This window comes from Triticum aestivum, chromosome 4B, assembly GCF_018294505.1.
Source record: "Triticum aestivum cultivar Chinese Spring chromosome 4B, IWGSC CS RefSeq v2.1, whole genome shotgun sequence".
NCBI lineage: Eukaryota > Viridiplantae > Streptophyta > Magnoliopsida > Poales > Poaceae > Triticum > Triticum aestivum.
The window spans coordinates 65,100,161-65,172,249 of record NC_057804.1 but is presented as its reverse complement, the minus strand read 5'-3'; the positions used below and the strand labels follow the sequence as shown (position 1 = coordinate 65,172,249).

The window sequence follows — 72,089 nt, the reverse complement described above, 5'->3', positions numbered from 1 at the left end:
TTGCAAAGGCGGAAATTTAAGAACTCCAATATTTTCAATGAAATACTTGATTGCGCATGGAGAAGGACCGCTTAGTACATATCTTACATGCAAGCAGTAATTGTACAATACATCACTCAGGATGTGCGTACACATTCCTGACATGTTATTTAGGCTAGTGCACTTCTCCCAGTTCCTACATGATGCGCACACAAACTACTTCTCACAACCTATATACATATAAACATATCATACAAGCTGGTACATTGTGCGGCTGCTAGGCGCACTCAGTCGGAGATGGTAAGGACTTCCCTAGGCCTGCCAAGGGTAAGACCCAGTGGTGCTGGAGACTCAGCCTCCTCCTCACTAATAGGCTCCAGGCGTGAAGCACTGGGTTGTGGAGCTGGTGCGGGTGCGGTAGGTGGTGCAGCTCTGACTGGAGTAGGAGCGATGACCTGGTCAAATTCTTTAGGAGTAGGCAGGCGCCGAGCAGTGGCGAAGATGGCAGGTGTATAGGATGTTGCGGACGAGACGTACGTCAGTGGTGGTGCTGTATGGAGGAGCTCCCTCCTGTTGGCGGAATAGCTCTGCACGGAGTCCATACGAGCAGCCACAAGGTCGTCCACGAGGTTATCAAAAGCTGCCTCAAGAGCTTTGAGATATTCAACCAACATCTCAATAGCCTCATCTCTCTCCCCCCTAGTGCAAGTGAACGCATAGTGACATGTGTATGGCACGTGGCATGGGAGGTAGCGGTAGCGACGAGTCTTCATTGAAGGAAGAATATCCCTAAGACGAGTTATCGCCTCACGGGCAGCCATCTGCATAGCATGCCTCTCCGTAGGCATGGCCCTTCCCACAAATCGGAAGCGGCGAGACTCAACACGTCCTCCCTTGAATTGCACCGCGGCCTAGTGCATGGACAAACTGTCGCTGATCTTGTGCTGGTAGAGTGTGAACTCCGGACGAGTCGATGGCCCGATCGCGACTTTGACGATGGAGACGAGAAGCTTGACAAACCCCTCAGGTACATTGGCGAACACCTGTGACTCACAGTCGTTGCCAGCCATCTACAAAAGTAGGCAAAAATTCTGAATAGTCAGATCATAAATTTATGCTGACTGTCAGAAAATGACTACATTTGCAAAATAATAAAATAGCACTTATTACGCTAATAACCGATTAGCGATCGCACCTGTGGCTTCCTACAGTCAGCCTGGCTCTGGTACCAAGTTTGTCACGACCGGTTTTCCAATAAAACGCTTATTGAGAAACCGACCCTTATATAGACCAATATAGGAAAAATCTCCTTGCTGGTAGACAAATCCTTGATATAGAAATCCAGAAGTACTAATTATTATACAAGGTTGAGCCGAGGTTGCTCAACCATTTATTACAAGCACGCCAATATTATACATAAGGGCGGATATGACAGAAGGGTGTGGTGGCATACTACTGACTTGTAATAAAAGTGGTGGTGGATATGTCATAGTGAAGTGGGTGACATGACTCCTAATCTTACAGCTCATCGAGCGTCGGAGTGAGTATCGATGATTTATTCGGGTAGCGGAAGCGTGTATAATACAAGTGACCAAATCCAGGATCGCACGAGACTGACTGGGACTCCTCTAGGCGTCGGACTCGCTATCGTACTCTTCATCCATAAGATCACTGTCGGTGTCAAAACCGGCGGATCTCGGGTAGGGGGTCCCGAACTGTGTGTCTAGGCGGATGGTAACAGGAGACAGGGGACACGATGTTTTTACCCAGGTTCGGGCCCTCTCGATGGAGGTAAAACCCTACTCTTGCTTGATTAATATTGATGATATGGGTAGTACAAGAGTTTATCTACTATGAGATCAGAGAGGCTAAACCCTAGAAGCTAGCCTATGGTATGATTGTTGTTCGTCCTATGGACTAAAACTCTCCGGTTTATATAGACACCGGAGAGGGCTAGGTTTACACAGAGTCGGTTACAATGGGAGGAGATCTACGTATCGTATCGCCAAGCTTGCCTTCCACGCCAAGGAAAGTCCCATCCGGACATGGGACGAAGTCTTCAATCTTGTATCTTCATAGTCCGGGAGTCCGGCCAAAGGTCATAGTCCGGCCATCCGGACACCCCCTAATCCAGGACTACGTCAGTAGCCCCTGAACCAGGCTTCAATGACAATGAGTCCAGCGCGCAAATTTTCTTCGGCATTGCAAGGCGGGTTCCTCCTCTGAATACTTCATAGAAGATGTTTTGAACACAAGGATAGTGTCCGGCTCTGCAAAAATAAGTTCCACATACCACCGTAGAGAGAATAATATCTGCACAAATCCAATCTGCTGACGTACTCTGTAGCGTGACGTCATGCCACAGCCAAACCATTATTCGAATCGTTTTACTGTCCCACCTCAGTGTGTTTAGTGAGGCGGTTTCCTTGGTACGTCTTGTCAAAGCAGAGATTGTGTCCCCTTATTCCGGGATTCTCATCAATACGGGCATGGGTAACCCAACCGTGCCATTAATCGTGGCGCTTGGGAGATAAGCGAGTTTTACTAGGCTGGTGGGGGCTCATAGTTTCGGCCGCCCATATAAGGGGATAAGGATCCTCCCTTTCCATCCACGCCTTCTTCCTCCTTTGCTTATCCATTCCTGCGCACTCGAGCTCCACCGCCCAAGTCCGCACTTCCCACCTCAACCTTCTCCAATCATGTCCGGAGCGGGAGGCAGGTGGATGGCCTCCACCGTCACGGAGGGGCACATCAAAAAGTTGAGGAAGGCCAGATACTTGTCTAACGACATCACGCACCAGCTTCCAGATGAGGGGCAACTCATCCCCACCCCTAGGCCCCATGAGAGGGTCGTGTTTCTCCCCCATTTCCTCCGCGGACTGGGCTTTCCTCTTCACCCATTCATCCGGGGGCTCATGTTCTACTATGTCCTGGACTTCCACGATCTGGCCCCGAACTTCATCCTCAACATCTCGGCGTTCATCATCGTGTGTGAGGTCTTTCTCCGCATCCAGCCCCACTTTGGCTTATGGCTGAAGACCTTCAATGTCAAGCCGAAGGTTGTGGGCGGCCGACAAGCGGAGTGCGGAGGCGCCATGGTGGGCAAGATAGCCAAAGTTACATGGCTTGAGGGTGCCTCCGTGGAAACCATCAAAGGGTGGCAATCGGGGTGGTTCTACATCACCGAGCCGTGTGACCATGAATGGGCAGCGGCCCCCCGAATTCAGATCTGGCATCCCCACACGGCTCACCTCATGGAAAGAGACGGGCCTGTCGTGGGGTAATTCGGCAAAGGTGACCGGACTTCAAACCTGCATCAAAGACCTGATCGACAGGAAAGTTAAACTCGTCACCGTAGTCCAGGTCATGCTCTTCTGCCGGATCCTCCCGTGTCAATGACGGGCTTTTAATCTGTGGGAATTCGACCCGGCCCAGCACCAAACTTTGTCCAGTCTCTTCGACACAATGCACGAAGATTCCTAGAAGGTGCTTTTCAAGAGCTCCGAGGTTCACCCTCCCCTTACCGAGGATCGCCGATTCTGCGTGAAGCATCAAGCCAGCGTGGTAAGCTCAATTTTCCCATTACGGGGTATTTGTTTTCCATAGTTTGACTCTATGCGGGATCTAAACTCCCATCCCTTTAACAGGACTGGCAGAAGAAGGCCGGACAGATCAACTATCCGGCTCCTTTGCCCGAAAACCCAGCGGACGCCCGTTTGACAAAGCTGCTGGTTCCGGCACCTCACGTGGTGCCGGAGAAGAAGGCCAAGAAGAAGGCCACGGGGACTCGAAAGAGTTCCCGACGCCTTGTGGTGTCGGATTCATCGCTTGACGACCCCGAAGCGCCCTCTGCCTCCGAAGACGAGGAGGAGGAAGAAGAAGCCTCTCCCCCTTCAGCGGTGGGAGGAAAGAAAAGGAAGGTCGCCCCAACTGGGGAGGCCGGAGGGTCCAAGAAGGGGAGGACCCTTCTACCGGACTACGCCTCCGACGCCGAAGACGGTGGAGAGGAATGGCCATCCAGGGTCAAGCCCCTAGCAAAATCGTAAGTATCCGGATACTAGAATAACTTATGGCGTTCCTCTATTGTACAGTACCTTCTGATGCTGAATTCAATTATGCAGCCCGCCCAAGGCTCAGCTCGGTGATTCGTCGAGCGGCTCCCTGGATTCGTCGGACGTGAATAGCGCTTCACTCCCGACGGCCTCCTCCCCTCGCCCTACAGACGATGCCGAGGTGGAGTCCCAAAAGGGACTAAACCAGGAGGAGGTGGTCCTGGAGGCGCCGCAAGGCGACCTCCCGGACTCCATGCCCAAAGGGGATGAAGCCCCAGAGGGTTCTAAGTCCAGCCCTGGGCTGGACACCGCTCCGGAACCTTCAGTGGTTCCGGATTTCGGCAGGCGGGCCCTTCGTAAGAAGGACAAGCCTACAACGCCGGCAGCCTCTGTCCAACCGGAGGCGCCGGAAAATTTGCTGGAGGTACTTAACGGCGCCTCCATCGACGAGGAGCACCGCACTGTTATGAGTGCGGTGATTCAGAAGGTTCAGTCCGCCAAGAGCGGGCTGACAGAAGCCTGTACCAGCCTGCTAATAGGCTTTGAGGTATGTATTTAAAACATATAAAAATGTTACCGCATAGACAGTAGCCCCTGATGCTCAGTGTAGTGTTCGGAAAGAAAAGCCAGACTGAGGATCTAAAAAAGATATACGCGGGAGTCTAACATAAATATGTCAATATGGGAATGCAGGCTGTGCTGCTGACCTCTGCCGCACTGACTGCGGAGGTCAATGCATTGAAGCAGAGCCTCGAGCGGTCCGAGAACAAGCTCGGCCGTGCCAAGAAGCAGCTCGAGGACCAGGAAGGTATGTAATACCTTATGTAAGTATATTAAAAATACCTGGTTGCAAATAATGACAGGACCAACGTGAATGTTGCAAGGGCCACATCCGAGGTGGCGACCCTAAAGGAAGCGCTATCCAAGGCCAAAGACAATGCGGCCGTGGAGCGCACTGAACGAGAAAAGCAAGAGCGCGGGTGGCGGAGGTGCGGCAAGAGCTCGATGCTCTTGTGAAGAAACATGAGAGTTTAGAGCTTGACTCGAAGACTCGAGAGTCCGAGCTTGCCTCGGCACTTGAAAGCGCCAAATCTGCCAAGGCCGAAGCCCAAAAAGCCCTCCAGGAGATTGAGGCGATGAAAAAGATTGCGACGGGTAAGGCATTCTTTATGCAAAGCAAGCACGTGAAAGTAAATTACCTGTTACTTACCCACATCCGGAGCTCTCCAGGAGCATTTGCAGACCTGCCCCGCAGTGTATCCACCGCCGCCGCATTCTACCGGGCCGAGGAAGGAAGCTCGACGGAGAAGGTGTTCTAGTCCTAGTATGCTGAGGCCGAATCCCCGGTGCCCTTGAGCGACCATCTGAAGCAGCTGGTCGAGCTTCATAAGGCAGCTGAACAGGCCATGAAGGGCCTGATAGGCCGGCTGTGGCCTGGGGAGGTCATGCCTTTGAGCTACTTTGGGCTGGTGCGGTGGCTGGTGGATGCCTGTCCACGGCTTGAAGTCATCAAGCGCTCCGTGTGCATCGAGGGTGCCCGTAGGGCTTTTGCCCGTGCTAAAGTGCACTGGGGCAAGCTGGATGCTGAGAAGCTGGTGAAGGATGGGCCACCGGAGGGGAAGGAGCATCGCAGGCCCGAGATGTATTATGAGGGCGTCCTGAAGGGTGCCCATCTTGTAGCGAATGAATGTGCCGGGGATGTAATTTTTGAGTAAACTCGCTTGTGTTTATCCTGTGCGCTGAAAACTTGCTCATATGCGCTAAGCAACGCTTTTTTGAATTTAAAATATTACCTTCTGTGCGGCCGTTTATGAAATCTGCGAGATGCAAGTCGTCGGCTTCTACCCACATGCCACGAGTGCTGGGGTGTTCGGGATAAACCTGAGCGCTCTTGTTCCCATTATTGGGTCCATCTAGGGAGGCGCTCAGCATAACGAACAAGGCCGTCGGACTTATAATGCTTTATCACTCTCACTTAGCCATAGAATTCTATAATTTTAAATTTCGGCGAAGCCCCTAGTATTCGGAAGACCGAGTTCGGGGCGCTATCCACGCCTAGGCCTGATAAATCCAGCTCCTCGCTCTAAGCGGCATAAGTCCTTAGGGACTCGAAAAACCTCTCGAACAGTGACCGGTCTCTCGCCCTATCATGACGGTCAGTTTTAGCTTTCTCTACTAAGGTGTTAACCCAGCTCAACTGGGGCACACTCGCAGTAGTTCTCCCAGCGCTACCTTAGCCGACATTGCGGAACGTAAGGTACCAAAACATGGGAGCCGGGCAAACCCAACTATTGACCCAAGACATGATTCGGAGCCGATGCATATAATGCTATAAGTTCGGGGTGCCGCACTCATGAGAGTGTTCGGTCTTCTCACACCGTATTATGGGGTACTTAAGCCCCTGGTGTATTGGTCATACCAAAGTGTACGGTTGCATAATGTCATGACTGAACATACTTATATAAAAATGAATGAATACAATAACAGACAAGAGCTATGTATTGTTATTTAAAGGGCTGCTATGAAAGCAGAACGATACAAATAGTGCGATAAGCAAGAGATGGGATTATTTGACATTTCCCCCTCGAGGGGAAAGCTGCGAGACTTTAAGTAAAACAGGTATTTAGCTCGTTATAGAGACCACCTGGACATTTGATGTGGCTTGTTCTCCCCATGGCTGTTGCATCGTGTGTTCGGCGAGTGTATTGCCGGATAGGCCTTCCGAATAGTGGAGTCCTGAAAGTATATATATATATATATATATATATATATATATATATATATATATATATATATATATATATATATATATATATATATATATATATATAAGAAGAAATGGCAAAATCGGGAGCCCCTAGTGCGGTTGAGCCGCATTCTGGGCGTGCCGTGGTTGTGCCCCTCCCCTTATGCCCATGGTATTTCCAGAGCGTAGTTATATACGCGTGGTACTGCTATCGCGATCTTGCGAGGTCTGGGGTTAGGGCCGCACTACTATGCTTGCTCGGAACGTGCCAGCCGGTTTTGTTGTAGGTTACTTCGGGCGCGCTTGACGTTGTCCGGACGTTTAACAGCCGGATTGGAGAATGGCCTTAAGAGGCTACTTTGTACTTCCGCCGCCAGGGCCGCTGTGTGGTCCTTTGTTTGGAGAGAGCGTTCGGTGTTTCCATTGACCGTAGTGACTCCGCGAGGGCCTGGCATCTTGAGCTTGAGATATGTGTAGTGCGGCACCGCATTAAATTTTGCGAATGCGGTTCGTCCGAGCAGGGCGTGATAGCCACTACGGAATGGGACTATGTCGAAGATTAACTCTTCGCTTCGAAAATTATCCGAGGATCCGAAGACCACTTCGAGTGTAACTGAGCCTGTACAGCTGGCTTCTACACCTGGTATGACGCCTTTAAAGGTCGTCTTTGTGGGTTTGATCCTTGAGGGATCTATACCCATTTTTCACACTATATCCTGATAAAGCAGGTTCAGGCTGCTGCCGCCGTCCATGAGGACTCTAGTGAGGTGAAATCCGTCAATGATTGGGTCTAGGACCAATGCGGCGAATCCGCCGTGACGAATGCTAGTGGGGTGGTCCCTTCGATCAAAAGTGATCGGGCAGGAGGACCATGGGTTGAACTTTGGGGCGACTAGCTCCAACGCATAGACGTCCTTGAGAGCATGCTTCCGCTCCCTTTTGGGGATATGGGTTGCGTATATCATGTTCACCGTCCGCACTTGTGGGGGGAAGCCCTTCTGTCCTCTGTTGTTCGGCGGCCGGGGCTCCTCCTCGTCATCGCTATGCAGCCCACTTGTCTCTGTTTTCGGCACTTAACTTGCCTGCCTGCTTGAACACCCAACAATCCCTGTTGGTGTGATTGGCTGGTTGTTCGGGGGTGCCATGTATCTGGCACGAGTGATCGAGTATCCGGTCTAAACTGGATGGTCCCGGAGGATTTCTTTTGAATGGCTTCTTCCGCTGACCGGGTTTAGAGCCTTTGAATCCGGCATTAACTAGTGTATCCTCAGTATTATCGCCATTCATGCGGCGCTTGTGCTTGTTACGACGTGACCTGCCATTGTTGTCCTTGGTATCTGAGTTACTAGGGCTCTTGGTTATGTTATTGCTACGAGCTAGCCAGCTGTCTTCTCCCGTGCAAAAGCGGGTCATGAGTGTCGTGAGGGCTGCCATAGATTTCGGCTTTTCCTGTCCTAGGTGTCGGACAAGCCATTCGTCTCGGATGTTGTGCCTGAAGGCTGCAAGAGCCTCTGTGTCCGGACAGTCGACTATTTGATTTTTCTTGGTTAGGAACCGCGTCCAGAATTGTCTGGCCGATTCCTCTGGCTGCTGAATTATGTGGCTTAGGTCATCGGCATCTGGTGGTCGCACATAAGTGCCCTGGAAGTTGTCAAGGAATGCGGATTCCAGGTCCTCCCAGCAACTAATTGACTCTGCTGGCAAGCTGTTAAGCCAATGCCGAGCTGGTCCTTTAAGCTTGAGCGGGAGGTATTTGATGGCGTGTAGATCATCACCACGGGCCATATGGATATGAAGGAGATAATCCTCGATCCATACCGCAGGATCTGTTGTGCCATCGTATGATTCGATGTTTACGGGTTTAAAACCCTCGGGGATTTGATGATCCATTACTTCGTCTGTGAAGCATAGTGGGTGTGTGGCGCCTCTGTACTGGGCTATATCACGATGTAGCTCGGATGAGCTTTGTCTGTTGTGTTCGGCCTGGCTGTATTTGCCATATCCGGCATGACGGTTATTGTCACGTGACGTGGGGAGCCCACGCGATCCGTAGATTGATCTTGTTTGCCTTGCCTTGTCCTCCAATATGTCTCGCAGGTCTGGTGCGTTTCCCCGTGCCCTGGTATTTTTTGAGCGGCGCTGGGGTGCAGCTTGAGTTGAGGGCCGAAAGGCCTCTCTGTCGCGGCCACGGGGTGGCTGATCGGCCGCATCATACGCTGGTGATGTAGGTTTAGTTGCTTCCTCCTCTAGTTGGGGTAGCAGCCTGCGCTTTGGGTAGCTCTTGGAGGGGCGTTCGAGTTTGTACTCTTCGGCCGCCACGACTTCAGTCCATCTGTCGGCTAGCAAATCTTGGTCAGCTCTAAGCCACTGCTATTTTTTTTGAGGCTGCTTGCCGTGGGCATAAGCCTGCGTTTGAAACGCTCTTGTTCGACGGGATCCTTTGGAACGACAAATTCATCGTCGTCGAGGCTTGCCTTGTCTTCGGAGGGAGGCATATAATTGTCGTCCTCGACCTCCCTGTCTGCCACTCTCTCATGAGGGTTGGCTTCTCCGTCCTCCTGCGCTGAATCCTGCAGGAGGGGGTTGTCTTCGGCACTGTCCGAGGTGTTGTTATCTCCAGTGCCGGACTCGTCGTTTTTGCTTTGGCGGGATTTAGAGCGGCGCTGCTGACGCCGGCGCTTAGGTTGTTTCTTGGAGGGGTCATCCTCCGTTTTTTCATCGCCATTCCCTGCTTTTGGGGTGTCCACCAGGTATATGTCATATGACGAGGTGGTTTTCCAGTGCCCTATAGGTGCTGGTTCTTGGTCGTCTCCTTCATCGGCGTCCATACCGTCGATGTCTTCGGAGTCGAAGTCGAGCATGTCGGTTAAATCGTCGACAGTGGCTACGAAGTCGGTGGTGGGTGGGTTTCGAATTTCTTCGTCGTCCACATCCCAACCTTGCTGACCATAGTCCGGCCAGGGATCTCCTGACAAAGAGAGAAACTTTAGTGAATTCAGGATGTCGCCAAAGGGCGAGTGCTGAAAGATGTCTGCGGCGGTGAACTCCATGATCGGAGCCCAATTGGGTTCGATCGGAAGGGGTGCGGAAGATTCGGAGTCCGGAAAGGAGTCCGGCACCTTGGAGTCACAGGCCTCACAAAGGACTAGGCTGGTATTCGGCTCGATCGCCGTAGAGGTTGCAGCTTCCGGGGCGGCGTCCAACCATCCGTCCCCGATTGGCGCGGTCGGCTCCGAGCTAAGGGCCAGAGTCGACACCTGGGCAGCGCTTTGAGCGATGTCCGGTGGCAGAGCTAGATCATGCCCATCGTGACAGTGCGGCGCGCTCGGCCGTGGCTCGGATCCGTCGAAGATCAAGTCCCCGCGGATGTCTGCCGTGTAGTTTAAACTTCCAAATCTGACCTGATGGCCAGGGGCGTAGCTTTCGATCTACACCAGATGGCCAAGCGAATTGGCCCGCAGTGCGAAGCCGCCGAACACGAAGATCTGTCCGGGGAGAAAAATCTCACCCCGGACCGCGTCGTCGTTAATGATCGAAGAAGCCATCGGGCCTAAAGGTGACGACACAGAGGAACTCTCAATGAAAGCACCAATGTCGGTGTCAAAACCGGGGGATCTCGGGTAGGGGGTCCCGAACTGTGCGTCTAGGTGGATGGTAACAGGAGACAAGGGACACGATGTTTTTACCCAGGTTCGGGCCCTCTCGATGGAGGTAAAACCCTACTCCTGCTTGATTAATATTGATGATATGGGTAGTACAAGAGTTGATCTACCACGAGATCAGAGAGGCTAAACCCTAGAAGCTAGCCTATGGTATGATTGTTGTTCGTCCTATGGACTAAAACTCTCAGGTTTATATAGACACCGGAGAGGGCTAGGGTTACACAGAGTCGGTTACAATGGGAGGAGATCTACATATCGTATCGCCAAGCTTGCCTTCCACGCTAAGGAAAGTCCCATCCGGACGCGGGACGAAGTCTTCAATCTTGTATCTTCATAGTCCGGGAGTCCGGCCAAAGGTCAAAGTCCGGCCATCCGGGCACCTCCTAATCCAGGACTCCTTGAATCACCTTCGTCAACATCTGGCCAAATCAATAAGCTAGGTGAGTACTTTGAATGTACTCGCAAGACAGTTTGGACATAAGATATAACAAATGCAAACATGGTGCACATGAGCAGATTAGAAATGCACACTCAAATAATAAATTTGCATGGCAGGTTAAATATAAGGGAAGTCAGGCGGTAGTCCTCCCAAAATCCCAATAAAATAACTGAAGACCGATCAGGTGTCTGAAGCGACGCCCCAAAAGGAAAAATAAATTAACATGCCGTAGTCGGGCGTCTGAGCGACACCACATAAAGGGCTTATATGGAAATGTAAATGACAGTGCGTGCCACAGTCGGATGTCTACGCGACATCTCAGAAAGGGCTTATAATGAAAGTAAATAACAAGAGTGCCACAGTCGGACGTCTGGGCGTCATCACATAAAGGGGTTATATTGAAGTTAAATAACAAGAGTGCCACAGTCGGACGTCTGAGCGACATCTCATAAAGGGCTTATATCAAAAGTAAATAACAAGAGTGTCACAGTCGGACGTCTGAGCGACATCTCATAAAGGGCTTATATCGAAAGTAAATAACAAGAGTGCCATAGTCCGACGTTTGAGCGACATCTCATAAAGGGCTTATATTTCATCATCCGAACTCAAGTTGTTCATGAAATTAAGTCATTCCAAGGAAATACTCATTGATACTAAGCAGGTTAGTCCATCCACAGGAATAACATTCAGCCGGGTTTACCACTCATGTTTGTTCACCGGAGATTGTCACTGACACTGAGACTGACATAGATAAGTTGATTGTAGTCTTTGACCATAGATATGGTTACTCAACTGATTTTGACTCTGCAGAGTTTGTACTATTTAACCACAGCCAACGGATTCCAGTAGTCATAACAGACTAGTTCCGTTCATGGTATTTCAGAGGAAACTCATCTAACCAGTACACACCCATTCCACATCCCGATGCTAGGAATCACCCTGGGCAACGTTCAAGAAAAACTTTGAGACGGGGAGGCCACAACCTCGAGTAGCATGGGATCAAATTTATATTGCGCGCTCTAAGGGGTGCCCCCTCTCGGTCCCAACCGGAAACACCCATGCCCCCTGACCGGATGACTGGCTTTAATCCAGGGCCATGGAACCCTCATCACGGCCCCTCTATTTGGTGTGTACGAGGAAAGAGGTTTGCAACCTACTGAACCATATTCTTTGCAGAAAACATGTGGTAGCACACAAAAAGGGGACGAACGGTAGCGTGACTTGATCCACGTTAACACTGGGAATCGAACGGTTTGGCATAAGACTGGCATGCTTCAACAATGCCATCTTACCACCTTTCATGTCACCACATGATCAGGTTATCTCCCATCAAGTACCGCATCGAGTTTCGAAGCTCACTTCTAGTTACTTTGCATGCAATGTAACACTTACCGATGCTTATATAAACATGCCATGAAATAACTACTCAAGCAAACATGCAAAACACTCATCATATCAAAGGTTCAAACATGCTTTCCTGGTTCAGAGTAGTCGGAGTCTAGCTTGGCGAAGTTTGCGTCTCCATCACCTCCGTCGGTATCTACGGTATAAAAGAAAGTCGGGTACTACGTAAATACCGTGCGTGCACAAATAGTGTTCCAAATTTTTTCAAATAAATATGTTAAAAAACTAGACAGAAAAATAAAGATGACAGAAAAGAATCAATTCAAAATCATCTTTTGTTTAAAAGTTATTAAGATTTTAGTCCAGGGACCTATCTGTAATGAAACAGAAAGTTTCCAGGGGTAGTTTATAAAAAGATAGAAAAACGTTTCAGTTGGAAAGCGTTTTTTGCCTGAAGGCGTTTTCAGAAAACGGTTCAAAAAGAAGAAAAAGCTGATGAGGAGGTCCTACCCATCAGGTTTGAATCTTCAAAACAGAGTCATCGGCGCCCGAGGGCTGCGGTGGTCGCCGGCGGCGATCCATAGCGAGGTAGGGGGAAAAGGAGGGTACCTACGGGTTCACTGAGTCCTTCCGCACCTGTGGGTGGTGGAGTTGGTCGTCGGCGAGCACCATGTCGATGGCGGCCTCTACTCTGGCAGACGGCGGTTCGGGTGGTGATGGGCCTCGTCGAGGAGGGCTGCAACCTTCGAATTGAAGCTTGGGTTAGAAGTGTGGGTGCACTGGGAGGTTGCTGACAAGGTATGGGAGGCGGGGTTGCTCTCACCGGAGAGGATCTTGCCTGAGCCTGAAGCAGATCAGGGCGGCCGGAGTTGGGGAAGAAGGCCTCCCCGAGGTCTTCCTAGTAGCTAGGCGTGGCTCTGGTGAGGTGGAGGGGTGATGCCTGGTCGAGATCAAGCTCGAGGCCCCCTTTTATAGTCGGCCCGAGGCGGTTGCCGCGATCGGATTACTCCGGCGGTGATTACGGCGAGGCAGTGGTTGAACGGGAGGTTTAGGGGTCGGGCGGATAGGCTCACTGGTTCCATCCCGGGGATAAGCTTGGCAAAACTTGGGCTCTACTCCACGCTCTCGATGGAACGGCCTCACGAGGCTCGTCGGCGGTAGAGAGCGTGCTCTGTGCCTCTCTGGCCACAGCGACGGTGCCGCAGCGTGCACATCCAAGCAGACAGCCACGCGGAGGCTTCGGGTGGCTTGGGCGGTGCTGGACGGCGCCGAAAGGTGGTGCCGGTCCCTGCTAGCCACCACTGGTGGCTCTGCCACCGCAGAAGGCGCCGGCGATGAGGTGCCACATCACCATCGACACCTATGCCCGTCCAAACGATTGTGCGGCGCACTGGATAAGAAGAAGGAGCAGTGAGCAACGATCCAAGGTGGCTACTGGTGAGTTTGTCGACGGTTCTGACAAAAACGACACCGTCGACTGAAACTGAACACTGAAACTCTGAACTTTTCTGAATATTGCCAGAAACAGTGCACGCCAAGTGTTTGATGAAATGTTTTTGGCATGTGGAAAAGCTATCTGGAGTTGATCTTCGGTGAGGTAACCTCTCAATGCACCTGGGGGCTGCCTGATTTATCTCATAATTTTTTGAAAAATATTGAATTTCACCAAAAATGGCAAATCTGGTCCAAACTTGCAGCAAGCAAAATTTGAAAATTTTGAATTGTGGAAGAGTGGATCTTGATGGATCTAGGTTGGGGGTACTAAGGACTAGTCAGGGGAGTTTGTTTGGGACCAAAACTCAAAAGGGTTCTGGTGGTTCCTTTGAAAATCACCTAGGTCCAAAATAAAAGACAGAAATTGTTTTGAGGATAAAATAAATAGAATAAAAATAAAAAATGGGTTGAACCTGCTCGGATTGGATGTTTGACATGACAAAAACTGGAGGGAGGGGTTTTGGAAGAAAATTTTAACATGTGACAAGGCAAAAGAAAAATCTTTAAAAGATAAAAGAAATAAAACCAAAAATCCATAGGATTTCTTTTTAATAGAAATAATTGCAAAACCCTCCAATATTATTTGTGTTGAGCCAACAAATTTTTGAAAAACCCTTAAGACTAAAGATCAAGGTTGAGAAGGATCCTAAAAAAAATATTTGTCATGAAAGAAAGTTTGAGAGGGAGAGTCCCTCTAAAAAAATTCAAACAACCTCCTTTAAATCAAATAAGGATTTTAAATAAAAAAACCAAGTCCAAATTTTGGAGTGTTACAGCAACCTTGTCTATCCCACCATGGTCGTCGCCCACGAAGGACTTGCCTCATTAGCGGTAGATCTTCACGAAGTAGGCGATCTCCTTGCCCTTACAAACTCCTTGGTTCAACTCCACAATCTTGTCGGAGGCTCCCAAGTGACACCTAGCCAATCTAGGAGACACCACTCTCCAAGAAGTAACAAATGGTGTGTTGATGATGAACTCCTTGCTCTTGTGCTTCAAATGATAGTCTCCCCAACACTCAACTCTCTCTCACGGGATTTGGATTTGGTGGAAAGAAGGTTTGAGTGGAAAGCAACTTGGGGAAGGCTAGAGATCAAGATTCATATGGTAGGAATGGAATATCTTGGTCTCAACACATGAGTAGGTGGTTCTCTCTCAGAAAATGTAATTTGGAAGTGTAGGTTCGTTCTGATGGCTCTCTCTTCGAATGAAGAGGAGGTGGAGGGGTATATATAGCTTCCACACAAAATCTAACCGTTACACACAACTTGCCAATCTCGGTGGGTCCGAATTGAGAAACTCGGTCGGACCGATTCAGCAAATCTAGTGACCGTTAGGATTTTTGGTGGGACCGACATGCAACTCAGTAGGATCGATATAGTTAGGGTTAGGGCATAACGTAATCTCGATGAGACCGATTACACAAACTCGGTGGGACCTATTTTGGTAATAAGCTAACCAGAGAGTTGGTCAGCTAAACTCGGTGGGACCGGTTCGCTCATTTCGGTGAGACCGAAATGTTACGAAAGGGAAACAGAGAGTTTACATTGCAATCTCAGTGGGACCGATCGCTCATCTCGGTAGTACCTAAATGTTACAAAAGGAAACGGAGAGATTACAATCCCATCTCGGTGAGACCGAGATCCCTATCAGTGAGACCGATTTGCCTAGGGTTTGTGGCAGTGGCTATGACATCTGAACTCGGTGGCGCCGGATAGAAAGAACCGGTGGGGCCGAGTTTGACTTTTGGCTTAGGTCATATGTGGATGTGAAAAAGTAGTTGAGGGTTTTGGAGAATAACACTAAGCACTTTGAGCAAGAACCTCATTTTGCAACACCTCATCCCTCCTTGATAGTATTGCCTTTTCCTATAGACTCAATGTGATCTTGGATCACTAAAATATAAAATGTAGAGTATTGAGCTTCGAGCTTGAGCCAATCCTTTTATCCTGAGCATTTTGAGGGGTCCACTTTTCTCATCCATGCCATGCCATTCATTGAGCTTTTCCTGAAATATTTATCTTGAAATAGTGTTAGCTCAATGAGCTATATGTTGTTCGGAATTACCAAAACCACCTGGGGATAGTTGCACTTTCACGGTTCCTCTCTACCCATTACACATGTCGGTCATATGTCATTTCCTTCTACTTCTACTCCTGTTAACATGTCTAATGTTCTTGTGTCTCTTGACTTAGTTACCAATCTTGTTTCTGTTCGTCGCCTTGCTCATGAGAACCCTATCATTGTTGAATTTGACGATATCAACTTTTTTGTGAAGGATGCCCGTACACCGATAGTACTCCACCGATATGACAGCCTGGACCAGCTTTACCCGATGCATCCCTCCGGCGCCGCCACCACCCATCGTCCCCCCGCCTTCGCCGCTAGTGTCGATCTTTGGCACGCCCGCCTTGGTCATCCCAACTCCACCGTTATGCGTCAGATACTTCACAGCTTTTCTTTCTCGTGTAATAAGGTTGACGACCACACTTGTGACGCTTGCCGTCTTGGCAAGCATGTCCGTCTTTCCTTTAGCGAGTCTACAAACATTTCCACTTTTCCATTTCAGTTATTGCATAGTGGTGTTTGGACGTCCCCGATTGCGAGCAACACAGGTTATTTATACTATTTGTTGATATTGGATGATTTTTCTCATTATGTGTTGACATTCCCTCTCCATCGCAAGTCCGACACTCTTGCCACACTCACAACCTTTTATTCATATGTCACCACACAGTTCGGTTGTCCTATTATTGCCTTGCAAACTGACAACGGAAAGGAGTTTGACAATATCGTCGTCCGCAATCTTCTTGCGTCCCACGGCACCATCTTTTGACTCACTTGCCCCTACACGTAACAGCAGAATGGTCGCGCTGAGCGCGTCATTCACACTCTTAATGACTGTGTCCGCACGTTGCTCTTCCACTCCTATGTGCCTCCTCGGTTCTGGTCGGACGCGCTCGCGACTGCCAGCCTCCTCATTAACATTCGCCCGTGTCGTTCACGCTGGAACTACACTCCTCACCAGCTCCTCTTCGGTGCGGTTCCGTCTTATGATGTTCTTCGCATTTTCGGGTGTCTTATCCTAGCACCGCGTCCAGTGCTCATCACAAACTCGCTCCCCGGTCGCTTGCTTGCATCTTTCTTGGTTATCCTCCCAACACCAGTGCTATGATACAGTGTCCCACCGCGTTTTCACTTTGCGGCATGTGTACTTTGATGAGCTGGTGTTACCGTTTCAGCAGGTACCGTCCCCCTCGATGTCTCTTGCGGCGTGGTTCACCCCTGCCTCCACCTCTGGCGAACCGCCCAGCCACGCACCAGGCTCGCCCTGCCCGCGCCGGCCGCCCCCGTCGCCGCGTCCCCCATTCTGGCCCCCTTCGCCGTGGCCACCATCGCCATGGCCCCCGTCGCGGCCCCCGTTGCCACGACCCCCTCGGCCGCCCTGTCACCACGACCCCTGTCACCGTGGCCCCCTCGGCGGCCCCCAGCGCCGCGGCCCCCTCAGCGGCCCCCGTCGTCGCGGCCGCACCTCTCACCGGTGTGGTCACTCAGGCTCGGACTAGGACACTTCGTCCTAGCACGCGCTACCCATCTGATGAGTATGCGTGTGCTGCATCTACCTCTGCACCATCTCCGCTCCCACCTGCGCTCGCGCAGCCCTTCGGGATCCGAACTGGCTAGCTGCGATGCATGAGGAGTTTGATGCCCTGCAGTGCAACCGTACGTGGTAGCTTGTCCCGCGACCTCCCCGTGCCAATGTCATCACTGGCAAGTGGGTCTTCCGCCACAAGACTCGCCCCGACGGCTCTCTCGAGCGCTACAAGGCGCGTTGGGTGCTACGCGGCTTCCGCCAGCGTGCCGGCGTGGACTTCACTGAGACCTTCGCCCCAGTTGTCAAACCGGGCACGATTCGCGCTGTCCTCCAGCTTGTTGTTTCTCATGCCTGGCCAGTTCACCAGCTCGATGTGTCTAATGCCTTCTTGCATGGTCACCTCGACGAGCAGGTGTTCTGTCAGAAGCCTATTGGTTTCATCGACACCGACCATCCGGACCATGTGTGCTTGCTCTCCCGTTCTCTCTACGGGTTGAAGCAGACGCCTCGGGCCTGGTACCAGCGGATAGCAGCCTTCCTTCAGTAGCAGGGGTTTCGGTCCACATGGTCCGATGCCTCCTTGTTTGTTTTTCACCAGGGCCCCGCCACCGCATACCTCCTCCTGTACATCGACGACATCATCCTGACTGCATCCTCGCCAGCACTCCTTCAGCAGATCACAGCTCGCCTCGGCACCGAGTTCACCCTCAAGGACTTGGGGGCTCTCCACTACTTCCTCGGCATTGAGGTTGTGCGCCGGGCCACTGGCTTCTTCCTGCACCAGCAGAAGTACGCCTACGAGCTTCTAGAGCGAGCAGGCATGCTTAACTTCAAGCCTGCTCCTACGCCTGTCGACATGAAGGCTAAGGTGTCCGTCGTCGAGGGTTCTCTGGCGTCCTACTCTCCCTTCTACCGCTCCATCGTCGGTGCGCTTCAGTACCTCACGCTGACGCATCCGGACATTCAGTACGCTATCCAGCAGGTGTGCCTTCGTATGCATGCTCCTCATGATACTCATTGGGCTCTAGTGAAACGTATTCTTTGGTACATACATGGAACCACAGCTATGGGTCTCACCCTGGCGGCATCACCTGACACCAGCCTTGTCGCCTACTCCGACACCGACTGGGCTGGGTGTCCCGACACTCGATGCTCCACTTCCGGCTACTGCGTCTACCTCGGGCCCTCTTTGATTTCGTGGTCGTCTAAACGACAACCCACTCATGATCGAGCGCCAAGGCTGAGTACAGGGCAGTGGCCAACGCCGTTGCGGAGTGTTCTTGGCTACGACAACTACTTCAGGAGTTGGCTATGTGAGGTAACCAAGGCTATGCTTGTCTATTGTGAAAACGTTTCTGTGGTGTACCTCGCTTCCAACCCTGTCCATCACCGACGGACGAAGCATATTGAGCTCGACATTCATTTCGTTAGGGAGCACATTGCACTTGGTTGTGTTCGAGTTCTACATGTGCCCACCGATCAGCAGTTCGCCGATGTTATGACGAAGGGACTACCCACCTCGACCTTCGAGGGCTTTCGGTCCAGTCTCTACGTCACCGACGACGCTTCGACTGCGCGGGGGGGGGGGGGGGTGAACATGTGTACATGTACGTAGGTCTGGGTTTCGTATGCAGTACCTGTAGTGTCTGTCTCCCTCTGTATGTACGTGTATCTTAGGAGACAAGATACCGGTCGCACTCCTTGTACCTATATATATATGTGCCTAGTGTACGACCAATGATATATCGATATCGATGCACCAAATCATTCTCTGCAGTTTGGAATAAGAACAATAATGAACGGAAAACATGAGAAGCAAACCTGCCCACTAGTGGCAAGATGCTTGCCACAGTGCTCAATATCAAATTGTACTCTTTGATTAGTAGTATCACACGATGTGTACAACCTAATGAAGGGGTTCCACACACAAAAAATGGGAAGAGCTTGACAAAAGTCAGAAGAATATGATTCCTATAAAATAAGACAGATTAACCTATCAATTCCACTTCCCAAATCCAACAAACTAATTGTACTTGTTCAAAAACGCTGGCAGCTCCCTCACTCGCGGCTCGCCCTCCTCCAATGCATAGCTTTTATTTGAGCGATCTCCAATGCGTAGCTAAATCCAAGTCAATGCATGTATACATCAGGTGTGCAATTACAGGATATTTCTTCTTTTGTTTATGTTTTTTTAAACGTAGAATTACTTAAAGAAAACCATGAACTTGAAGAAAAAATTAACACATATTCAAAAAAGTTCAAAAATATATATTTTGCAAAAAAGATGTTAATCGTGCATTTGAAAAAATGTTAAACATGTATGTAAAGCTGTTTCTGATGTATACGAAAAATGTATAGCCTATATGAAAAAAGTAGACATCAAACAATATATTTGAAAAAAATGTTTATCGTGTATTTAAAAAATGTTAATGCAATAAAAACTGTTGGGATAGTCTAAAAAATCTTGATATCATTCAAAAGTATGTTCCAACAGGTATTTGAAAAAAAATTGTATTCAAACAAAAATTTAAAAATATGTGTTCGAAGAAAAATGTCAATCATGTAAGGGAAACTATTTAATATGTATAAAAAATATTTCAAGTGTATATGAAACATGTAAAATGTATATGAAAAAAGTAGACATCAGAACATACGTTCCAAAGACCTGTTAAACATGCATTTGAAAAATGTTAAAATTATATAAAAAATGGTTCATATGTACTAAACAAATGTACAAAATATGTATTAAAAAAGTAGAAATGATAAAATATATTTGAAACATGTATTTTTAAAATTATAAATTTGTATATTTTTTTCATAGGTATACATAAGGCGTAAAAATTCTATACATGTGTTAAAAACAGTAGACATCAATATATATATATATATTTTTAAAAATAATCTGTATTTAAAAAATTAAATAGTATAGATAAATGTCCATGATGTATACCAAAAGTATACAATATGTATTAAATATATAGCCATGTGTCGAAAGAAGAAGGGGCAAACAAAAAAAGGGTGAAAACCGAAGAAACTGAATAAAGAAACACCCAAAAAAAGAAGGAAACAAAAAGACGAAGAAAACTGTTAAAATCGATTAGAAAACAAAAAACTAACAAAAATTCAAAACCAGAGAAATCGGGGAAGAAACGAAGAAAAAAAAAAGCACAAACCAGCTGAAGAAATAAAGAAAAAACAAGAAAACCAAAGAACACCAGGGAAAACATGTAATAATATGAGAAAAAACCAAGGAAAACCGGACTAGTCCATGCCCAGCCACCATACAGTGACCGAACCAGCTAGTACATGTTTAAAAATATGGTGAATGGTTTTCAATACAGTGAACATTTTTGTAATGAATGGTGAACTTTTTGAAAATATGCTTTGAATCTTTTGTAAAATACTCAGAACAATGTTTAGGTGTACGCTGAGCATTTTCAAAATGCATATTGAACATTTTTGTAAAATATGTTGAAGGATATTTTAGCAGACGATGAACATTTTATGGTGCACATGATTTTTTTAATATACAGTGTAGGTTTTGTTAATATATGGTAAACATTTTCGGAACACATGATGAACTTTTTGTATAATATAAAAAAGAAAAGAAAAAGCGAACGAAAAAAAAGAGAAACCGAAGAAACATCCAACCCGACATGGGCCGGCCCAACTACGGGCGGCCTATAGGATTGGCTACGGATAAGCCTCACGCGCGTAGCGTATAACGAAGTTGCGTAATTTATACGGCATAACGAAGTTGTATTTAGCTTGTATTCTACGCAAGAGGCATATTTCAGATCGATAAATCCCAAATCCCTAATAACCTAATCCCCTTTCCCTGCGCTCTTTCTTCTTCCCGCGTCCTTGCTGCTCCAAAGATTTTCGCTCGATTTAGGTCTTCGATTTCGCCGATTCATCCGCCGGTGCCGGATATGGCGTGCGAGACATCCATGGCATGAGCGTGACGCTCACGTTGGTGGACCAGCTGTCGCACGCCGTGAAGAAGAGATCCGTCGACGAGAATCTTGTCCTCGCCGACGAGTCCGAGGCCAGTGGATGGTCTTCGGCGGTCTCCGACCGCAGGCTCGCCCTGCGCCGCCGGCGAGGTCCGGTTGTTAGATCCCAACTATGATATGAGTTACAGAACAGGGGAATAATGCAATTGGAACTGAATTTAACTCCCAATCATGGAGACCCAGCTATGAATTTGGGATTTCTACAGCAGTAGCTAGATAAACTAGGGTTTGATAGTTTAGGGATACAATGATTGAATGGTTCTCAGTATGCGCACGCAGGCGCCTTATAGTCCAGCACCGAGCTGGAAAGCGAGGTGAAAAGAAAGGTAAAAGGGCAGCGGCAATAACTGAAGAAAGGCAGTGCTTGGTGCTGCATCGACCGTCCATCTCGCTCCGCCATCTCAGCCGTCGAATCTTCATAACTGTGGCTGAACCGACACACTGCATATAACTGAACTTACAATGGTGTTGACTCAGAGGATGCAGGTTGCTGACAATACTCCCCACTGAAGATCAGACTTGTCCTCAAGTGTGTTTGTTAGGGAACCAACTTTTGATGGTGCTTGCAAAAAATGCTGGAAAAACTTGCTTCATGAAGTTGGCGTCCTCCCAAGTTGCTTTGCCAGGCTTGAGGTTCTCCCATTCAACTAGCCACTGAGTTACAAGGACACCATTGCGCGGAAGGGAACGTGTCTCTAGAACTGCTAGAGGTTCTGTTTTGATTTTGCCATCAGGTCCAACAAGTGGAAGATCTGCCGAGGGAATGGCATGGGTGCCCAGGTGCTTTTTGAGTTGGCTGACATGGAAAACAGGGTGAATGCCCACATTGTGTGTCAATTGGAGTTCATAAGCCACATGACCAATCCTTTCCAGAATTCTGTATGGTCCATAAAACTTTGTGGTGAGTTTGATTGCTTGTCTGAGACCAAAAGCAGCCATTCTGTATGGTTGCATATGTAGGTAAACCATGTCTCCTACTTCAAAGTGCCTCTCGAGTCGTTTCATGTCCGCATACTTTTTCATTCTGCCTTGAGCTTGAGCCAGATTGGTTTTGAGCTGGGATAGTATTTCTTGTTTTTCAGCTAGAAAATCCCTTGCTTCACTGTCAACAGGGCCTGGTATGGCTACTTCACTTATCAGGGGGGGTGGGTAGCCATAGAGGGCTTGGAAGGGTGTAAACTTGGTAGCTGTGTGGTAGGTTGTGTTATACCACCACTCAGCTAGTGGCAGCCAAGAGCACCACTTCTTTGGTTCTTGAAATGCCATGCACCGGAGATAATTCTCAAGACACTAATTCACTCTTTTGGTCTAGCCATCACTCTGAGGGTGATAGGCAGTGCTGAGTCTCAATTTGACTTTCATAGCTTTGAAAATTCCTTGCCACATGTTGCTTGTGAAGATTCTATCTCGATCTGTGACAATACTGATTGGAGGGCCATGTAGTTTGAATACATTGTCGATAAATGCTTGAGCAACCGTGTGCACAGTGTAAGGGTGTTGAAGGGGGATGAAGTGGCCATATTTTGTGTATCTGTCCACTACTACAAGTAATACCTCCTTCCCATTGGATTTTGGCAGGCCTTCAATAAAATCCATAGTGAGGTGTGTCCAGGCCATGTCTGGGAGGGGTAATGGATCTAGCAGTCCAGGGTAATGGCAATGTTCAGTTTTGGCCCTTTGACAAACAGCACATTCAGTGATAAATTTTTCCACATCTTTCTTCATGCCAGGCCAGTAAAAGATTCTCTTTATTCGTTAGTAATTGGCTACAATCCCTGAATGCCCCCCTACTGCAGATGCATGGAGTGACTCTATTAGTTGTTGTCTTAATTCCACATTATTTCCAATGTATATTCCGCCCTTATATCTTAACACTCCTGCTGTGAGAGTGTAGTGTTGTTCTGCATTTGGCTTGATCAGTAGTTTCTGTAAGAGGTCTTGACAATAGGGATCTTGGAGATAACTGGACTCTACAGACTCAACCCAGGTGGGTGTTACCACAGTAATTGCCATGATACTTTGATCTCTTCTGCTAAGGGCATCTGCAACTCTATTGTCTTTTCCCTTTCTATACTCAATGTTGTAGTTGAACTCCAGGAGTTTGAGTAGTAACTTATGTTGTACCCCTTCAGAGACTTTTTGTTCAGTAATAAACTTGAGGCTTTTCTGATCCGTCCTGATAAGGAGCTCGTTGCCAACAAAATAATGTCTCCATTTTTTGAGGGACTCCAGAATTGCCAATGCCTCTTTTTCATAAGTTGAGAGTGCTGAGGATCTGGGGCCTATGGATTTGCTGTAGTAAGCAAGAGGCCTTCCTTGCTGCATAAGCAAAGCTCCTAGCCCTGTTCCGCTAGCATCAGTCTCTAAGGTGAAGGGGAGGGCAAAGTTTGGCAGTGCCAGAACAGGGGCAGTTGTGAGGCTTTGCTTAAGTTTGTTAAAAGCTGCAGTTTGTTCCTCAGTCCAATGAAAAGCTTCTTTCTTGAGCAAGTCATGAAGTGGTCTGCAGATGACCCCATAAGACTGCACAAATCTCCTGTAGTAGCCTGTGTGGCCAAGGAAGCTTCTTAATTGGGTAATGTTTTGTGGAATAGGCCATTGAGCTACAGCTTTGATCTTCTGTGGGTCTGTTTGCAGACCTTTTCCAGAGATTATGTGTCCCAAGTATTCTACTTGAGGAGCAGCAAAGATGCACTTACTGAATTTTGCATATAACTATTGTGCTCGGAGTGTTTGCAGTACTAGCTTCAAGTGTTCCAAGTGCTCTACCAAACTCCTGCTGTATATTAAGATATCATCAAAGAAGACAAGTACAAACTTCCTGAGATATTTGGCAAGAACTTTGTTCATGAGTGATTGAAATGTAGCTGGTGCATTAGTAAGACCAAAAGGCATTACTAAGTACTCAAAATGCCCAAAGTAAGTCCTGAATGTTGTTTTGTGCACATCTTCTGTCTTCATTCTCACTTGGTGGTAGCCAGCTCTCAGGTCAAGTTTTGTGAAATATTCTGCTCCATTCAGTTCATCAAATAGGTCCTCTATGACGGGGATGGGAAACTTGTTCTTGACTGTTCGGGCATTCAGTTTTCTGTAGTCGATGCACAGTCTCCAACTTCCATCTTTCTTTTTGACCAGGATGGCAGGTGCTGCATATGGGCTTTCACTGTGTCTTATAACAGAGGTGTCCAGTAGCTCTTGAATCTGCTTTTCCATTTCAGCTTTTTGTTGGTGAGGCACTCGATAAGGCCTAACTGTTGGTGGTTCAGTACCTACTTTTAGCGGAATGGCATGATCACATTCTCTAGGAGGTGGCATGCCTTTAGGCTCTTGGAAAAAATCCTTGTACTCGGTTAAGAGGTCTCCTATCTCCTTGCAAGGTTGTGCAATTTCAGGTTTTTCTAGAGAGACAGGAATTAGGCAGTAACCCGAAGCTCCAATAGCAGAAAGTTTTTCCATCCTGTGTACTGAGATTAAGGGTACTTGCTCTTTTCTGTTATTGTCCCTCAGTGTGACCTTTGTTTTGCCTTGTAAAATCACTTGCATTTTCCTCTTAACAAAGTCCATAGTAATGGGACTATGGGTTTCCAGCCAGTCACAGCCTAATATGATGTCATAGCCTTTGAGAGGGAGCACTTTAAATGAGTTACTGAACTTGTGTCCTTGGATAGTGTAGGGAGTGTTGACCACATGGGAACCAGATTGGAGTGTACCTCCTCCTGCTACTTGTACTATTTCCAAGGGGTTGCTGACAGTATGACAAGTAGTTTTCACTGTGAAATTCATGTCTATGAATGTGTGAGAGCTGCCTGAGTCCACCAAGGCTATTCCACATTTGCCCCCAATATTGACTTTAAGGGAGAATGTGGCAGAAGTCTTCTTTTTTCCTACAGCTTGAGAGGAAATGTGCATGCATTGTTCATCTTCAGTTGGAGTAGTTGCTGGTGCGGTGTTGTCTTCAGGTTGGTCCTGTCCTTGCAACATTTCATCAGGTGACTCTTCAGTATGCTCTTCAGTGCCATGAGGTTAAGTGTCTTATATTGTGCGCATTTGTGGCCAAACAACCACTTGCCTCCACAATATCTGCAAGTGCCAGGCTCTCTGAATTTATGTTCAGGTTTAGTTGTCTTGTCCTCTCCTTCCCTCCTCTGTGGTGTCTCATTTTGCTTATATTTATTGGGGAAATGAGCAGAGCTGTTTGTCTTCGCATACCCACTATTGGGTGTATATCTTTTCTGGTTTGCTTGGGCTTGAACTCCCATTTCCATGTCCCTGGCATTTTCTACTGCATCATACAGTGTAATTGGTTTAAAGGGCTTCAGGTAGTGTTTGATTTCAGGTCTTAACCCATTGATGTAGCACTTGACATAGTATCCTTCAGCAGCTCCAGGATTCTCTTTTTTGTATGCAGCCATTCTTTCCTCGAATTTATCAGTATAGGCAGCAACTGAATCAGCTCCCTGTTTGAAGGAGTTGAAATTTTCCACTATCTCATAAGAGCTATCTCTAGAAAATCTTTTAAGGACTGCTGCACAGAACTGGTCCCATGTCAAGTTTTCCTAAAGAATGCCAGAGTTTCTTAACCAAGTATCAGCTCTACCAGTGAGATACATCTGGGCATAGTCCCATTTTGCTTCTTCTGGTACATGGACCATAGAAAAGAATTTCTCTGTCATCCGAAGCCATTCCATTGGATTTGTACCATCAAATCTAGGGAATTCTATTCTAGGAGCTTTGGCAATTGATCTGTAGAAGTGGGCATCTCTGTCTTGACCTCTGTTATTGTCATAGTGTCTGTCAAAGTGCCTGACTTGCTCTGGGTTTTGCTGGAACTGGTGTTGCTCTCTGTTTTGTGGAGGGGGGGCTTGCATGTACTGTGGCTTTGGTGGATAGTAATGGTGGTATTCATATGGGACTTGTTCAGGGGGATAATAGTTTGGAGGAGGGGGTGGTGGGGGTCTGATTGGGTAAAACTGATGTTGTGGGACATGACACTGATTTGGGTAGTACTCCTGATGCTGATATGCAGGTGGGTAGTATATTTGTTGCTGTTGAGCTTGAGAATAATCAGGATTGTCATTATACTGCCCTTGCATGGCGTAATTGACTTGGGGGTATTGTGTGTATGGTTGCTGATCCATGTATTGTTGCTGCTGCTCTTCTGCCCAACCAAAGTTGAGCGCTTGTTCCTGCCCTCGGCGTCTCCAAACTGGTGTCCCCCTGTTCAACAGAGGCGATGTATTTGCCTGGGTCCTGTTAACTTGGCCAGGCTGCTGGGGAGGCGGTTGTTGCTGCTGTTGTGGTTGGACTTGGCACTGCTGTTGCTGCCCTGGTCTCGCCTCTTCTGCTGTTGTTACTCTGGGACGCGGGGAAGTGTCCAGCTTCTCCTCCATCTGCAACATCAATTCTTCCAGCCGTGTGAGCTGCTTCTTGACATCAGTAACCTCTGTGCGCACGCTCTCCACCTTGGTATGGAGGCCGTCGACCTTGCCGTCTAGCTGCTCCATGTCCAGCTTCATCTCTGCAACTTCGGCGGCATCCGCCTTGTCCTCGCCCTTCGATTTCGCCATGGAACGACATCCGGCTCCGGAATTTTACCACAAGGACGAGCCTTGGAACCCTCCGGAGATCTCGGCTCCCTGCCGCCACCAGTGCTCCTCGCCGCCGAAGGCACACGAGCCGACCTTGGCCACGGGATTTCACTACCAGGAGAGGATCTCGCCGGCAACCGCACCTAGCTGTCGACTTGTGCCCGAACTGGTCTACCGCCGCCGTTCGCCTCCTTTCCTCACGCCGCCGCCGTGCCGCCGAGGACCGATGACATCTGAAACCAATTTGTTAGATCCCAACTATGATATGAGTTACAGAATAGGGGAATAATGCAATTGGAACTGAATTTAACTCCCAATCACGGAGACCCAGCTATGAATTTGGGATTTCTACAGCAGTAGCTAGATAAACTAGGGTTTGATAGTTTGGGGATACAATGATTGAATGGTTCTCAGTGATGCGCACGCAGGCGCCTTATAGTCCAGCACCGAGCTGGAAAGCGAGGTGAAAAGAAAGGTAAAAGGGCAGCGGCAATAACTGAAGAAAGGCAGTGCTTGGTGCTGCATCGACCGTCCATCTCGCTCCGCCATCTCAGCCGTCGGATCTTCATAACTATGGCTGAACCGACACACTGCATATAACTGAACTTACAATGGTGTTGACTCAGAGGATGCAGGTTGCTGACACCGGCTTCCTCTTCCTGCCGCCGCGGCTGCATCGTGGTGATGGAGCCGCCGGACTGCCGTGCCGAGGAGGCGGTTCAGCAGGTTGCCGCAGAAGAAATCGAAGGCAATCTGGAGCGCGAGGCTTTGTCTGTAGAGGAGCTGGTTTACTTCACCATCTTCTAGTCCATCGATGCTAAATCTCAAGGCCTTCTTGCCCAAGTCTCCAAAGAAGGTCAGCCTGTTTGTGTCTATTGGATTGCAGAGTATTCTTTCTAGATCATATGAATAACTTGTTTTCTCTTTTTTTTCTGGTAATGTCGGAACACTGCGGTGTTGAGGAGGCGTCGCTACCACAAGTAATCAAGTCAGAAGTCAAGGCGGGATCTGCTGGATAGCTAGCATGGTCAAGTCAGTCAGTTTCTTCAGTTAGCTAGCCTGGTCATTTTCAGTTAGTACTTAGTACTAGTAGTTGTTTCCTGTAATATCGTGGCTCACGGCAGTATGTAAGCCAGAGAGTGGGTGGAGGGCGGCACGATATGAATAAAAATATATAAATTTCCCTATCTTGCATTGTTTCCAGAACCACGAGTAGGGTTTCACCTCTAGCCTACCCCAACTTGTTTGGGACTAAAGGCTTTCTTTAGCTTTATGTTTTCTGCTCTTGTCTTTGCGCCTTGGCACGATATGAACAGTTCATCGACAGACCGAAAAACCTCTCCTTTCACCTCGTCCGCTCTATAAACACCAGATCCTTTGCTCGACTCTTGCTAAATCACACATGGAAGGTGAAGCCAGGGAAGATGAGGTGCTGATGGCCAGGAACTCTTCTACCTCGCTGTCATCTAGTTGAATCTTCCAAGTCTTGTAGAAAGAATTCCTCCTCTCCTCTGTTTATCTTCCGGTTCAAGTCGAATCAGCCCAGAACTATTTCGATGTGTTTATGTCAAGTGATGGGCCATGTTCTTGTAGGACAGAGTCCAATTCATTTATTAAAGTCAATAAGTTACCAAATGGGTGAAATTTTGCTTCTACAAAGTAGTGTAAGACTGAATATTCTGATAATGATTGGCTCGCTGTTTGGCTGTGACTACTGCTGTACTACAAATATGAATTCCTTAAAAAAAGCTGAACAGTACACGTCTATTAAAGATTTGAGAAAAAAATTCAGCCAAAAAAAGATTTTTCTGTTTCCCAAACAATTCTGATTCTTAGAAAGCCTTTCCAGAACTACCCTTTTTGGTGTTTGTACTGTGGCTATTATTACTGTACTAAAAATACAAAAATGGATCTGGTCATTGAGGTTTGTTTCTAAGTTAATCAGAGACTAACTTATGTTCTGTTATGTTATTGTCATTTTTGTTAGCTTTAAATCAGACTTAAGGTGATCAATTTCATTAGATCAAACTCTGCAATACCCAAAGGCACACAATGCATGTTCATTTCAAATTGTGTGCGACGTAATCTTGACAGAGAATAATCTAGCAATATGGTGCCAAGTTTTGTGAACTAAACAGAACATGGATATATATTTCCCTCCTTTTCTTGAAGCACCACCGTCTGAACAAATTAATGATGTGGAGGTTTGACATGCTATAATTCATCTCTTTTTTGGTTGGGATGCAAGTTTAAGTCATATCTTTGGGCTGCGGTTTTTCTTGATATTTTTTCGATGTTCCTTTTCTATGCATAGTGAAGTCATAATAATTTCGATGGCATCCTGATGCTATTTTTAATGTTCAATGGAATATAAATATGGGTGTCCGTGTTTTTTTCCCTATGCAGTTGAGTCTGATGGCCCATTAGATTCTTGCCTTTGATTTGTCATGTAGCCACTTTACTGAATAAAGATGATGTTTGGGTCCCGACAACATGTGCCCAGTGTTACTGTTTACCATAAATTTGTCTTTCTATTTACATAGACTTCCCCGTTAATCAGGATAAATTTTGTTCCTATATCTCCTTGGATGAAAGAGTCTTTTTGGGTACAGAAAGGGAACGGGGGATTCAGTGTATGTTCTCAACTGTAGGTTTGCTTTACCAGTTTAACTTTTCTTCCACATAAGCGCTTAATTAATGCACACATATACGCCTCTCAGGTCGAGGTGATCGGGCATCCTGCATCTGACAATTTTTGCATGTGAAAACTTAGAAACCGCAATGCTCTACATAATTATAGTAGGTCAGAGAGAAATGACTTTAATAGGCTGCTCAAGCTTAAGTTCTCTGATTTGGGAAATAAGTTGTAGTGCAGGTTCAATTGATCAAATTCAAGGGGAAACTTAAACCTTAAAAGTCATGGCTGGATCAAATAAGAAGGCATCGAGGATCGTAAAATGTAAACATAGTGTAGTTGGTAGGAACTAGGGTTTTACCAGGCCTAGACCGTAGGTGTAGGGGTGGAAGGGTGGATGGCGAGAGGTTGGGCGCGGCCGGCGGCGCGACGGCGCCGTGGTCGCGCGAGGAGGAGGCGGCGGCGGTGAGAGAGAGGCGGCTAGGGTTTAGGGTTCTGGCTCCTAAGGGGAGTCGGGCAATAGTTATGACTTATTGCTTAATTTCAAAAGGTGGCCTTACAACTGTTTATATAATCCTTGTTGCTAATAAAAATAAGATAAGTTGGGCTAAGCCCCTAACTAGACGCGCCCATTGGGCCTTCTCTGGCTATAAGTGACGCCGGTCATAACATCTCTCCCAGCCTGCGCAAACAGCTCGTCCTCGAGCTGGAAGTCTGGAAAATGTTGGCGGAACTCCTCAAGCTGCTCCCAAGTGGCGTCCTCCTTCGGAAGGCCTTGCCACTAGATCAACAAATGCCACACCCCATGACGCTGCTGGACCTGCAACACCTTCGCCGGTCCTGGTAGAAGGCGCCCATCGGAGGTTGGAGGAAGCATCGGCGTGGTCGCCGGCGGTTCCCACGGAAGGGCTTCAGCAACCACACATGGAAGACGTCATGGATGCAGGCACCGGTCGGGAGCTGAAGGCGGTAGGCAACCTTTCCAATGCATTCCATCATGGAAAATGGCCCGGCGTGGCGAGGGCCCAGCTTGCGCTTCGCGTGCGGGTCGAGTGATTGCGTGGAGCGGTGAAGGAGGCGCAGCCACACCCAGTCGCCCACCGCAAACTCCGCCTCGCGGTGGTGGCCGTCGTAGTATTTCTTGGACAGCTGTTGGGCCTGAAGAAGTCGTTGGCGCACCTTCGCAAGGATCTCATCCCTGCTGCGAAGAAGGTCGCCCGCCGCCTTTGTCCTCGCCGTCTTGGGGTCAACCGGTAGGATGATGGGGGGGGGGGCGGGCGGGCATAGACCACCTCAAAAGGCGTGGTGCACAGGGCGGAGTGGTATGAAGTGTTGTAGCAGTACTCCGCCCATGCGAGATAGTCCACCCAAGCACGGGGACGATCACCTGTAACACAACACAAATACATGGCAATCACCTTGTTGACCACCTCAGATTGGCCGTCCGTCTGAGGATGGAAGGGCGTACTCAGGCGCAGCTTCACGCCCGCCATCTGGAAGAGATCGCGCCACACATTCCCCGTGAACACCGGGTCCCGGTCGCTGACGATCGAAGAGGGGAACCCATGGAGGCGGACGATGCCGTCGAAGAAGGCACGTGCCACGGAGGCGGCAGTGTAGGGATGGCCGAGCGAGATGAAGTGCGCGTACTTGGAGAAGCGGTCGACCACCGTAAGGATGACGGACTTGCCGCCCACCTTGGGAAGGCCCTCGATGAAATCCATGGAGATGTCAGCCCATACCTGAGAGGGAACCTCCAAGGGCTGGAGCAGCCCGACCGGTCGCAGCGTCTTCGTCTTGTTGCGCTGGCACGTCAGGCAAGACCGCACCCAATCTCGTACCAGGGCCCGGTCGCCGGGGATGTAGAAATCGCCGCGGAGATGGTGGAGGGTCTTCTGCACGCCCTCGTGGCCGGCTGAGTGTGCGAGCAGCAGGACCTGGTGACGGAGGTCACCGTGATCCGGCACGAAGAGCCGGCGCCCATGCAGGAGCAAGCCATCCGCCAAGCGCCACGGCCCCTCCAGGTCGCCAGCGTCGAGGTGCTGCCGAAGGAGCTGAGCGTCCGGAGCGTCCGCGGTGGCCCTGCGGATGTCGTCAATGAGGGTGAAGGAGGGCCCCGAGCGAATGCAGAGGGCCGCCCCCGCGGAGTCGACGGCGTCCGAGTCGTGGTTGGCGTCGCGGCGAGACAGTGCGTCGGCCACGGTGTTGAGGCGGCCCGGACAATACTCGACGGTGAAGTCGAAGCCAAAGAGCTTGTTGATCCACTGATGCTGCGGCATGGTGGAAAGCCTCTGGTCCAATAAGAACTTGAGGTTGTAGTGATCCGTGCGGATACGAAACAGCCTCCCCTAGAGATACAGTCGCCGATGGCGCACGGCCTCCACGAAGCCAATGGGCTCCCTCTCATAGGCTGCGAGCTTATGATGGCGCGCGGCGAAGGGCCTGCTGAAGAACGCAAGCGGTCTGTCGCCTTGATGAAGGACGGCGCCAAACCCCACGCCCGAGGCGTCGCAGTCCACCATGAACGGCTTGTCAAAGTCGGGCATCTGGAGGACCGGACCCGTAGTGAGGGCCCGCTTGAGGCCCTCGAACGCCTCGGTCGCCTCAGCATCCCAGGCGAAGGCAGAGCTCGCGAAAATGCTCCCATGGGGGCATGCCGCCCTCGTCCTGCTCGAGAGCGTAATACCAAGTCTGTGCGGCGCCTCAGAGGTGATACAACGCGAGCCAGGTGCGGTCCAACGCGAGCATGCGTTGCCCCCGGAAAAACTGGTCACATTGATTAAGCTAGCTCAGGGGGTCCTCGGTGCCGTAGTAGGTGGAGAAGTCGAGCTTGGCGAAGCGTGGCGGCGTGTGCTTATGGCCGCCGTGGGGGAACGCCTCGTCGGGGCGGAGCAGCGAGGAGGGCGGCGCTGAGTCGGTGGCCATGGAGGGCCCCCCCATGGAACGGAGGACCTTCGAGGCCGGCGGAAGGGCCGACAAAGCTGGAGGGCCCGCCGTACTGCAATGGTGGCGCCGACGGCGACTGGACGTGCGCCGGCCCTGAAGCCATCGTGTAGACTGGCTGCGAAGACCCAACCAACCAAGCCGGTAACAGTGACAACGAGGGGGAAACCTGACTTGCTGGATCGGAGCCCCCACCGCCGCGGTAAGGGCCGGCCCGGAGCTGGCAGGTGGTGGCGGCGGCAGCTACAGTGGCGGAGGCCACCAGGGGCAGTGGCTGCCACGACAGCCACGACGGCCCGATGGTGGCGACGGGCGGCGCGGCTCGTTGCGGCCCGTAGGGCCCAACCAGGTACAACCGGATGCCCTAGACCGCCTGGGCGAGATCTCGCAGCGCCTCGGACACCTCCGGCGTGAGGACGGCGGGGGCGGGCGCGCCGGAGGAGACCAGCACGGGCAGAAGCGGGGCGGCGGCCGTGATGGTCAGCGGGACGGCTGGGGTAGGCTGCGGCGCGGACATGATCGAACCAGAGCTACCTGATACCAATTGGTAGGAACTAGGGTTTTACCAGGCCTAGACCGTAGGTTGTAGGGGTGGAAGGGTGGATGGCGAGAGGTTGGGCGCGGCCGGCGGTGCGATGGCGCCGTGTTCGCGCAAGGAGGAGGCGGCGGTGAGAGAGAGGCGGCTAGGGTTTAGGGTTTCGGCTCCTAAGGGGAGCCGGGCAATAGTTATGATTTATTGCTTAATTTCAAAAGGTGGCCTTAGAACTGTTTATATAACCCTTGCTGCTAATAAAAATAAGATAAGTTGGGCTAAGCCAATAACTAGACGCGCTCATTGGGCCTTCTCCGGCTATAAGTGACACCGCTCATAACAGTAGTCATAATAACTTCCATGACCTTGTGATTGCTTGTTAAATTCCTTTGAATATAATTTTTTTATTTTATCCTGAAAATGCTTCAGGCCAGCTATTTCCCGCCGTAGGTTCCTACAGCAAAAACAGTTGTCCTAACAGGATCATCCTCATTTCCTTTGTGCTACTATGTCCTTCCCATGGCAAGATATGCACCACTTTTACCTTTTCTCTGCACAAGTTCATTCTTCTCCCCTTGCTCACTCCAGTACCGATTTCTTGCTTCTAGGCAGTGGACTCTAGGTGTTCTGACATAGATATTCCTAGGAATAACTAACAAACTTTTGGTCAATCAGCTGCTAATACTGTAAAACAAGAAATAGTTCAGGTTCTTTTAATTGTGAAACCATCTCTTCTTATTGGTTGTAACCATAAGTTAAATTCTGATATCAAGGAACTGCGTAGGATGAAGTATCGGCTACTCACATGTTGGAGTTTTTTCGCAGCAGGACAGTACATGATTGCTCAAGGAAAACAAATCACATCATACATTGATTATAAGGTTTTACCTTTTTTTATGGAGTGTTACATGCATCGGTTATGTTTGGTCTGAAGACCATTTTGCACTATCACCAATACTGCACTACATTTCAGAAATTGTATTGATTTTTTTAGTTTAAGATTTGTCTTAATCTGACCAATTAGATGAACACATTCTTTTTTAATTGCTATCAGAATTGAGAGATCCAGCAAAGATATATGTCAAATTGTTTATTGTCTAGCTATTGGTTTCTATTGATATTCATGTCAAATCTCTATTGATGATCATTTTTGTTGTGATTTAAGCAAGATAGTGAACGCTAGGTGAAATGTCTAGCTAGTGGAACACCAACCGCTGTTTACATCGGCGTACAAAAACAATTACATATTTAAGTTGTTGTCCTTTAGTGCTACCTTTGTTAGGCTTCGGAGTTCTGTCGGTGGGGTTTTTCTACTAATAGGTTTGTGGTAGCATTTCGAGATGTCGGTTGTCATGAGATCATATGTTGGTCGTGTTTTTTCGACCTATTAATTATGTCTTCATGTTTTGCAGCAATTAAGGCATGGACGTGTGCATCCAAAGATGGGGATGCTAGGAGGCTAGTCCTTCATTTTTTCGGAAAAAAGAGAGTACAACAGCTAAACAAGAACAAAGAAAACTGAAATCTCAAAGGTCAAAAGTCGTTGCTGCATGCCATCGCATTGGATAATAAATTTTACATGAAGGTTACCTTTTGCAGATAATCTATATATGGAGTTAGCTTATAAAACATTTGATTTTCTGCATTTTTTTATTGACATAAAGATCTCCACAATTCAACGACTGACTCTACCTTTAGGGAACTTTCTATCTTACTGTCCAGCTATAAAAATACGATTTTGCTAAATTTTAGTTGCCTCATAATTTTGAAAATATTGATCCCTAGAATTGCACTTGACTAAGCCTGAATTGTGATCTTTGAAAGTGTGCCATTTTAGCAAAATGTTAACGTCATTTTTGTTCTACAAGTTGTGCTGGTTGGGGCTGAGAACATGATAGTTGGTGTTCTAGTTAATGTGTTGCAGTTATGCTCGAGTTGTGGGTGTTCTGTAAACACAAAGTACAAGTATTGCGGCCATGGAACTTGAAAAAAACCAAATTCATAATGTATACACAAGATCATAGGTGGGCCATGGGCATATGGGAAGTCAGAGCAAACAAAGTTCCCAGCGAAAACTTGCAAATGACAGGACATTGGTAAATAAGACTTTGCATTGAATGGGGGCCTAATCGACCAACATACAAGGTGTTTATACACGCAAATCCCATCAGTACATGCCATAATAAAAAAAAACTGCATCCCATCGGTACTATCATGGTTCACCAGCTTGTTACCCAGCCCGGCAAAGTTGTGTGCCTGGAACAGGATAAGCCGGCGAATTCTCTGATAACTCATCGGTACAGTGTGCATTTTAGTGGTCTGCATCCAGTTCTTGCTCACCCACGGCTATAGCCCGATCTCATTACACCATGCACTTCCAGCATCTGCTGTCCAAAATGTTCACCTGTCCCACCACAGCTTAGGGTTTAATGTTGTTTCAAGATTCTTGTGAGCAAGAAAACTTCCAGACAGAGCAGCAATTCTCATCACCTAAATGTGCAAAATAAATAATAAAGTGTGAGAACCTGCCATTCAAGCAAAATAAACACATTACAAATGCTTGAAGTCTAGAACATTGACACACACCTGCCAAACTCGATTCCTCTTCGAATTCATCTTGCATACCAAATCTTCTGTGCCCAGACGATGTTGTAGCAAGAGGAAGGAGAAACCGTTGACAGTATCTAAGATCAAGGAGATAAAAAGATCATATGGGTTGTACTATAAAAGAATTGCATATATGTTATGTAAACTTCCCTATAGACAAAAATTTAGAAACACATACCAGCAGCTGCTTGGAAGCCTGTCACCCATTGGCCACCTTGAAGGTCATAAATATGGACCATGCCGTCCTGTCGAAGCACAAAAATCATGTTTCAAAGGTTCAAGGTTTGGAAGAAGAACAAGAATGAACGGAAAACATGAGAAGCAAACCTGCCCACCAGTGGCAAGATGCTTGCCACATGGCTCAATATCAAATTGTACTCTTTGATTAGTAGTATCACACGATCTGTACAACCTAATGAAGGGATTCCACACACACAAAATGGGAAGAGTTTGACAAAAGTCAGAAGAATATGATTCCTATAAAATAAGACAGATTAACCTATCAATCCCACTATCCAAATCCAACAAACTAACTGTACTTGTTCAAAAACGCTGGCAGCTCCCTCACTTGCGGCTCGCCCTCCTCCAATGCATAGGTTTTTTTTTTGAGCGATCTCCAATGCGTAGCTAAATCCAAGTCAACGCATGTATACATCAGGTGTGCAATTACGAGATATTTTTTCTTTTGTTTATATTTTTTTAAACGTAAAATTACTTAAACAAAGCCCTGAATTTGAAGAAAAAAATTAACACATATTCAAAAAAGTTCAAACATATATATTTTGCAAAAAATGTTAATCATGCATTTGAAAAAATGTTAAACATGTATGTAAAGCTGTTTCTGATGTATACAAAAAAATGTATAGCCTAGATGAAAAAAGTAGACATCAAACAATATATTTGAAAAAAATGTTTATCGTGTAATTAAAAAATGTTAATGCAATAAAAACTGTTGGGATAGTCTAAAAAATCTTCACATCATTCAAAAATATATTCCAACATGTATTTGAAAAAAATTCTATTCAAACAAAAATTGCAAAAACATGTGTTTGAAGAAAAATGTCAATCATGTAAGGGAATTTTTTTTAATATGCATAAAAAATATTTCAAGTGTATATGAAACATGTAAAATGTATATGAAAAAAGTAGACATCAGAACATACGTTACAAAGACCTGTTAAACATGCATTTGAAAAATGTTAAAATTATATAAAAAATGGTTGATATGTACTAAACAAATGTACAAAATATGTATTAAAAAAGTAGAAATGATAAAATATATTTGAAACATGTATTTTTAAAATGATAAATTTGTATATTTTTTTTCATAGGTATGCATAAGGTGTAAAAAAATTATACATGCGTTAAAAACAGTAGACATCAAAATATATATTTAAAAATATTAATCTGTATTTAAAAAAAATTAAACATGTATAGATAAATTTCCATGATGTATACCAAAAGTATACAATATGTATTAAAAATATAACCATGTGTCGAAAGAAGAAGGGGAAAACGAAAAAAACGGTGAAAACCGAAGAAACTGAATAAAGAAACACCTAAAAAATGAAGAAAACAAAAAGACGAAGAAAAATGTTAAAATCGATCAGAAAACAAAAAACTAACAAAAAACAAAACCAGAGAAATCAGGGAAGAAACGAAGAAAGAAAAGCACAAAAACCGCTGAAGAAATAAAGAAAAAACAAGAAAACCAAAGAACACCGGGGAAAACATGTAATAAAAAGGAAAGAAAAACCAAGAAATACCAGACTAGTCTAGTTTCAGCCACCATATAGTGACCCAACTAACAAGCGCATGTCTAAATATATGGTGAATGGTTTTCAATAAAGTGAACATTTTTGTCATGTACGGTGAACATTTTGAAAATATGCTTTGAACCTTTTGTAAAATACAGAGAACAATTTTTAGGTGTACGCTGAGCATTTTCAAAATGCATATTGAACTTCTTTGTAGAATATGTTGAAAGATTGTTTTAGCATACAATGAACATTTTATGGTGCACATGATTTTTTTAATATACAGTGTATGTTTTGTTAATATACAGTTTTTTATAACACATGGTGAACTTTTTGTATAATATAAAAAATAAAATAAAAAATGAAAGGAAAAGGAAACGATAAAAAGAGAAACCGAAGAAACAGCCAATCCGACAAGGGGTTTTCCTAGGAATATATAGCAAACGTTTGGTCAATCAGCTGCTAATACTGTAAAACTAGAAATAGTTCAAGTTCCTTTAATTGTGAAACCATATCTTCTTATTGGTTGTAGCCATAAATGAAATCTGATATCAATTTGGTGAACTGCGTATGAGGAAGTACTTGCTACTCACATGTTGGGAGTATTTTTCGCAGCAGTACAGTACATGCTTTCTCAAGGAAAAAGGTCACATCATACATTTATTATAAGTTTTAACCTTTCTTTTATGCAGCGTTACATGCATCAGTTACATTTGGTCTGAATACCATTCTGCACTATCACCAACTCTGCACTACATTTCAGAAATTGTATTGATTCCCTTTTGAGTTTAAGATTTGGCTTAACCTGACCAACTAGATGAACCCGTTCTTTTTAATTTCTATTAGAATTCAGAGATCCAGCAAAAAATATATGTCAAATTGTTTATTGTCTAACTATTGATTTCTATTGATATTCATGTCAAATCTCTATTGATGTTCATATCAAACCTTGACAGAATATTCCTTGCTGTGATTTAAGCATGATAGTGAAGGCCAAGTCAAATGTCGAGCTAGTGGAACACCAACCGTTGTCTACGGTTTGTGTGTACGGGTTTGAAGCAGCCGGCCATGAATATTTTTACCCAACATGGGTGGCGACATAGTCCACGGAAAGGCCCCCCATCTTGTCACCTAGCTAAATAATCCAATCAAATAAGCTATAATCATGTTGCTTGTTCTGTACTGGTTTTTTCTTTTTTCATTTTTTTAGAAAAGGAGGTTGAGACCTCCGGCCTCTGCATCAATTGATGCATACGGCCATCTTTATTACTTATTCAGCAAAGGACTGACCAAAACATACGTCAGGTCACCCGAAGCCACCATTCACACCTACAAACGCGATAATGTGGAGTGCTCTCACTCCTCATATCTAAAACCGGTGTCATTGCCGATTCATCCACATAACGTATCGGAACCAACAGCCGGTGCAGCAGACCTAAAGCGTACACCACACGCACACGTTTTACAAGCTGCCATCATCATCAAACCACTGACCCGTCTTCAGGAGAGAGATCCGCATCATCCTTGCCAGTCCGGCCATCCGTCGACGCCACTACGGCGCCCAACGGCTCCACCTCCATGCGCTCGTCCATCCAGACGCGAAGACTCTGGAAGATCTGTCGTGCGTAGCACCTGCTGAACAGGCGTGACAAAGCGTAGCACCTGTCGGCCAGGCATGACTTGACATCACCATCGAAGCTCCATGCAAGACGAAGACGCTCCACCTCCTGCCTCTATCTTCCAACGCTGCTCCACAAACGATGCTCCCAAGAGAGAAATGACACCGCAGTGATGCCATCGTCCGATCCGGAAAATCAGATCCTAGGGTTTCCCCTAGAGCAGCACGAGTGGGTCGACAGTAGTTACAGGACGATGCCTTCAACAAGGTAACGACACATAACGCCACCATCGTTCGGCGTCGGCTCGGTATTCAACGGCAACTATGTCTTCCCGACTCGCAGCCGAGACTAGATTACAGATCTCGAGATCCGATCACCCAGCTTCAGGCCGACCACCTTCGACGTAGGAGATGACCACCAACGCCATAATCCTCGTGATGCGATGCAGACCTGGGGTGCTTCAGCGAGCCATCACTGAACCCGATGAGATGCAACAGTTTGGGGACGTAAAGGCAGCCGGCTACCTAGACCCGAAGGTCCTAGATCGAGCCGGGGACGCACCCCGGCCGCCGCTGTCGTCATCTCCTACCAATCCCTCCGGCTGCAATAGAGCCCCCCGCCGCGCCCCGGCCGCCGCTGCCCGCCATCCTCGTGGCAAGGAGATCTAGGTCAGGTTGTCGCCACCTCAGATCTCGAGACACCAGAGGAGGTCCATCGCCGCCGCGCCACTGGGCCTTCGCCAGCGATGTTGCCGGCGGCGGTAGAGGGAGGGAGGTGTGTGGGGGGAGGGGGGCCGAGGAGAGGTTGGGTGGTGGCCGCCCGGTGCGGCCCGGCAGCGGCCGCACGAGGTCGGGGGGTGAAATTTTAGTATCTTGTTCTATACTGGTATATATGGTTGATTGCATGGCTTGTTCTACTAACTTGCTGCCATCTACTCGAATCTTCCAAGTCTTGTACAAACAGTTCCTCCTCTCCTCTGCTTATCTTCCAGATCGAGTCGAATCAGTCAAGAACTATTTCAATGTGTTTATGCCAAGTGATGGGCTCTGTTCTTGTAGGAAAGTGACCAAAATCCATTCCCAACCAATCAGGTAGAAACAGAATCTGATATTTCAGCGCATCGTGAATATGTTTCTGAATTGAAAGGGGATTTCTTGCTGCTCATGTATTGATCCATTGCATAATAAGGAAGTACCAGCAGCAAGAGTTGACAGGACAGAGAAGGAACAAGAATGGGAAGTAATAGACGTAGGAACATGACAGAGAAGAAATCAAGCATAGAAGGTCAGGATCAAGAGGAATAAGGGGAATATAAGTAACTGCAGATTTTAGGATCAAGGTATAGTTATCCATCTTAATCCACCGTGGTGATGTGCATGTATATCGTTTCGGGGAGAGGGATAACATGCAAAATTCAGAGAAGTCACGGTGAGAATTAGTAAGAGGAATATTAATCAAGCTTAGCTAAATAATCAAATCAAATAAGCTATAATCATGTTGCTTGTTCTGGCATGTATGGTTGATTGCATGGCTCGTGATTAAATCAAATTTAAATGAAGGGTTGATATAAGTATAGCAACCTTCATAGTAAGATCTCTCTTCATCGGATTTTAGGTAACAACTTAGGCCAACTCTAGTCGATCCCTAAAAGTCTATAAGGGAGTATAATTTTGGTTTTACTCCTCTATGCTGCATCTAGCCGAACTCCTAAAATCTATAAGGGAGTATTTTTTTTTACTATTCCACCGAAATCCATCCCCCCCCCCCCCCCCCCAAGCTGCCTAAATATATTTGACGCTTGCAAGGATGAGTAAAAGTTGTGCGCCTCTTTCTCCCGCCCTCACGGCAGTGTCCTTCCCGCCGCTGCCGCCCCCACGCATCGACGTCGCCACCGTTGACCGGCCCCATAACTGGAATGGATAGCCAAGAGCCTTCCGCCACCCCGCCGTCCAGCGCTACCGGCTTGTCGCCGTCGGAAAACACCCCCACACCACCGCTCGCGCTGAAAAAGAGGTTGGGGATGAAAAAGCTCCACCAGCCACAAGCACCGGCTCCAACCGTGATAAAGGCCGCCGGGGTGGCGATTGTGATGAGGACACCACAACCATCGACAAGTCTCCAACAATTGTAGGTCCAATTATAAGAAGTCGGGCCAAACTAATAAGTGACCAGGTGAACGCTAACTTAAGTTTACCTTATAACCTTGATGACACAACTATGCTTTCATCCCCATTGTTGTTGGTTGAACTTATATATCACATGGAAGAAATCCAACAACCTATGAGCTCTTGGAGCAACCGGTTTGGAGGAACAAGTTTGAAGAAGACAAGTTTCAAGTGAAGCTGATGCTGTCAGATTTTACCTCTGATGTTTCGTTGTGTCACACCCATGTGGTTGATAGATGGGGCTATAGGGGTACATAACCCGAAGCTCCATCAAATTATCTTTCCAATGCAAAAAACCTCACATCATTTGGAGTTGTGAGTCAAAAGTACTAGTCATTCTCGTGGAAGGTGTCCAGGCTGTCAGGGCTTCGCGAATTTTCGATGAGCTCTCCCACAACTCCCAAAGTTGACTGCTTATTTTCTCAAGGAAGCCATGCAAACCTGCTTACTTTTGAAATCATTTTCACACCTAGCTAAGGAGGGTTGTCCCTGCTATAAAACCCCATCTCCCCCATCCTCTAAAACACCTTTTGTCAAAACCGTTCAGCTACAAGCTTATGTAGTAAGACTGCTAGAGAGATCCGAGAGATCTTGCTACCATTGCTCTTGTGAGTTCATTCGGATTCGCGAGAAGGAGCCTTTGGTTCCCCCTAGTTCGTGCTCTACGGTTCCGGCCGTTTTGTGTGGATTAGTCCCGGTTTGTGGTTCTACGGTTGTTTGGATAGCGGGTTGGAGTTCTTGTAGCTTCGGTCAGCCATCCCCAACGTACGGGTTGCATCCAATCTTGCCAGGTATAAATCTAGTTATCCCCAGCTACTTGCAGCTAGCTATCCCTCCCGATTCGATCCTACGACGTGAATATCAGGCCACCCTCAGGCGTGAACTCGTTCATCGGCTTCTCACCTATCATCTGGCATCAGAGATTTCGTTGACACGATAGGATCTGTTATCCAAGTTTACCTTGCTATCATCCCTTTAGATCGAGTGTTTTTCATGCTATATTTTCTGTCGTAGAAGTCCAAAGCCCCACCAAAAATAAATCCAAACCTCTTGTTGGTGCTAAGATCTTGTTGTTGCATACCTTGCATGTTCTTCATCTTTTAGATATGCACCAAGTTCATCCTTGTAGTTGCTTTCAGATTTGGTTGTTGTGCTTTAGAAAAAGAGAGAAGAAAAGAGAGTGGCAAAAAAAATCAAAGAGAAAAAAAAGAGTGGCAAAAAAGAGAGTCAAGAGAGAGAAAAAAGAAAGTGTTGTGTAAGATCCAAAAGTTTCAACTTGGTAAGAAAATTTCAGAAGCTTGTATGTTGTGTGTTTTTCAATCTTGGTGCAAAGGTGCAGCAGATCTATCCCCATACTTTCTTGGTTTGCATCAACTTGATTTCACCACAAGCCCCTTTTGTTTAACCCAACGAGCTCCACCAAAATCCGAAGCTAGTTCTTTGATCCCTATCTTTCAATCGCTTTAACACATCAGGGAGAAGCACAATTGATGCAAACTCATAAGAACTTTGGTGAGTAAGAGGTGAGGTTGTGTGATTCCACAAATTTATCCTATTCCACTTTTGGCCTTACTAACATGGCAGGATCTAGATCAAGTGTTCATGGAGAAAACCATGGGGAAGAAGATGCCCCGGTCACACGTGCTGATTTTCAGGAATTACGGAACATGGTTCGAGACCTTGGAAATGTTTCATGAGCGACCTCCAGCAGGTGGCGATAGGGTTTGACACCGACAACACCCTATTGACCCACTTGAGGAAGTTGGGGGTGAGAATTCCGTGCATGCTGTTGTTGACGGTGCCTTGGAGGATGATAACAACTATGGTGGACATGTGGCTGCTCCTTGTGGGCGTGGTGCTGCTGCTCATGGAGGGCAGCAAGGAGGACAACTTCGAGGACGAGGCCATGGTCCTCGTGGGCATGACTATGACCCTCATGAGTGTGTTGCTCATGGTTATGGAGATGATTTTGATGATTATGATGGTGTCCCATACTATGGGCGTCATGCAGAATATCATGACCGAGTCGGTCGATATGACATAGCAAGAATCAAGTTGCACGTCCCAAAGTTCACAGGAAGGGAAGACCCCGATGCATATTTTGATTGGGAAGAGCAGTGTGATCAGATTTTTCATATCCATAACCTTGCTGATCCAAAGAGAGTAAACCTTGCTTGTGTTGAGTTTTCTGGTTATGCACTCACTTGGTGGAATCAACTACAAGAAAATCAGCTGCTGCTAGGCCGTGACCACATTGACACTTGGGAAGAGATGAAACAAGCCATGAGGCGAAGGTTTGTTCCTTCACAATATCAAAGAGATCTCCAAAATAGATTGCAGCGCCTCAGCCAAGGTACACACACAGTGGATGAGTACTATAAAGAGATGGAATTATTGCTTGTTCGTGCTCGCATTCATGAAGATGAGAAGTCAAAGATGACAAAATTTCTGCATGGTCACAACAATGAAATTTCTGATTTAGTGGAGATGTTTCCCTATAACACTCTACAAGATATTCTGGAGCAAGCAAAGAACACGGAGAGGAAGGTGCAGCGGAGTGTTCATGGACGAATATCTCATAACCGCACCACTACACCATGGCAAAAGTCGTAGCCGAGTGCCTCTCAGTTTCAGCATGCTTCACATCCTACTGCCACCCGGCGAACAACGACATCATCAGCATCGTCACCAGCTCATAGGAATGTTGACAAGCGTGCTCCTTCTGCTACTGGGAGTACCTCTAACCCCACGGCTGTACCATCATCTTGAAGCCGAGATATTGAGTGTTGGAAGTGCAAAGGGCATGGTCACATTTCTTCCGGATGTCGAAACAAGAGAGTTCTATTTATCAATGAACAAGGTGAATGGGAATCTGAGAGTGAACATGAAGATAGTGGAGCACCGAGTGATCATGAGGATGAAGATGATGAGAAGAGTGCTTGTGATATTAAGACCGACATGGGAGATTCCTTTGTTTCCCGTCGTGTGCTTAGTGTCAATGCAGCTAGAGAAGAGAAAGGGCAGCGCCATAATATTTTTCATACCCGTGGCACCATCAAGGACAAGGTTTGTAGAATTATTGTTGACAATGGAAGCTGCAACAACATTGCAAGTTCAGATTTGGTAGAGAAATTGGGACTGAAACAAAGAAGGCACCCAAGTCCATATAAGATGCAATGGCTCAATGATTGTGGTACACTTCGAGTAAGCAACATAGTCACCGTTCAGTTTTCCATTGGGAAGTACCGAGATCAAGTGGAATGTGACGTGGTGACAATGCAAGCATGCCAATTGTTGTTGGGAAGACCTTGATTGTATGATCGTGATGTGCAAATCAGCGACCGTGCTAATCGTCTCTCATTCCAATACGAGGGAGAGCGCATATCTTTTCTCCCTTTGACACCCGAAGAAATATTGATGGATGATCTGAAACGAAAAGAAAGAGTGAGCAAGAAATACTTGAGTGACATCCACCAACAAAGTGAACGAGAGAATCCAAAGCCAAATAAAACCCCACAACTTAAATTGACCAAGACATGGGGAAAACATGGATTAGTTATGATGTCTAGGAAAAGGGACATGAGAGAGTTGAGGGAACTCAATTCTGTGTTCTTTGTACTTTTGTACAAGGACAACTATCTTTCTACTAATGAATTAACCTCCACCACTCCTAGTGTTGTTGTTGAAATTTTGCAGGGGTGTGAAGATGTGTTCCCCGAGGAGATCCCTCCGGAGCTGCCACCACAAAGATGCATTGAACACCAAATTGATTTGGTTCCAGGAGCCCCATTGCCGAACCGACCACCATACCACACAAATCTGGAGGAAACCAAGGAGATTCAGTGAAAAGTTGAAGGCCTACTAAACAAAAGTTATGTAAGGGAAAGTCTCTCTCCTTGTGCTGTACCCATTCTTTTAGTACCAAAAAAAGATGGATCTTCCTGAATGTGTTGTGATTGTAGGCCTATTAACAACATCACCATGAGGTATAGGCACCCAATACCTAGGCTTGATGATATGCTTGATGAACTTAGTGGTGCCACCATCTTTTCTAAAATTGACTTGCGAAGTGGTTACCACCAAATCAGAATGCGAGAGGGTGATGAATGGAAAATTGCTTTCAAAATCTGGTTTGTATGAGTGGTTAGTTATGCCATTTGGATTGACAAATGCACCTAGTACCTTCATGAGATTAATGAATCATGTGCTTAGAATGTTCATTGCAAGTTTGTGGTTGTTTACTTTGATGACATCCTTATTTATAGCAAAACTTTGGATGAACATGTTGAACACATCTGGTGTGTGCTTGCTGTCCTAAGAGAGGAGAGATTATATGCTAACAAGGAAAAGTTCACATTTTGCACAGACAAAGTTGTGTTTCTTGGCTTTGTTGTTTCAGGTAAAGGTGTGGAGGTAGATGAGGAGAAGGTCAAAGCCATACGTGAGTGGATGCCTCCACAAAATGTAAGCCAAGTACGAAGCTTTCTTGGCCTTGCTAGTTTCTACCGTCGGTTTGTGAAGGACTTCAGCACCATTGCTGCCCCAATGAATGAGCTAACCAAGAAAGATGTTCCCTTCAAGTGGTCAAATGCGCAAGAGAAGGCCTTCCAAGAGCTGAAAGAAAAATTGACGTCTACACCATTGCTTGCACTGCCCAACTTTGGTAAGACTTTTGAAATTGAATGTGATGAAAGTGGTGTGGGTATTGGAGCCGTACTAATGCAAGAAAGTAGGCCTATTGCATATTTTAGTGAGAAGCTAAGTGGTCCAACTCTAAATTATTCAGTTTATGACAAAGAATTATATGCACTTGTGAGATCTTTGGAAACATGGCAACACGATTTGTGTCCTAAAGAATTTGTGATACATTCTGACCATGAATCTTTAAAGAACCTTAGGGGTCAACAAAAGCTGAACCATAGACATGCAAAATGGAGTGAATTCATAGAATCTTTTCCCTATATTGTCAAGTATAAGAAAGGAAAATATAATGTTGTTGCCGATGCTTTGTCTAGACGCCATATTTTACTCTCACAACTTGATATTAAAATTCTTGGGTTGCAAAGCATTAAAGCACTATATGTCAATGACCCATATTTTGCTGAACCACACTCAAAGTGTAGTGAGGGAAAAGGTTGGGAAAAGTTTCACTTGCATGATGGATTCTTGTTTCGAGCTAACAAATTGTGCATCCCAGATTGCTCTGTTCGTTTGTTGCTTTTGCAGGAGGCTCATGCTGGTGGTCTCATGGGACATTTTGGAGCAAAGAAAACTGAGAATGTGCTAATTGACCATTTCTTTTGGCCAAGAATGAGGCGTGATGTTGAGCGCTATGTGCTACGTTGTGAGATCTGCCGCAAAGCTAAGTCACGTCTAAACCCTCATGGACTTTATACGCCTTTATCAATTCCTAGTACACCTTGGGAAGATATTTCTATGGATTTTGTTCTTGGATTAACGCGCACTAAGAGGGGGAGTGATTTAGTTTTTGTGGTGGTTGATAGGTTTAGCAAGATGGCTCATTTTATCCCGTGTCATAAGAGCGATGATGCTTCACACATTGCTGATTTGTTTTTCAGGGAAGTCGTGCGGCTACATGGAGTACCACGCACTATTGTTTCAAATTGTGACACCAAGTTTCTGAGCGATTTCTGGAAAACATTGTGGGCAAAGCTAGGAACAAAGTTTCTCTTTTCCACTAGCTGCCACCCACAAATGGATGGACAAACTGAAGTTGTCAACTGATACGTCTCCAATGTATCTACTTTTCCAAACACTTTTGCCCTTGTTTTGGACTCTAACTTGCATGATTTGAATGAAACTAACCCGGACTGATGCTGTTTTCAGCAGAACTGCAATGGTGTTGTTTATTGTGCAGAAAACAAAAGTTCTCGAAATGACCTGAAAATCCATGGAGATAACTTTTGGAAAATATAAAAAATACTGGCGAAAGAATCAAGGCCAGGGCCACACCCTGTCCACGAGGGTGGGGGGCGTGCCCCCTCCCCCTGGGCGCGCCCCCTGTCTCGTGGCCCCCCTGATGCTCCACCGACCTCAACTCCAACTCTATATATTCCATTTCACGGAGAAAAAAATCAGAGAGAAAGTTTCATCGCGTTTTATAATATGGAGCCGCCGCCAAGCCCTAATCTCTCTCGGGAGGGCTGCTCTAGAGTCCGTTCGGGGCTCCGGAGAGGGGGATTCGTCATCGTCGTCATCATCAACCATCCTCCATCACTAATTTCATGATGCTCACCGCCGTGCGTGAGTAATTCCATCGTAGGCTTGCTGGACGGTGATGGGTTGGATGAGATTTACCATGTAATCAAGTTAGTTTTGTTATGGTTTGATCCCTAGTATCCACTATGTTCTGAGATTGATGTTGTTATGACTTTGCTATGCTTAATGCTTGTCACTAGGGGCTGAGTGCCATGATTTCAGATCTGAACCTATTATGTTTTCATGAATATATGTGAGTTCTTGATCCTATCTTGCAAGTCTATAGTCACCTATTATGTGTTATGATCCGACAACCCCGAAGTGACAATAATCGGGATACTTCTCGGTGATGACAATAGTTTGAGGAGTTCATGTATTCACTATGTGTTAATGCTTTGGTCCGGTACTCTATTAAAAGGAGGCTTTAATTGCCCTTAGTTTCCACTAGGACCCCGCTGCCACGGGAGGGTAGGACAAAAGATGCCATGCAAGTTCTTTTCCATAAGCACGTATGACTATATTCGGAATCCATGCCTACATTACATTGATGAACTGGAGCTAGTTCTGTGTCACCCTAGGTTATAACTATTACATGAGGAATCACATCCGACATAATTATCCATCACTGATCCAATGCCTACGATCTTTTCACATATTGTGCTTCGCTTATTTACTTTTCCGTTGCTACTATTACAATCACTACAAAACTGCTATCATTAATTTTTCCACCGTTACCATTACTATCATACTACTTTGCTACTAAATACTTTGCTGCAGATACTAAGTTATCCTTTTTTTGCGACCAGATACTAAGTTATCCAGGTGTGGTTGAATTGACAACTCAACTGCTAATACTTGAGAATATTCTTTGGCTCCCCTTGTGTCGAATCAATAAATTTGGGTTGAATACTCTACCCTCGAAAGCTGTTGCGATCCCCTATACTTGTGGGTTATCAAGACTAATTTCTGGCGCTGTTGCCCGGGAGCATAGCTCTATTCTTTGAGTCACTTGGGATTTATATCTGCTGATCACTATGAAGAACTTGAAAGACACAAGAACTAAGATTTTCCCTCAACTACGAGGGGAGGTAAGGAACTGCCATCTAGCTCTGCACTAGATTCTCCTTCTGTTATGAGTAAGCTTGCGACACCTAAACTTGCTACTGCTATGAATTCTGATGTGTCACATGTTATTGATGATGCCACTTCTGCTATGCATGATACTTATGATGAAACTACTTCTATGCTTGATACTACTGTGCCATTAGGTGAATATCTTGATGAACAACTTGCTAGGGTTAGAGAGAATGAATTTACTGAAGATGAAATTATTGATGATAGTGATGATGAAGGTTCTCCCCCTAATTATGAATTGACTGTTGTTCCAGAGGGTTATGTTATGGATGAAGAAGTTGCTAGAGCTATTTTTGCTTGCAATGATAGATATGATCTTAAGAAGTTATTAGCTAAATGGAAGCAACAATCTCTTAATGCTAGAATGAAACATGACCCCGCTTTTGCTACTTCACCTATCTGTGTTACTGATAAGGATTATGAATTCTCCGTTGATCCTGAAATAATTACTTTGGTTGAATCCGATCCTTTTTATGGCTATGAATCTGAAACTGTTGTGGCACATCTTACCAAGTTGAATGATATAGCCACCCCGTTTACTAATGATGAGAAGTCTCGCTATTATTATATCCTTAAGATATTTCCATTCTCATTAAAGGGTGATACTAAAACTTGGTTTAATTCTCTTGATCCTGGTTGTGTGCGTAGTCCCCATGATATGATTTATTACTTCTCTGCTAAATATTTCCCTGCTCATAAGAAACAAGCTGCCTTGCGGGAAATATATAATTTTGTGCAAATCAAAGAAGAGAGTCCCCCACAATCTTGGGGGAGGCTTCTCCGATTACTTAATGCTTTGCCTGATCATCCTATTAAGAAAAATGAAATACTTGATATCTTTTATAATGGACTAACCGATGCTTCCAAGGACCACTTGGATAGTTGTACTGGTTGTGTTTTCAAGGAAAGAACAGTTGACCAAGCTGAATTGCTATTGAATAATATGTTGACTAATGAAAACAATTGGACTCTTCCTGAGGCAATTCCTAAGCCAATTGAGCCAACTCCTGAGCCTATTCCTAAACCAACTGCGAAGAAGAGGGGCGCTCTATTTCTCAGTCCTGAAGATATGCAAGAGGCAAAGAAATCAATGAAAGAAAAATGTATTAAAGCTGAAGATGTTAAGAATTTACCTCTTATTGAAGAAATACATGGCCTTAATATACCTCCTATTGAAGAAACACATTGTCTTGATGACCCGACACAGGTAGTAAAGGTAAATTCTCTCTATAGATATGATAAAGTTGAAATCCCGTCTACTAAATTTCATAGCCCATGCTTACATGAATTTGATGACTTTATGTATAGACAATAAAGTTTCAATGCTTATGTTGGTAGAGAATTAAAAATAATGCTTTCGAGATAGGACGTTTGAGTGATTATATGGCTAGAGTTAAAGGTGAACTTAAACTCATTAGCAAATATGCTTCTATGGTTACCACTCAAGCTGAACAAGTACTTAAAGCTCAAAGTGATTTGCTCGATGAATTGAATAAAAAACATGACTTTGCTGTTAGAGTGGCTACTAGAACTGGTAGAATGACTCGGGAACCTTTGTATCCTGAAGGCCACCCTAAGAGAATTGAGCAAGATTCTCACAGAAATAATGTAGATGCACCTAGTCCTTCTAAAAAGAAAAAAAAGAAAAATGATAGGACTTTGTATGCTTCTAGTGAACCTGTTGTAGACACACATGAGAATCCCAATGATATTTCTATTTCTGATGCTGAAACACAATCAGGTGATGAACATGAACCTAGTGATAATGTTAATGATAATGTTCATGTTAACGCTCAACCTAGCAATAATAATGAAGTAGAGATTGAACCTGCTGTGGATCTTGATAACCCACAATCAAAGAATCAACGTTATGATAAAAAATGATTTTGTTGCTAGGAAGCATGGTAGAGAAAGAGAACCATGGGTTCAAAAACCCATGCCTTTTCCTCCCAAACCACCCAAGACAAATGATGATGAAGATTTTGAGCGCTTTGTTGAAATGATTAGACCTATCTTCTTACGTATGCGCTTAACTGATATGCTTAAATTAAATCCTTATGCTAAATACATGAAGGATATCATTACAAATAAAAGAAAGATACCGGAAGCTGAAATTTCCACCATGCTTCCTAATTACACTTTTAAAGGTGGAAAAGCAAAGAAACTTGGAGATCCAGGGGTACCAACTATACCATGCTCCATTAAAAGAAATTATGTTAAAACTGCTTTATGTGATCTTGGAGCCGGTGTTAGTGTTATGCCTCTCTCTTTATATCGTAGACTTGAATTGAATAAGTTGACACCTACTGAAATATCTTTCCAAATGGCTGATAAATAAACTGCTATACCTGTCTGTATTTGTGAGGATGTGCCTGTTGTGGTTGCAAATGTCACTATCTTAACAGACTTTGTTATTCTTGATATTCCCGAGGACGATAGTATGTCGATTATCCTTGGTAGACCCTTTTTGAATACTACAGGGGATGTTATTGATTGCAACAAAAGCAATGTCACTTTTCATGTTAATGGTAATGAGCATACGGTACACTTTCTGAGGAAACAACCTCGAGTTCATAGCATCAATTCTATTGGAAAAGTTCCAACTATCTGTCGGTGGGAAATGACACCTATGGGATCACGAGGATCCCTTCTGCAGTTGCGGGGGCGCAGGGTTGCGAGAAGAGCAGGATTAGTAATCAGCACAAGGATCGTTTACCTAGGTTCGGGCCGCGAGGAATGCGTAAAACCCTAGTCCTGCTTTGGTGGATGTATTGGATGTTCTTGAGCTCTTGAACTAGCTACGGTGGCTGCGTGGTTCAAAAGAGCCGAATCCCTCTCCAGTACGCGATGGGCCCCCTTTTATAGTCGAAATGGGCTGCCACAGTGGCACATAGGAGGTGGAAAGGCCTACAGTGCTATGAGCTTATCGCTCATATTACAGGACAAGGCGCATTTAATGCGCAACTTAGGTGTCCTCTTGCTTTATCGGGGACGGGAGCGAGGCCCGTCCCGTCCGTCGCCGCTCCTCCTCACTTCAACACGCGCCCTGGCCAGCGATGCATGCGGTGCCATGTAGGTAGGCAAGAAGCTGAGGTGGCGTGGTGGTGGAGCCTTCACGAAGATCTGCATGCCGCCACGTAGGCGTGTGCTGAGTTGGCCTGGAAGCTGCATGTTGCCATGCAGGTGCCTGCCCAGCTGGTTGAGCTGGCAATTGCATGTGAACGGCGGCGAAGACTTGGTTGGTGCGGGCCTGACAGTGGCCCCGCTGACGCCCTTGGCAAGGGTCTTGCCGTGGCGCGCTGTCGTCCCCGGCAAGGATCTTGCCGGGGTCTTGTGGGTTTCCTCGGCAAGAATCTTGTTGAGGATCATTGCTTTCCAATCCTCATCTAATCTTGAATATTCTTTGTCTTCACAAAGATCTGCATGCCACCATGGAGGTTCCTCCTGAGCCCTGGCCCAACGTAGTTGATGGTGTTGGAGACCGTGGGGTCAAGGGTGGCTCATTTTGCTGGTGTGGGCGAGCCGCCCCGGCAAGGGTCTTACCGGGGCTGCTGAGGCTGCCCTAGCAAGGGTCTTGCCAGGGAAACCTGCTTCGTCCATCTGCTCTCTGTGGTCTCGGTCTTGGCGTTGCTTTGATACTGTGGCTCTGATTTCCTGTGTCCGCCCTGCTTAAGTGTGGCCATGGGCGTGGCTCTGACTGCCCGTGCACAAATAAGGGGTACAAAAGAGCGCCCCTATTTTAGTACACCGACAGGAGCCCACGGGCCTGGTCCACACATAAGCGCGACACGTTGTTTGGCCAGGCCCAGAACGGTGTGCGGGCAGGCGGGGCGGATTTTACCGCGGTAAAACTTTTCACGCGCTGCGTTTCCCATGACCCGTGTTGAACGTGGGATGTGGAAGGGTGTGCGTGACGTGGGTGGCATGCGTGGGGCGGTTCCCGCCCGCATGCGTCACATCGTAGTAAATGGGCAGCGCGACCCGCACCTTCCCCATAAAAAGGGATAACCACGAGCTTACCGTTCGTTTTACCCTCCGCACAATCCCAATCTCGAAAGCCTCTGTTCGCCTTCCTCTTCTTCCCCAAGATTCGCTCTTGATCGCCCCCGTCCTCTGTTTCTTTCCCCCCTTCCCCAGCCGCCATGGCACCAAAGTCCACCAAGGGAAAGGGAGTGGCCAAGGATGCCGGAGCGGCAGAGCCGCCGGAGAGTGTGCTGGCGGTGCAGCGGACGCAGTCTGCCTTCTTCCCCTCGACAGTCATGTGTTCGAGCTCCGGGAGGTCTTCAAGCCCCTGTGGGGGGTGAAGACGGGGGGATAGGAGTTGGGGCACCCAGCCACGCGCGTCATCCCCGCCAACTGCGTCGAGGCTGCCCCGAATCGGTACCCTTTCTTTGTCAACTATTTCTCCTGCGGGCTTTGCCCTCCCTTCTCTGATTTCTTCTGTGACATTATGCACACCTTTGGCTTACGCCTCTTGGATTTCACCCCGAATGCTGTAGCGTGCATGGCCCTTTTCGCGCACCTCTGCAAAGGTTTCGCCGGGGTGCACCCCAATACGGCGCTTTTCCGCCATTACTTCTTCCCTCAGATCCAAACAGGAGGCGCCATTTCTGGTTGCATCACCTGGATCCCAAGGTCCACAGGAGCGTACCCGAATGGCGCCATGAGGGAGAGGTGGGAAGAATGGCGGGGCCAGTGGTGCTGGATCGAAGAGGAGGACCCGCCTGCATTCTGCGAAGTTCGTCGAGTGTCGCCAGTCTGTAGAGGCGATTGGAGCGAGGTCGACATTGACGACGAGAAGCTCATAATCTCCACCACCAGGATCCTTCGGTCCACCAAGGCCGGGCTCACCCTCGAGATGATAAGGGTGGACTTCATCCGCCGCTGGATCGCCCCGCTGCACAACAAGGGGAGGCCGGCCTGGCTCTTCACGAACCCCGCCGACATCATGCGGCTTCGCCCCAGTCTCGACCACAATTTCATGATGATGGGGCACACCCATTTCTGCCAGCGGCTCTTCCAGCTTGACGTGGTCCGTGACGGCGAGTTCGAGCGGACTGGCAAGGCCGTGAGGACCGCCACGAAGGCCGACAAGGTCTTCAAGGGGCCCTTGTTCAAGTTGCCGACGAGAGTGGTCCCGCTGTGCAATAATTCGTGCCGGAACAAGATCATCGCCATGATGCCAGACTACAATGCGCATGGCCCTCACCCGAGCTGGGTCAAGCCGGAGGATATCGAGGTGCAGCAGTTCTTTGACACTCTGCACGAGGGATACATTAACACCGACGCCGAGCGGCTGCTCGTCCAAGACACCACCCAGGCGGAGCTCGACTACATCGCCACCAGGGCGAGGGAGGCGCAGCTTGCCGAGGAGGCCGGCAGCACCGGCGGCGTGGATGACAAGGACGCGACGACTGCGGAGGAGGAGGAGCTCGCCAGGTGGGCAGAGGCCATCGGGGAGGCCAGCAACGCCGGCACCGGGGCTCCTCTTGTTGAGGATGCGGCTGACGAGTCGTCAGGGGAGGAGGCCGGGGCCTTTGACCCTCCGGCCTCAGGGAGAAAGCGAGTCCTGCGCCGGGCCACTTCCGGTGAGCCGGTATGACCCGTCAAGGTCGCGCGTGATGACCCACAAGTGTAGGGGGATCAATCGTAGTCCTTTTAATAAGTAAGACTGTCGAACCCAACGGGGAGCAAAAGGAAATGATAAGCGGTTTTCAGTAAGGTTTTCTCTGCAAGCACTGAAATTGTAGGTGATAGATAGTTTCGTGATAAGATAAATAGTAACGAGTCACAAGTAAATAAAATAAATAAAGTGCAGCAAGGTGGCCCAATCCTTTATGTAGCAAAGGATAAGCCTGAACAATTTCTAATAATGAGGAAGGAGCTCCCGAGGACACACGGGAATTATCATCAAGCTAGTTTTCATCACGTTCATATGATTCGGGTTCGGTACTTTGATAATTTGATATGTGGGTGGACCAGTACTTGGGTACTGCCCTAACTTGGACAAGCATCCCACTTATGATTAACCCCTATTGCAAGCATCCGCAACTACAAAATAAGTATTAAGGTAAACCTAACCACAACATTAAACATATGGATCCATATCAGCCCCTAATGAAGCAATGCATAAACTAGGTTTAAGCTTCTGTCACTCTAGCAACCCATCATCTACTTATTACTTCCCCGTGCCTTCCTCTAGGCCCAAATAATGGTGAAGTTTCATGTAGTCGACGTTCACATAACACCACTAGAGGAAAAGACAACATACATCTCATCAAAATATCGAACGAATACCAAATTCACATGACTACTAATAGCAAGACTTCACCCATGTCCTCAGGAACGAACGTAACTACTCACAAAGCATATTCATGTTCATAATCAGAGGAGTAATAATATGCATAAAGGATCTGAACATATGATCTTCCACCAAGTAAACCAATTAGCATCAACTAGAAGGAGTAATCAACACTACTAGCAACCCACAGGTACCAATTTGTGGTTTTGATACAAGATTGGATACAAGAGATGAACTAGGTTTTTGAGAGGAGATGGTGCTGGTGAAGATGTTGATGAAGATTGACCCTCTCCTGATGAGAGGATCGTTGGTGATGATCTTGGTGATGATTTCCTCTTCCCGGAGGGAAGTGTCCCTGGCAGAACAGCTCCGCCAGAGCCCTAGATTAGTCCGCCAAGGTTCCGCCTCGTGGCGGCGGAGTTTCATCCCGTAAGCTTGCCCCCGATTTTTTCCAGTGTAAGAGTGATGATATAGCATAAGATGGACACCGGAGGCCCACCAGGGGGCCCAGGAGATAGGGGCGCGCCCTATAGGGGGGGCGCCCCCTGTCTCCTGGACAGGGTGTGGGCCCCCTAGTGTATTTCTTTCGCTCAGAAGTTCTTATTAATTCCAAAAAGTTGTTTCATGGAGTTTCAGGACTTTTGGAGCTGTGCAGAATAGGTCTCCAACGTTTGCTCCTTTTCCAGCCAGAATTCCAGCTGCCGGCATTCCCCCTCTTCATGGTAAACCTTGTAAAATAAGAGAGAATAGTCATAAGTATTGAGATATAATGTCTAATAATAGCCCATAATGCAATAAATATTGATATAAAAGCATGATGCAAAATGGACGTATCAACTCCCCCAAGCTTAGACCTCGCTTGTCCTCAAGTGGAAGCCGAAATCGAAAAATATGTCCACATGTTTAGAGATAGAGGTGTCGATAAAAATAAAATACGGACATAAGGGCATCATGATCATTCTTATAATTGCAACATATATAGATTTTATCATATGAATTCCTACGCTCAAGTAACAATCAATCCACAATGTCAAGTATGATTCAAAAACTTCATTGGGAACTAATAAACTATAATCTTAGTCATTGAAGCAATTGCAATTTATCGTAACATCTGAAAGAGTCAACAATAGAGCTTTTCAACAAGTTCACATACTCAACTATCTTGTAGTCTTCTATAATTGCTAACACTCACACAATACTCGTGGTTATGGAGTTTCGGCCAGACACTGAGAAAGATAGGGGCTTATTGTGTTGCCTCCCAACGTATTCACCTTTAGGTGATGTCAACAATAATAGCCCATGCTAACTAACATCCAGTTGGATATATATATCATGATCTTTCACACACGAGGAGCTTGCCAAAGGATAAAATGAAAAGGGAAAGGTGAGGATCACCTTGACTCAAACATAAAGTAAAAACATAAAGTAAAAGATAGGCCATACGCAAAGGGAAGCAGAGGTTGTCATGTGCATTTAGGGTTGATGCACAAAATCTTAATGCAAAAGAACGTCACTTTATATTACCCCTTGCATGCGGACCTTTATTTATAAGTCCGTCACTTTTATTACTTCCACAACAAGTTCGTACAAAGCTTATTTTCTCTGCACTAATAAGTCATACATATTTAGATAGCAATTTTTATTGCTTACAACATGACAACTTACTTGAAGGATCTTACTCAATCTATAGGTAGGTATGGTGGACTCTCATGGCAAAACTGGGTTTAAGGATAATTGGAAGCACAAGTAGTATCTCTACTTGGTGCAAGGAGTTTGGCTAGCATGAGGGGGAAATGCAAGCTCAACATGTTTGGAAGGTCAATGACAATATACTTTAACTGGGATGCCGGAATACATAAACCATTGCGTTGTCTTCCTTGTCCAACGTCAACTCTTTTAGCATGTCATACTTAATGAGTGCTCCCAATTATAAAAGGTGTCCAAGATAATATATTTATATGTGAACCCCTCTTTCCTTATCACTTCCTATTAATTGCAACGATGACCAAGGCTAAGTTTATCAACTCTCAACAATTTTTAAGCCTCATACTTTCTATATGTGAAGTTATCACTATCCATAAGATCAATATGAATTCTTTTATTCTTTCCACTTTCTCAAGATCATAGCAACATAGCAAAGCCCTTGACTCAACACTAATATTTATTATAGATAGCTCACGTACTCGATTACAAAAAGAGATCACAAAGCAAAACTCAAACTACTTTATATCAAAACTTTAATCTAATAGATCAAGATACTACTAAAAGGATCAAACTAAATAAAGCAGTAAAGATAGGAGTGTGATGGTGATATGATACCGGGGCACCTCCCCCAAGCTTGGCAGTTGCCAAGGGGAGTGCCCATACCCATGTGATTATTTCTCCGTCTTCACGGTTGGTGTTATGATCTTCTTGGCGATGATGCCCTTCAGGATACGGTTCTCCTCCTCGAGCTTATTGACTTGTTGTTTGAGGTCTATAATTTCTTTACGGAGCTTGCCCGTAATGGCCAAAGCTCCCTTTACCCAAGGATGCTGCATAGCTTCTGGAGAACAAGTGAAACTCTTTTTCATATTTTCATAAGAAAGAAATCTAGAGTTGGAAGGAGTGACCGAAGTAGGGACATCCAGGCTAGGTAGTTCCCCCATATAGAATTCTGCTCGGAGACGAGAGGTAACTTCTTGATCCTCCTCCATGGCATCTCTCCTTTTCAGATCAGCCTCCATCTCATCCTCCGTTGATGGTCCAAAGTGATAGGCATCACTATTTGCTCCTGGACCTGGCATTGGTTGAGACACCCGACTCTCCCCAACTGACTCCTGAGAAGACATCTTGCTTTATTCTGCAACAGGAATAGCTCGAAACGAAAACAGGGGATATTTGCGTGATACGGTGGTCAAAACCTTGGGGAGTATGTATAATGAATTTTTACCGACCAAACTACGTAATGTGCAATAAAACGGAGTCCGGGAGGCACACGAGGTGCCCACGAGACAGGGGGCACACCTAGTAGGGGGGGGGGAGCCCTCCTCTCTCATGGGAGCCTCGTGTCCCTTTCGGACTACTTCTTTCTTCCTAAAATTCTTAAATATTCCAAAACTAATAAATATTGCCATTGGAGTTGTTTTGGAGTTGGTTTACTTACCGTACCACTTACCTATACCTTTTCGGAGTCTGGAACGTTCTGGAAAGTGTCCTTTTTGTATTCCTCAGGGGTTACGGTTTTAATAATATTAGTTTCAACATTGATAGGATTACCTGAAATATAATGTTTAATTCTTTGACTGTTTACCACCCTTGGACTCATGCCTTCGAAGTTGTTGATTTTTATGGCACCAGAACGATAGACCTCCTCGATAACGTATGGACCTTCCCATTTTGAGGGAAGTTTTCCTGCAAAAAATCTTAAACGAGAGTTGAATAATAATACATAGTCTCCTACGTTAAACTCATGCTTTTGTATCCTCTTATCATGCCAACGTTCGACTTTTTCTTTAAATAGCTTGGCATTCTCATACGCTTGGGTTCTCCATTCATCCAGTGAGCTAATATCAAATAACCTCTTCTCGCCAGCAAGTTTGAAGTCATAATTGAGCTCTTTAATAGCCCAATATGCCTTATGTTCAAGTTCAAGAGGTAAATGACACGCTTTTCCATAAACCATCTTATATGGAGACATACCCATAGGATTTTTGTATGCAGTTCTATAGGCCCATAATGCATCATCAAGTTTTTTGGACCAATTCTTTCTAGATCTACTCACAGTCTTTTGCAAAATTAATTTGAGTTCTCTATTGCTCAACTCTACTTGACCACTAGACTGCGGATGATAAGGAGATGCGATTCTAGGATTGACATCATACTTAGTAAGCATCTTACGGAAAGCACCATGAATAAAATGTGAACCACCATCAGTCATAAGATATCTAGGGACTCCAAACCTCGGAAAAATAACTTCTTTAAGCATTTTAATAGAAGTGTTATGATCAGCACTACTAGTTGGAATAGCTTCTACCCACTTAGTAACATAATCAACAGCAACTAAAATATGTGTATAACCATTAGAGGCAGGAAAAGGTCCCATATAATCAAACCCCAAACATCAAACGGTTCAATAACAAGAGAATAATTCATAGGCATTTCTTGACGTCTACTAATGTTACCTATTCTTTGACATTCATCACAAGATAAGACAAACTTACGAGCATCTTTGAAGAGAGTAGGCCAATAAAAACCAGATTGTAGTACCTTGTGTGCAGTTCTATCTCCAGCGTGGTGTCCTCCATAAGATTCAGAGTGACACTTGCGTAGGATCTGTTCCTGTTCATGCTCAGGCACACAACGTCTAATAACACCATCTACTCCTTCTTTATAAAGGTGTGGATCATCCCAGAAGTAATGTCTTAAATCATAAAAGAACTTTTTCTTTTGCTGGTATGTGAAACTAGGCGGTATAAATTTAGCAACAATGTAATTAGCATAATCAGCATACCAAGGAGCAGTACGAGAAGCATTGACGACCGCTAATTGTTCATCAGGAAAGCTATCATTAATAGGCAGTGGGTCATCAAGAACATTCTCTAGCCTAGACAAGTTATCTGCAACGGGGTTCTCAGCTCCCTTTCTATCAATAATATGCAAGTCAAATTCTTGGAGCAAGAGAACCCATCTAATTAGTCTAGGCTTAGCATCTTTCTTTTCCATAAGATATTTAATAGCAGCATGATCAGTGTGAATAGTGACTTTGGAATCAACAATATAAGGTCTAAACTTATCACATGCAAACACAACTGCTAAGAACTCTTTTTCAGTAGTAGCATAATTTCTCTAGGCAGTATCAAGAGTCTTACTAGCATACTGGATAACATTCAATTTCTTATCGACTCTTTGCCCTAGAACAACACCTACAACATAATCACTAGCATCACACATAATTTCAAAAGGTAAATTCCAATCAGGTGGCTGAACAATAGGTGCAGTAATCAGAGCTTTCTTAAGGGTTTCAAATGCTTCTACACAATCATCATCAAAGACAAAAGGAATATATTTTTGCAATGAATTAGTAAGAGGTCTAGAGATTTTAGAAATGTCCTTAATGAACCTCCTATAAAAACCGGCATGACCAAGGAAACTTCTTATACCTTTTATGTCCTTGGGACATGGCATCTTTTCAATAGCATCAACTTTGGCTTTATCAACTTCAATACCTCTCTCGGAGATCTTGTGCCCCAAGACAATGCCTTCATTAACCATAAAGTGACACTTTTCCCAATTTAGGATGAGATTAGTGTCTTCGCATCTCTGGAAAATTCGATCAAGGTTGCTCAAACAATCATTAAAAGAGGATCCATGGACGGAGAAGTCATCCATGAATACCTCACAAATCTTTTCACAAAAATCAGAGAATATAGCCATCATGCATCTTTGAAAGGTAGCAGGTGCATTACATAAACCAAAAGGCATACGTCTATAAGCAAAAGTACCAAAAGGGCAAGTAAAAGTAGTTTTAGATTGATCCTTCGCTGACACAGGTATCTGAGAGAAACCAGAATAACCATCTAAAAAGCAAAAATGTGTGTGCTTGGATAGTCTTTCTAGCATTTGATCAATAATAGGTAAGGGGTAATGATCTTTCTTAGTAGCTTTATTTAACTTACGGAAACCAATTACCATCCTAACCTGTAATAATTCTTTGCGGGATCAATTCATCTTTATCATTAGGAACAACGGTAATACCTCCCTTTTTAGGAACACAATGGACAGGGCTTACCCATTCACTATCAGCAACGGGATAAATAATACCTGCCTCAAGGAGCTTTAGTATCTCCTTTCTTACCACTTCCTTCATCTTGGGATTTAATCGACTTTGAGGATCTCTAACTGGTTTGGCATCTGTCCTCCATATTAATTTTGTGTTGGCATAACGTGGGACTGACGCCCTTAAGATCATCCAGAGTATATCCAATAGCAGCTCGATGCTTCTTCAGAGTTTTCAATAATCTTTCTTCTTCTTTCTCTGAAAGGTTAGCACTAATAATAACAGGATATATTTCTTTTTCATCAAGATAAGCATACTTAAGATTATCGGGTAAAGGTTTGAGGTCAAACACGGGATCACCCTTGAGTGGAGGGGGATCCCCAAGAATTTCAACAGGAAGGTTATGTTTTAGCATAGGTTCCTGTTTAAGGAACACTTCATCTATTTCCCTTCTTTCCTTCATAAACATATCGTTTTCATGATCTAGCAAGTATTGTTCTAACAGATCAGTTGGAGGAACAACAATGGAAGCAAGACCAATAATTTCATCCTTACTAGGTGGTTCCCTTTCATGAGGTCGTCTACTAAACTTAGCGAAATTAAACTCATGAGACATACCATCTATGCCAACAGTGATGATATTCTTTTTACAATTAATCTTAGCACTAGCTGTATTCAAGAAGGGTCTACCAAAAATAATGGGACAAAAATCATCTTGTGGGGAACCAAGAACAAGGAAATCAGCAGTGTATTTAACCTTCCCACACAAAACTTCAACATCTCTAACAATCCCAAAGGGTTTAATGGTATCCCTATTAGCAAGATTAATAGTAACATCAATGTCTGCTAATTCAATGGGTGCAATGTCGTGCATAATTTCTTTATATAGATCATAGGGTATAGCACTAGCACTAGCACCCATATCACATAAACCATGATAACAATGATCTCCTATTTTAATAGAAATAATAGGAATGCCTACGACAGGTCTACGTGTCTTAGCATCTGGCCTAGCAATATTAGCAGACTCACCACATAAAGAAATAACATGCCCATCTAAATCCTCATCCAAGAGATCTTTAACCATAGAAATACTAGGTTCAACATTAAATTGCTCAGGAGGTGTATAAGTCCTAGTATTACTCTTACAAAAAACTGTCGAAGCTTTAGCATGATCCTTTATCCTAACAGGAGAAGGAGGTTTTTCAACACAAGCAGTAGGAACAATAGGATCGCTATAGGTAATAGTCTTTTCTTCGACTGTAATAGGTGAAACTACTTTCACTTCAACAGGAAGATTATATTTAAACCACTTCTCTTTAGGGAGATCAACGTGAGTAGCAAAAGATTCACAGAAAGTAGCTACTATCTCAGAGTCAAGTCCATACTTAGCGCTAAATCCACGAAAAGCATCGGTATCCATAAAAGATTTAACACAATCGAACTTAGGTGTCATACCTGACTCCTTACCATCATCGGAACCCCAATCTTCAGAGTTGCGTTTAATTCTTTCCAATAAGTCCCATTTGAAATCAATAGTCTTCAGCATATAAGAACCAGCACAGGAAGTATCGAGCAGGTTGCGATTATCAAGAGAAAGCCGAGCATAAAAATTCTGAATAATCATTTCCCGAGAGAGCTCATGATTGGGGCATGAATATAACATTGACTTAAGCCTCCCCCAAGCTTGAGCGATGCTTTCTCCTTCGCGAGGCCAGAAATTATATATGTAATTACGATCACGATGAACAAGATGCATAGGATAGAACTTCTGGTGAAATTCCAACTTCAATCGCTTATAATTCCAAGATCTCGTATCATCACATAGCCTATACCATGTCAATGCATCTCCCTTCAAAGATAAAGGGAAGACCTTCCTTTTGACAACATCATCGGGAATACCTGCAAGCTTAAATAATCCACAAACTTCATCCACAAAGATAAGGTGTAAATCGGGATGCAATGTTCCATCTCCTGCAAATGGATTAGCTAGCAGTTTCTCTATCATACCCGAAGGAATCTCAAAGTAAATATTTTCATAAAGTTCAGTAGGTTGAGGAGCAACTCTTTGCTCTTCTGGTTGGGGTGAAGATACCCCAAACAAGCCCCTCAAAGGATTAGTTTCCATAGTGACAAGTAACAGAAAATTTCAGCACACTATATAAATGTTTCCTTACCAAGTTCCACTCACCAAAAGCGCTACACTCCCCGGCAACGGCGCCAGAAAAGAGTCTTGATGACCCACAAGTGTAGGGGATCAATCGTAGTCCTTTCGATTAGTAAGAGTGTCGAACCCAACGAGGAGCAGAAGGAAATGATAAGCGGTTTTCAGTAAGGTTTTCTCTGCAAGCACTGAAATTGTAGGTGATAGATAGTTTTGTGATAAGATAAATAGTAACGAGTAACAAGTAAATAAAGTAAATAAAGTGCAGCAAGGTGGCCCAATCCTTTATGTAGCAAAGGATAAGCCTGGACAAATTCTAATAATGAGGAAGGAGCTCCCGAGGACACATGGGAATTATCGTCAAGCTAGTTTTCATCACGTTCATATGATTCATGTTCGGTACTTTGATAATTTGATATGTGGGTGGACCGGTACTTGGGTACTGCCCTAACTTGGACAAGCATCCCACTTATGATTAACCCCTATTGCAAGCATCCGCAACTACAAAAGAAGTATTAAGGTAAACCTAACCACAACATTAAACATATGGATCCATATCAGCCCCTAACGAAGCAATGCATAAACTAGGGTTTAAGCTTCTGTCACTCTAGCAACCCATCATCTACTCATTACTTCCCCATGCCTTCCTCTAGGCCCAAATAATGGTGAAGTGTCAAGTAGTCGACGTTCACATAACACCACTAGAGGAAAAGACAACATACATCTCATCAAAATATCGAACGAATACCAAATTCACATGACTACTAATAGCAAGACTTCACCCATGTCCTCAGGAACAAACGTAACTACTCACAAAGCATATTCATGTTCATAATCAGAGGAGTAATAATATGCATAAAGGATCTGAACATATGATCTTCCACCAATTAAACCAATTAGCATCAACTACAAGGAGTAATCAACACTACTAGCAACCCACAGGTACCAAATTGTGGTTTTGATACAAGATTGGATACAAGAGATGAACTAGGGTTTTGAGAGGAGATGGTGCTGGTGAAGATGTTGATGAAGATTGACCCTCTCCCGATGAGAGGATCATTGGTGATGACGTTGGTGATGATTTCCCCCTCCCGGAGGGAAGTGTCCCCGACAGAACATCTCTGCCAGAGCCCTAGATTGGTTCCGCCAAGGTTCCGCCTCGTGGCGGCGGAGTTTCGTCCCGTAAGCTTGCCCCCGATTTTTTCCAGTGTAAGAGTGATGATATAGCAGAAGATGGACACCGGAGGCCCACCAGGGGGCCCAGGAGATAGGGGGCGCGCCCTATTGGGGGAGGGGGGGCGCCCCCTGTGTCCTGGACAGTGTGTGGGCCCCCTGGTGTATTTCTTTCGCTCAGAAATTCTTATTAATTCCAAATAGTTGTTTCGTGGAGTTTCAGGACTTTTGGAGCTGTGCAGAATAGGTTTCCAACGTTTGCTCCTTTTCCAGCCAGAATTCTAGCTGCCGGCATTCCCCCTCTTCATGGTAAACCTTGTAAAATAAGAGAGAATAGCCATAAGTATTGAGATATAATGTGTAATAACAACCCATAATGCAATAAATATTGATATAAAAGCATGATGCAAAATGGACGTATCAGCGCGGTGGCCGAAATCCCCGGAGTAGTCCGTGCGCCAGACAAGGGCCATGGCGGCGAAGAAGGTGGTGAAGGACGCGACGGCGAAGAAGAAGGCATCTGCCTCCTTTTCATCCAAATCCGTCCAGACTCCACCCCCTCCCCTCTTTTGGCAGACGTCAATGCGGGGGTCGCCTTCGACTTCGGGTCACTGAGCCCCAGGAGGAAGAGGAAAGCAACAAAGGAGGAAGTGGACGACGCGTAAGCATTCTGCTTCTTTTCGCCATCTCTGTTTCCTCACTCTGTGCCACTTGTCTTGACTTGTCTTTGTCTTTGCAGGGACGTGGAGACACTAGCCCAGAGAGTGAAGAGGGCCAAGGCCTCGGTGGGCGGCCAGCCCCCGGCTGGTACTTCAGGGGCGCCACTGGTGGTGTTGAGAAGCCTAGACATCAGCCCCCAGCACAGCCCCCAGCGTAAGTTCATTACTCTCCCCTCATTGGCATGTGTTAGGGGCATGACACTCTGGTGCTGACCTTGCCGGGTGCGCAGGAGGAGGGCAGCAGCAGGAGGAGCCGCAGAGGGCTACTCCTAACAGGCCGCCCCCATCGACCAAGCCGCCCCGAGCGGCGTCTCCGGTGAGGGCGCCAAGCGCCGAGCCCACGCACATGGAGGAGGAGGAGGAGAACCTAGGCGCTGGCGGCTTCACCTCGGCGCCAAATGCTTGCGGAGAGGGGACTCCTGTTTCCCAGCCTGGGTCTGGTAAGTCGTTCGCCTTTCGTCCCTGCTTTTTCTCTTCTTTTTCTTGGTCTTGGTCTTGCCTCACTCCCTTCTTCGGTATCCAGAGAACGTGGACGCCATTATTGAGGACGTCGCCAAGGCTGCCGAGGCGGACGCCGAGAATATCACCGCCGAGGAGTCCGCCAAGGGCGATGCTGAGGACGCCGCAAAGGGGCCTGCCGGGGAGGCCGGCAAGGCCACCATTAAGGAAGCCGACAAGGGGCCTACCGGGGAGGCCGGCAAGGCCGCTGCCGAGGAGGAGGTGGCTGATGACCAGCCTTCTTCCTCTGCTTCTTCCGGCTCCGGCAAGTACCTGAGGGTGGGTGAGGACTTGTTTGTCCACCTGCCAGGCGCGTCGAGTACTAGGACACCCATCGAGGGACAGGTGTTTGACGATGAAGTGCCTGCCGCCTCCGGGCTCGAGGTCGTCGATGAGCCAAGCGTTGGTGGCGATGGCTCCCAGGAAGAGCGGCTGATCCAGGCCATGGGTGCCAGCTTCCGGAAGCTCCAGGCGCTCCATCGCGCCCGTTTGGACAAGGCCAAGTCCAGGACGGTGATGGTGGAGAAGGTGGAGGCGGACCTCCAGGAGTGCTTCACCGAGACGCAGGATTGGTTCCGCCAGGCTCAAGATGAGCTAAAGGCCGCCCAGGGCGAGCTGGCCAAGTGTGACGTGGAGCTTACCATGAAGCTGGCCGACGTCAAAAAGGCCCAAGAGACGGCGAAGAACTTGGCCACCACCGCCGAAGCCGCCCAGACCCAGCACGAGGCCGCACTGAACTCCCGGGAGGAGGACCTTGCCGCGCGCGAGGAGAAGCTCGCCGCCACGCTCCGCGGCAAGGATGAAGAGGTGTAGGAGCTTGCTGCGGCACGGACCCAGGAGCTGGAGCACAAGCACAAGGAGGCGCTCGACGCCCAGGCCTTGGCCCATGGCAATAGGGTGAAGGAATTGGAGGCAGAGCGGGATGTCCTGGCGAAACAAGCCTCGGAGCTGTCCTCGGAAAAGAACACGCTCAACGAGGCCCTAGTTGAGGCACAATCCGAGGTCCTTAGCAGAGCTGAGCAGCTTTCCACCGCCAACGACACCATCAAGGACCTGAAGCTCAAGCTGGAGGGCCTCTAGGGGGCGCTCAAGGAGACCAAAACCTAGGAGGGGGCCCTGACCCAGCGCTTGGCGGCGGTGGAGCAGCTCCGGGCGAACGTGGCCGCCAATCTCAAGGACCAGGTCGATGGCGAGAAACGTTGGATCGGCCGCCTTATCGCTGTTGCCAACAGAATCACCGAGCAATTGACCAAGATGGAAGGTGCCGAACATGAGGTATGCCCCCGAACCAAATCTGAGCCCCAACGCCAGTCTGACCATCTTTTTTGAGAGGCTCCTCAGGGCCCTAGAGCAGCTCCAGTACAACCGGGCGATCTCCTTGGCCGACGAGGCCCGGATGCTTTGCCAGGGAGCCATGACCAAGGTTCTCACCAAGCTGGTGCACTGGAACCCCAGCCTCGACTCTGATGCCTCGCTGGACAGCTGCCCGGATGACGCGGACCTCGCAGTGCTCGAGGAGCGCATTGAGCCCGTCATCAGCCGCATCAGCGGGATCGAGAGGCTGGAGGGCCAGCACCGGGACTAGATGCCCCGTCTCTTGATGCAGCTGCAGGTTCATGACCAAGACAATTCATATCTTTAGTTAGAACCGCAGCAACAATTGGTGTAACATAACTCTGCAGTACTCTTGATATTATCCATGTTATTTTCCTATTCGATTTTTCCTTATGTCCACCCTACGTAACTAGGTAGGCTTGCCGCCACGTAAACCCGGGGCGGCGTCTTGGGGAAGGATCCCCATTGGCCTGCCGGGTGCGCATGCTGCCGGGCGAACCACCTTACCGCCCTTAACGGGGCCACCCGAGCTGTCGAGCTTGACTCGAGTCAAAATCGAGAGCGTTGCCAAGTGCGGAAGGCTACCCCGCCACTCTCGACGCGGCCGCTTTGAGCTGTTGAGCGGACTCGAAACAGAACAAGGGCGTTGCCAATCACGGGAGGCCCCATTTGCGTGCAGATTTTCCATACATAGGCAAGATCTCCGAGGATGATAACCTTATGTATATAAAGGAAATACCTCAAGGCTCTAAATGACTTAGCTTTTCTATTGTCGCGCTAGCGTCCTTCGCGCTCGCAGGTGGCGCCGTTTTCCCCTGGCCGTCTCCTTCGCGGGATCCATGGTGATGAAGAACTGCTAGGCCAACTACTAGACCAGATACTCACAATTGCATCCCCCTACCTGGCGCGCCAAAGATGTCGGTGGGAAACGACACCTATGGGATCACGAGGATCCCTTCTGCGGTTGCAGGGGCGCAGGGTCGTGAGAAGAGCAGGATTAGTAATCAGCACAAGGATCATTCACCCAGGTTCGGTCCGCGAGGAATGCGTAAAACCCTAGTCTTGCTTTGGTGGATGTATTGAATGTTCTTGAGCTGTTGAACTAGCTATGGTGGCTGCGTGGTTCAAAAGAGCTGAATCCCTCTCTAGTACACCATGGGCCTCCTTTTATAGTCGAAAGGGGCTGCCACAGTGGCACACAGGAGGTGGAAAGGCCTACAGTGCTATGAGCTTATCGCTCGTATTACAGGACAAGATGCATTTAATGCGCAGCTTAGGTGTCCTCTTGCTTTATCGGGGACGGGAGCGAGGCCCGTCCCGTCCATCGCCGCTCCTCCTCGCTTCGACTTGCGCCCTGGCCAGCGATGCATGCGGCGCCATGTAGGCAGGCAAGCAGCTGAGGTGGCGTGATGGTGGAGCCTTCACAAAGATCTGTATGCCGCCACACAGGCATGTACTGAGTTGGCCTGGAAGCTGCATGTTGCCACGTAGGTGCTTGCCCAGCTGGTTGAGCTGGCAGCTGCATGTAAACGGCGGCAGAGACTTGGTTGGTGTGGGCCTGGCAGTGGCCCCGCTAACACCCTTGGCAAGGGCCTTGCCGGGTGGCCCGGCAAGGGTCTAGCCTTGGCACGCTGTCGTCCCCGACACGGATCTTGCCGGGGGTCTTGTGAGTTTCCTCCGCAAGAATCTTGTCGAGGATCGTTGCTTTCCAATCCTCATCTGATCTTGAATATTCTTTGTCTTCACAAAGATCTGCATGCCACCATGGAGGTGCCTCTCGAGCCCTGGCCCAACGTAGTTGATGGTGTTGGAGACCTTGGGTCGAGGGTGGCTCACTCTGCTGGTGTGGACGGCAAGGGTCTTGTCGGGGCTACTGAGGCTGCCCGGCAAGGGTCTTGCTGGGGAAACCTGCTTCGTCCATATGCTCTTTGTGGTCTCGGTCTTGGCATTGCTTTGATACCATGTTATGGCTCTGATTTCCTGTCTCCGCCCTGCTTAAGTGTAGTTGTGGGCGCGGCTCTGACTGCCCGTGCACAAATAAGGGGTACAAAAGAGCGCCCCTATTTTAGTACACCGACACTATCATTATTGGAGGTTTTGAATCTCCTCTTCCTACTGTCAAGAAAAAGTTTGATATTCTTATTTTTGGGGATGTTCATATCCCCGTTGAGGTAACCTAGTGTTATTCGAAATTTCTCCGGTTCCATGTTATTCGGAATGAGTTTGTTAACAAGACTTGATCAACCTTGTTAGTGGATTCATTTTGATGATCATGATATGGATGAAACTAGAAGGCACAACCTTCTGTACCCTCTTTTTACTTTCTGTTATTTAGAATAAATAAAGAAAAAAAATACTCCCTCCATTCCTAATTATAGGGTCTATAGTTTTTGGCACGAAAATTAAAGAACGGATGTGGAGGGAAAATTTCACAAGTTTTGGGAGAGATTTCACCTGACTAATTGACATGACAAGATAGAGGAGCTTGCTTGATATAAGAATATGTAATAAAATCCCTAAAAAAGTTATCCAAACGAGTGGTGCAATGCAATACACCTTATATTTTAGTTTTTTTCTCAAAAAACTATACACCTTATATCAAGGAACAGAGGGAGTAGTATTATCTGTCCATTTTCTGAATTATCCATGCAATAAAAAATATCCCGAAAATAAAAGTGCTCCAAATGCCCTGCAAATTTAGTATGATTTTTTATGGAATATTTGAGAATTTTAGGCACTGAAAACACAGTAGGGGGGCAAGCACCTGGCCACGAGGGTGGAGGGCGCGCCCACTCCCCCTGGGCACGCCCCCTGTCTCGTGGGCCCATGATGGCCCCCTTCCACTTATTCCTGCAGCCACACACTCCATCTTCCTCCCAAAAAATCCCCATCCAGCTCAAGCACGAGTTCTAGCTCATTTTGCTATGATTTTCGATCTCCTTGCTCAAAGCTCCATTCACAAAACTGCTTTGGGAGATTGTTGCTTGGTATGTGACTCCTCCATTGGTCCAATTAGTTTTTGTTCTAGTGCTTTATTCATTGCAAATTTTTGCTGCATAAGTGACCCTGTTCTTGACCTTGCATGTCAAATTTATGAGGTCCCAAGTAATTCTAATGCATGATATAGGCTCTAGGCACTTGTGGGAGTAGTTGCTATCAATCTTGTTTAGTTTGATTCACTTTTATTTTGAAGTTACTAAAAATTTCAGAAATTTTTCAGAGAAAGAAATATGTCCAGGAGAATGTACCAAGGTCGTTCCTACACAAAGAGAGGACCTAGGTGTGCTATGCGTGAGCAAGACTATGAACCACCAAGGGAAGCTGAGGTACGGTCGTGTGAATGGCCGTCAGACGAGTTTATGGTTAATGTAGGCATCAAGGATGAATTTGACGCATATGTGCGTAATGCCGATCTTGAGGACTTCATACAAGATAAGTGTCCTCAGTACTACTGATTCATTCGTGAGAAGATTTAAATATACATCTTCACGTAATTCTCAGAATGTCCTAGAAGATTTTACTACTGCTTGCAAACTCCCGCAGTGGGGCAATGTTCATGAACCCCACAAATCTGAATATAAAGACTTTCTTGCTAGTATCACTGTGGGAGAATCTAAGGATATAGCACACGCTACCATAGGGAGCATTCATTTTCCTGCTATACATTATTTTGCTCTCTTCATTGGTAGATGCATTAACGGTAAAGATGAAGCATGTCACATGTGTGTCCCTGATCTTTGTGTCCTCAAGAGTGCTGTATTAGGTAATAAAGATTATAACTTGGGGGGCAATAGTTGCACGTAGGTTGCATAGTAATGGTATATCTGCAGATTTATTTGGAGGAATTTATGCAACCCGTGTTGCTAATTATCTTAGTATAGCTCCATGTGAGGGTGATATAGAGTTGCCTGCCGCCTATTTAGATTTTGACGCTATGGTCAGGCACCGTTTTCTTGTGAGGAATGAACAATTTCTCTAGTATCGACTAATCTTTGACAGACGTCATGCTGTCCATGTTACTCTCCCTGCTCCTTCCCTTTTTGATTACCAGGCAAAACGAAGATATGTTGTTACCAGGGAGGAGGCAGACGAACACAAGAGGAGAGCGGAGGCAGCTCGCCAACATGCCACAGCTCAGGAGGCATTGGCTGCTGCATCTTAGTACGACCCCGGTTATAACTTCGGATATCAGCCAGGTTATCCTTGGCATTAGACCAACTTAGGCCAAAAGCCTAAGCTTGGGGGAGTACGTATTTCTCGCCGACTTTACATTCATGTTCACACACTTATTCTAGTTGTTGGTGCTCATACTCTTTCATTGTATTAGCCATGCTAGTTAATTTCTTTTTCTAGCTTTCTTCTTGTGTGTTTCATAAACCTTAAGAAAACCAAAAAAAGTTAGTTTAATTTCCATGCTTATAGTAGTAATTAAAATGAAAACCCAAAAAGATTTATCGTTCTTATTTTACTTGTTGGGAGCTTTCCCGTGTAAATAGTTTTATTTTCTTTTCTTTTTTGGGGAGGGGTCGAGAGTAGAAGACCATAATGAACATGTTTAGTGGCTCTCATATGCATGATTGTTGATTTAACCTAGAGCCCATATTACTTTGTCTTCTCTCTTGAATTGAATGCTTGCAGATTCCAGCTTAGTCCAATGCATGTGAACTATTATTATTATACACACCGTTCGGTTGTGCAAGTGAAAGGCAATAATGACGATATATGATGGACTGATTGAGATGAGAAAAGCTGGTATGAACTCGACCTCTCTTATTTTTGTAAATATGTTGAGTTCATCGTTCCTGATTCAGCTTATTATGAATAAACATGTTTGCAATGACATTTAGAGATCATAGTTACTTATGCCATGCGTAATTAGCTATGAGTTTATAATGGTTTACCTTGCGTGCCAACATGCTATTAAAATGGTTATGATGTGGTATGATGAGATGGTATCCTCCTTTGAATGAATTGAGTGACTCGACTTGGCACATGTTCACGCATGTAGTTGAAACAAATCAACATAGCCTTCACGATATTTATGTTCATGGTGGATTATATCCTACTCATGCTTGCACCTGGTGTAGATTAATTTAAATACATGTTCATGACTATTGTCGCTCTCTCAGTTGGTCGCTTTCCAGTCTTTTGCTAGCCTTCATCTGTACTAAGCGGGAATACTGCTTGTGCATCCAAACTCCATAAACCCCAAAGTTATTCCATATGAGTCCACCATACCTTCCTATATGCGGCATCTACCTGCCATTCCAAGTAAATTTGTATGTGCCAAACTCCAAACCTTCAAATGAAATTCTGTTTTGTATGCTTGAGCAGCTCATGTTCCAATTAGAGTTGTCTGTATCTTTCATGCCAGGTGGGTTATTTTCAAGAGGAGTGGACTCCGCTCCTCATTCACGAGAAAATGGCCGGTAACCGAGATGCCCAGTCCCATGATCAAAAAGATCAAAGCAAATCAAAATAATAAAAACAAAACTCCCCCAGGACTGTTGTTGGTATGAACGATACCGCGTTGTTTCGGATGGCCGTGGAGTGTGCTTGTTGGTGGTGGGGGAGTAGAAATTTTTACCATTCTGTTTGTGAACCGCCTATAATGTTTG

General features: G+C 46.3%; 1 pseudogene; it reads right to left on the bottom strand.

Annotated features, from left to right (window-relative positions):
- Positions 1–35,207: 35,207 nt before the first annotated feature.
- On the bottom strand, positions 35,208–38,978 carry LOC123089966 (telomerase Cajal body protein 1-like; annotated as a pseudogene).
- Between the last annotated feature and the right edge of the window lie 33,111 nt (positions 38,979–72,089).